At 34.7% G+C, this 60,948-nt stretch overlaps 2 protein-coding genes, 1 long non-coding RNA gene and 1 other non-coding gene across 4 annotated transcripts; 1 reads left to right on the top strand and 3 right to left on the bottom strand.

Annotated features, from left to right (window-relative positions):
• The first annotated feature begins 17,560 nt into the window (after positions 1–17,560).
• On the top strand, positions 17,561–21,688 carry LOC113706499 (probable xyloglucan glycosyltransferase 5). Its single transcript, XM_027228412.2, has 5 exons — positions 17,561–18,660; positions 19,141–19,449; positions 19,532–19,822; positions 20,365–20,478; positions 20,572–21,688. The coding sequence occupies exons 1-5, from the start codon at positions 17,938–17,940 to the stop codon at positions 21,214–21,216; spliced, it is 2,082 nt and encodes a 693-aa protein (XP_027084213.1). The 5' UTR covers positions 17,561–17,937; the 3' UTR covers positions 21,217–21,688.
• A 3,171-nt stretch (positions 21,689–24,859) lies between these two features.
• LOC113705333 (uncharacterized) lies at positions 24,860–35,370 on the bottom strand. The gene is made up of 5 exons (XR_011820365.1): positions 35,136–35,370; positions 33,089–33,168; positions 28,436–31,727; positions 26,389–26,468; positions 24,860–25,043 (listed from the first exon to the last, which is right to left on the bottom strand). It is a non-coding gene; the product is annotated as an uncharacterized lncRNA (long non-coding RNA).
• An 8,833-nt stretch (positions 35,371–44,203) lies between these two features.
• LOC113707547 (U6 spliceosomal RNA) lies at positions 44,204–44,302 on the bottom strand. Its single transcript, XR_003452270.1, has one exon. It is a non-coding gene; the product is annotated as a U6 spliceosomal RNA (small nuclear RNA).
• Positions 44,303–45,565: 1,263 nt separating this feature from the next.
• LOC113707413 (probable cyclic nucleotide-gated ion channel 14) lies at positions 45,566–50,706 on the bottom strand. Its single transcript, XM_027229723.2, has 7 exons — positions 50,398–50,706; positions 49,724–50,306; positions 49,023–49,235; positions 48,630–48,931; positions 48,123–48,234; positions 47,529–47,765; positions 45,566–46,722 (listed from the first exon to the last, which is right to left on the bottom strand). Exons 1-7 carry the CDS (start codon positions 50,424–50,426, stop codon positions 45,997–45,999), a joined length of 2,202 nt encoding a protein of 733 aa, XP_027085524.2. The 5' UTR covers positions 50,427–50,706; the 3' UTR covers positions 45,566–45,996.
• Positions 50,707–60,948: the final 10,242 nt, after the last annotated feature.

Here is a 60,948-nt window from a genome sequence, read left to right as displayed (position 1 = left end):
GACTTGTATTTAGACATCATGGTGTCAAAAAAAAAAAACGTAAACGATAATTCTAAAATTACACTAGTACACTGACAATTTTCTACACAAATAAGTTATGTCCTCCAACTAAAAATTCTAATTCTGCCACTATGTATAGTTTATAAGGCATACATATCCCTGTAAAAGTAATGGTTGCTTACGTTTAGTTGGTAAATTGACAAGCGATGTACAATTCAAGAAGGGTATTTTGGGTATTAGGGTGTTCAAATTTTTCTTGCCTTAGAAACTTAAAATGCTATCAGATAGGGGAGGCAAAGTGTGCAATATTAGTAAAGTTGTAGCAGGCAAATTGTGACTACCCCAAAGTGGATGGTTAAAGTATAATTAAATCTACAAACTATTAGCATGCTTGTTACCTTTTCAAAGTAGAAACATTGCCAATTTGATGCTATCAGAAGTGAAGTCTGACAACACCAAGATTTGGGGAATGAGTGTAATTGAGACTATCCGTTATTGACAAAAGAAACCACCGGCCTTTGGTTTGGTAGCCACCACTAATGCATTAAAACTTGATGGAGTGGAAGTCAAGGATTAGCCACAATTAAATGTAGTCTTCTTTAAAAAAATTTAGGCGGGTGCGTAGTGCATCGATCTGGTCCGATGGTAGTTCAGTCCCCTTCGGATTACTCCAAAATCTCTTCAGGCTCTCCCCCTCCCCATAGTGTAGAAAGCTATCGTATCGACCAAAAAAAAAAAGTTATTGACAAAAGAAAAGAGAGCAGCAGGAAAAGTGGCATCTCCGGTCAAAATAAAAGAATGTAACACTTGATATTGTTTAGATGTAATAAACAGACGCAAAGAGAACACATAAATGAAAAGCCAAAGGATGATATTTGAAAGAAGAATGCGATTATCGCTGAACGGCTTGCTATTTTACCAATATTAGACAATGCAAATTGACAGAGCTACTTCCTCAGAATGATGAATATGGCCTGAAAATAATCACAATTTCATTAACATTTATCATCTGGGAACATCTAAATTCATGATATAAACCTTACAGAGTTTACTGTAATATCAAAAATCAGAAGGAGATCTATACGTAATTATGGCCAAGCTTGAGGGGGTTAATTGTTTTGGACAAAATGTTGCCTATATATCGAGACACCGAGACATTATGATACTTGAAAGCTATTCACACGGCTATACTTTCTTCAATACCTTATGTGTAGAGTTAATTTAAGGAGGACACCAAAGTGGAGAATGGTTTTCAACTTTCTAGATTAAACCAAAGACATTAGTCATGTTCATTTTGAGCTTTTGCAAGACATGAGCAAGCTAGAAATAGACATTATAGCCACATCTTATTTCACCTCTCATTACATCAATGAAGTTGTTTCACTAACAAATAACTTGGAGGCCCCATTTACATGTGTACAATTGTACTTACATTACATGTGTACAATTGTACATCTAAGTGTAGGCCTAGGTGGTTTTGAGGCCACTTGTGGCGTTTCAAATCCGAATATTGGTTGCCTTTGACAGCATTCATGTGGCCCAAGGAGACCAAAGCATATGCCATTGTTGTGGTTTGGAAGATACTCATCTAGTTGCCCGGTCGGTGCGGCGGGTTTGGCAGTGTTATTGCTAGAGTTTTGAGTTTTTATCCGCCATTGTGTTTTTGTGCTTGGATAGGGACACGTGCTTGTTCTCGGCTAATTATTTTAATTTAGTATAAATTCTTATTTGAATAATCAATTTTTATATTCTTATTTAATATAATAATACAAATGTGAAGTTTTCATCCTCCATTACATTGGGATTTTTTAATAGACAAAAAAATTAAAATCCGTACCAAAAAAGGAGTAGCTTTTGTTAATTGTGATTATTTTCAATAATCACTTTCCATGATCAGATTTTGTAAAACCGAAACAGACAAGAATAAGGCTAACATATCCATCTGATAATTGATTTTGTTGTTTAATAGATGCAAGATAATGCTCTTTTCTGTCTTATTGAAAGTGTTATACTTTCTGTTTTGAAATGTTCCGAAATGATTGTCATATTACCAAAGCCAAAATTGCTTTTGATCTCTTTTTCCAATGTTATCCCCACCTTTATTAATACTTCATACTAAATTCAAATTTGAAATTTGAATTCTTGGGGGCAACTTTGGAAACAAATCCACTAATATCACCATCAAACCACTCTTGCTAAAAAGTTAGAATCTCGAAATGCGACAAATAATTTAGGACGGAGGGAGTATTAATCTTTCTTCATTTGATGGTTTTCCTCCTTTTACTGACATTGACTGATTTTAACCAATTTGACCAAAAGCTTATGTTAAGCTATTCTTGTTACACTAATCACCGTAGGATTTCATTTTCCCCCAAAAAAAAAAAGAAAAAAGAAAAAATTGAAAGTAAAATGAAAAAATGACATTGATACATAAGATATTTTGGTCAACATAGAGATGTCCGGACAGTAAATAACCATTGCATACACTTGTCTCTAGTAAACCTTGGCAACCGTTTAAATCCTTTGCCACTTAATTAATAAAAATAGAATTGCAAAATAACTAAAATTCCTTCTCAATTTAACATTTTTGTTCGTCGGTGTGTACACATTAATCATCATCTTTTGACAGCCACTAATCTCGGAAGTCAAAACTTAAAAACAAAAATGAAATATTGAGGAAATTACGGCCAAACTCCATGAAAGAATATGACAAATAATAGTTAGAGTAAACTACATATAGAATCTTCATGGATCGGAGAATAAAACTTATGTCTTATGAGTTGTATTTACCAAAATAAGTCAAAGAAAAAAAAAAAAAAAAAAAAGCTTGCTGTAGTTGCAATTACTGCCAAAAAGCAGAAGCAATTGCGTACAATGGAAGATGAGGGGAAGGAGAGGGACAGGAACGGAGAAACTTAGTAGGTTTGCATTTTGTTTCAAGTTGCAATATACAATAGAAAACAAGCTATGCTGGGTTGCCAAAACTCAATCATGATGTGTTGCATAATGGTGAGCATAAGATGACCATGGTGTTAGATAAGTCCATTGACGCTATAGGAGACATTTATCTAGCAAAAAATAAAGACAAAACTTTTTGCAGTAGAAATAAGTCTTTTGTGAGGAACTGTTGACGAAATTGTTATCTCTTACTCTATTCTCAATTTAGTCTTTGCTGGCATTTTGTTCTTTGGATTTGGCTAATGGTTCCGATAGGCACTTGCTAAAAGTATTTATTTTTTGTTATAGTTCAATTTATATTAAAAAGTAGGGTTAAAAAAAAAAAAAAAACCCTCTATGGTAAACCTAATACACAGAAAAGCCTCCCGCGGTTTCAAAACCCACAACATGACACCTCCTGCTTTAAACTAAATTGTAAAGGTAACGGAATCCGTTAAATTTAACGGAAATGACTTACTAGAACCTAAAAAAAAATTTATGCCTAATTGTTAACAAATATACCTATTCTACCCGTTAACCCTCAATTCTCTCTATCTAAAGAATAAAACAAATGATTTTTTTGAGCTATCTTTTGCTTAATTATATCAAGGCATTTTGGTCATTTCATCCATTTCCATTAAATTTAACTGATTCTGTCACCTTTATAATTTAGTTCAAAGTATGAGTGTCGTATTATATGTTTCAAAATCATGGAGGACTTTTCTGTATATTAGATTTATCACTAGGAGCTTTTTTGTATTTTACCCAAAAAATTATCTAAATACAAGGAGTGTAATAAATATGAATATGTAAGTGTAATGTAAGTGCACTAATGAATGTACGCGAGCTATCCATTAAAAAATCAGTTGTCATTTTATGCATATAGTATGTAGTTATTAATAAAGACATACCACAAAGACATATTTAAGTAAAAGTCCAACAAAAAATATAAAAAAGTACTAGGCTGCAGGCTGAAACTATTTGAATGGGGAACCAGAGGCCAAATGATTGTCAGGTGAATTGTTTTTTAGCGGTTCTACTCAAACTTATTTACTCAGAATGTAAACGTTTTTTAACGGTTCTATTCAAACTTATTTACTCAGAATGTAAATCACTTTAAACATGATATGAGCATAGAACAAAATTTTTTTGAAGTCACACAAATAACGTTAGGATAGAGTATTATTTAAAATAATTATTATAACACTTTTTATGATGTAATATATGTGAAATAAAAAGATGGTCAAAATATAAAAAAATAAATTTAAAAATATGTTTACGATACAAATAAAATATTATTTCAAAAAATGAGTTATCCAAACACACCCATTAACTTGAGCCTTACATTTTTTTTACCAATTTCGATCCTTAATCTTTTCGGGACAGTTAACTTAACATAGTCTGTAGCAGCCGCCCCAGCGTCGGCGCACTCTTGAATTGGTCGCCAAGGTGTCCATACGTTTTTGTTGTGACTGGAACTGGACCAATTTGGGCCCATACTACGTGGTCCAAATCAAGGAAATCCTCCACATTTAAAAAGGATATTAAATACTGTAACTTTGGACGTTATAAATATAAAATTCTTCCAATCGTTATTTTGTATCTTTTTTAAAATTTAATAAGTTATAAAAATGTCTAAATATTAGGGGTAGAAATACCTAAAATGTATGAATAAGGGATACAATAACAATTTGGTAAAACTTTTAGTTTAGAATAATCTATAACTTTCAAAATCACAGAGCAAATTTTTCATTTTCCATTTAAAAATTTAACCAATCAAAATCAATTGAATATAAACTTAAAACAGACTGATTTAACTAGTTCTTTTTGTTCCTTTTTATCTAATTGAAACAGAAAATGACGCAACCAACATAACTAGTTGTGCTTCTATTTGCTATGAAATGTTGACCATAAAGAATCAATTTCCAAAGCTAATTCGGCCTCAAACTTCTGTAAAAATGACCTTCCCTTAAAAGTTGTCATCATATCCATTTTATTTTTACTCAATGCATTTTTTCTTTTTGCCCTTTTTGTTGGGATAAAAGTTTTTGTGAGAACTCGAAAATTTTCATATTTTCTAAATATTATTTTATCTCTTTGCCTATATTTTTATACTGTCCTTTAAAATATTAAATTTTCTATACATTTTATAAGTACAGTTTTTAAATCATTTTCATGGTATAAGTTAATGTACGTTAAATTTGAAGTGCATTATGGACGGGGGACCCGTTAGTGCGGTAAGTGCGATAAATTTTGGATCACTGGTTTGAGTTTTGAGCTAAGTGTTATTATTTTCCAAGGTACTAGGTGATAAGTAGGGATTAGGTAGGAAGATTAGTGTTGGAAGACAATAAGATAAAGATTAATCTTGGCTAACCACTTGTCTTAAATTTATTGGATTTTGACTTTGACCAAGGACTTTCTTACCTCTTGAATAAAATCAAATTTTGACCAACATTTTCTTCATTTTGTTCTTCCTTTGGCCAGCCACCTTGAGAGAAAAGCAAGAAAGAAAAACTTCATTTCTAGCTCCCAAACTTGTTTGAATCATGAGTTTTAGCCACCAAATTGGAAACTACTCCATACAAGTGTTCACTAAGGAAATTTAAAGACTTTGGTGGAGTTATTTTGGAGGGAGAAAAACTAAGCTACCATTTTCCTTGAAGTTCCAAGGTAATTTGATAAGAACATCCCTCTTTGTTCCTAGTAATTGTAAATTAGTGGCTTGTGGTTGCCACTTTGGTAGTTTTATGCAATATTTCTGGGTTAGAAGTGGTGATGTGTGGATTTTCAATTTTCTTAGAGAATTTTCTGCCTCATGTGATGATTAATGGTTGGCCATGTTTTATTAGCTTTGATATGTAAAAAATCTAGTGTTTTGGTGTTAGTTTCATTTGCCTAAAGAAATTTCAGCTTGGGGTGCATCAATTTCAGTTTTAGGGTTCCTAATTTGAGCATGATTAGGGTTAGTTTTGGAGCTAGCAATTGGTTGTATTTTAAGGGGGTTTAATAGCCTATGATGTATATGTGAAATTTGGTTGATTGTTATGAGATTTGGTGGTTGGTTGTAACATGGAAAGTAAAGGAAAAACAAGGAAAGTGCTGCCGAAATTTTCCGCAGGAACTCTTGAGCAATTTTGAAAAATTTGCTATATCTTGTTGTAGAAATATCAGAATTGAGTTCTGTTTCTTGCATGTTAAACTAGATTCATAGAACTATAAAACGTAAAAATTTCAGACCCTTCTGTCTGTGAGATTTATGGTGATTTTTCAAAATTGACTGAAATTGCATACCTGTTCTGTTTTTTACTGGATAACACAGCAATTTGAGACTCGAATTTGACTGACTTGTGATCTGAATCTTATAAATGTGTGTTCTGAGAAATTGTACCTCTTTGAGTCTACTTGTGCATTAATGTAAGTTTTTTGGCTGAATCAGACCCTTGCCCTTTGTTGCCGGTTGACTCGAGTCAGAAGCGGACTCGGTCGGGCGACTGGTGACCCTGGGAAAAGTTTGGTATACTTGAGTATGATCACGAAGTCTGGTGGAGACTAGCCAGTGAGTTGGCTAGTAGGGGGAAAATGGAATGAATGGCAAGAACAATGGAGGGGTTTTCACTTACAAATGTAAATTTTTAATGCTAGAGGAATAAGGAAATGGTTGGTGAATGAATGAACGAATGGCTCCACGTGAGCATGTATCCTTTTAATGAATGTGTTACCTTTGATTTTTATATTGAAAATGTTTTCTGGTTTATTTGTTATTCCATGATTAATGTCTTGGACTTAATTGTTTAATTATGTGTGTAGAACTTCACTGGGTTTTAACTCATTCCTTTAGTTTTGTTTTCCTTACAGGGGATGCGAGCGAGGGCGTGAGTCCTGTACAGGCTAGCTTGGTCTAGTTTTTTTGAATTTTTTTTATTGTACTCGCGCTAGTGCTTGGATAAGGTTGGATGTATTGAGAACTTAAAGCTTTTGTTATAATTGGGATTGTATTTCTGTTTGAGATGGATATGAATGTAAGTATATGTTTCAAGTTTGAGAATTGTTATTTCGCTTAGTCTCGAGGTTGTATCTTTTCACTTGAAGAGAACGATCGAGTCCTGGTGAGAGTTGGGCAGGCGGTCCGCCGAACCCTTTGGTTTACCTTAGGGGGAGGTGGGGATGTCACAGGTGGTATCAGAGCCACTTCGCGTGGTCTCTGCGCGGAGTGAGTTTGGACCAAGTGGTGTTATGGTCCTGCTTTCGTGAATGCGTCGAAAGGTATAAGTGCTATTTTGAGCGTAAGCTATGAACCGTGCATGTTATATGTGTAAAGATCTTTATCATGATACTTGAGGACAATAGTTATGTACGTCAGGTAGGAATCTCGATTGTAGATAATTTACTCTTGGGACTAGCTAAGTCGAGTGATGAATTATCTCGGATTCTTGTACCCGAGTACGCGGGAGTTGAGACGGCAATACTAAGGACTTGCGATCTTTATTGCGGGGAGTATGAATGGGCTAATGTTTGGTGAGAGTAAGTGTAAGGGGTTAACGAACGTCTAGTTCGGATAGTAAAAGAAGTGAGAGATCGGACGGGGAATATTTTAACCGAGTATGGAATGGCATGTCGTGTTTTCTTCTTGTTTTGTCCCTGTATTGCTACTGTATGTATTTGGCTTGTAGCATTTCAATAGTCACATGTAAAGTACTTGCTGCACTTGATTTTGTCTAACTTGATAAGTCTCCTTGTGCATTTGGTGTGTTATATCTTGCCATTTTAGTCAATTTACCTTGTTTACATACTAAATCACCTTTTGAAAAAAAAAGAGAGAAAAGGATATGGAGGGGAGACATAGTCACGGACGTGGAGTTAGTCGTGGCCGTGGGGCTAGACAAGTTCAAGAACCAAAAAAAGAAAGAGAAAAAGTAGTTGAGTAAGATCGTGAACCGAGGGTTGAGGTAGGAGACCAAGTAGCGACGGTGATACAACAAATGACAAATATCTAAGTACGATTGGTAAATCAACAAGGCCAAATGCCAGTGAATCAATCCCAGAATCCCGAGATAGGAGAGGATAGGGTTCTGGAGCGGTTTCAAAAGTTTTTTCCTCCTAAATTCTTAGGAGGGCCTGATCCAGATGTAGCTGAACAGTGGTTAGAGACAATGATTAATATCTTTGCACCCTGAACTACACGGAGCAAAGACAGGTGAACTTTGTTGTATTCCAATTCGAAGGACCGGCCCGAGCATGGTGGAATGTTATTAGGGCAAAGTAGGAGAGAGAACAGACTGCATGGACATAGGTGAACTTTATAAGGAAATTTAACGAGAAGTACCTTTCACCTTTGGTCCAACAAAAGAGAGAGGATGAGTTTATTGGATTGCGTCAGGGAACCCAGAGTGTGGCCTAATATGAGACTAAATTTACTAAACTGTCTAAGTTCGCTTCTGAATTAGTGGTTATAGAGCGAAGGAGAGTAAGACGGTTCATACAAGACTTGAATTTGGAAATCCAGGAAGTTTTAGCGGCGGTTCAAGTTAATACTTTTACGGAAGCTCACGAGAAAGCGCAGAGAATTGAGAATGCGAAAGCACAAGTGAAAGCTTATCAAATGCGAAAAAGAAGTGCATCTAGTAGCATACCTGAGGAATCTAGAGAAAAGATAACGCCCTCCAAAGTGCAAAAAGTGAACCATTTACCTCATCCACCATGGATATTAGGAGCACTAGATGAAGGATCTACAAAAGAAAGTCAAATAGGACAAGAAGAGATTTCTGGAGAAGGCCAAACAGTAGCTCCTCGCTTGGCTTGTAGATATTGTGGGAAGACCAATCACACTGAGAATGATTGCTAGAGGAAATGGCGAAAGTGTTTGATTTGTGGGAGTAGCAATCATCAACTTAGTAATTGCCCGAAAAAACAGCTACGAGAGAATAGTACTCAACAGGGGGATGGAACCAAACCGAAACAAACTAATGAAAGAGGGAACTGAACAAAAGTATCAGCACAGGTATATGCCGTGGACCAGCAACACGCTCCGGGGTCATCTGAGGCAACGAAAAGTAAAAATTTCGAGGACGAAATTTCTTAAGGGGGAGAGAGTGTGAGAACCCGAAAATTTTCACATTTTCTAAGTATTATTTTATCTCTTTGCCTACATTTTTATACTGTCCTTTAAAATATTAAATTTTCTATACATTTTATAAGTAAGTACAGTTTTTAAATCATTTTCATGGTATAATTTAGTGTACGTTAAATTTGAAGTGCATTATGGACGGGGGATCCGTTAGTGCGGTAAGTGCGATAAATTTTGGATCACTGGTTTGAGTTTTGAGCTAAGTGTTATTATTTTCCAAGGTGCTAGGTTATAAGTAGGGATTAGCTAGGAAGATTAGTGTTGGAAGACAATAAGATAAGGATTAATCTTGGCTAACCACTTGTCTTAAATTTATTGGACTTTTGACTTTGACCAAAGACTTTCTTACCTCTTGAATAAAATCAAAATTTGACCAACATTTTCTTCATTTTGTTCTTCCTTTGGCCGGCCACCTTGAGAGAAAAACAAGAAAGAAAAACTTCATTTCTAGCTCCCAAACTTGTTTGAATCTTGAGTTTTAGCCAACCAAATTGGAAACTACTCCATACAAGTGTTCACTAAGAAGTTTAAAGACTTTGGTGGAGTTATTTTGGAGAAGGAAAGACTAAGCTACCATTTTCCTTGAGATTCCAAGGTAATTTGATAAGAACATCCCTCTTTGTTCCTGTGACGCCCGAAAGAGGAAGAAAAGAAAAACTTTTGGTGAAAAGGGAAATGACCAAATCCGGCTAGTTCTTAGCCGGATTGCTGGCCGGATTGTTGATGGATTTTGAAAAAAAATTAAGTTCGTCACTGCCCTAAATCTGGCCAGAAATCGACTGGATTGTGACATGTCACAGGCGGCCACCAACTTTGACCGGTTGTTTCTTTCATTCTTATCTTGCTTTTTGGCTGAAAATATCTTCATTTCTTTCCTTAGCTTGGCAGAGCTTCATGACGGAGAAAAAGAGAGAAAGAAAACTCCAACTTCATTCTTCTATTTCTTGCTTACATCTTGAGATTTCACCGATGGTTTTGAAAACTACTCCATACAAGTGTGTACTAAGGAGGTTTAAAGCTTTTGACGGAGTGATTTTTGGAAGAGAAGCTCTAAGTTGTTAGCTTTTTTGAGTTTTGAGATAAGTTGGATAAGAAAGTTTCCTCTTGCTGTAATAATGGCTAATTGGTGGTTTGTAGAGGTTAGATATGCTATTTTGTGGATGATTTCATGATTTTAAATAGAGTTGGGCCAATTTCTGATTTAGAATGTGAGGATCGTAAAATTTTTCTTTTTTATTTTATTTTCCCGCGTGTATTTTTCTTACTTTATTTTATTATTGTAATTTTCTAGAAATTTTTATAAGTGAGTATAGTTTTTAAATCATTTTTCTAGTATAAGATAGTTTGGGTCAATTTGGAAATGCATTAAGAACGTAGGATCCGCTAGTGTGGTTAGTGCGATAAAATTTTGGATGACTAGATTAAGTTTTGTATTGAGGAATATTATTTTACAAGGTGCTAGGAGATAATTAAAGATTAGCTAGATAGATTAACCATTGGAAGAAAGAAGATAAGTTTGAACCATTAAAAGTGCCATGTGTCGCGACCCGATTGGATGGTGGACTTGCCTAACTTTCTTACCTTTACTAAAACCCCAATTTTGACCAAGAAACCATCTTTATTTCCAACCTCTTGGCCGAACCTCTCAAGGAGAGAAAAGAAAAGAAAGCTCCAACTATTTCTTCCATTTCTTGCTTAAATCTTGAAATCCAACCGATTAAAGCTTGAATTTGTCCACCAAAGTGACTTGCTAAAGGAGTTTCAAGGTATTGGTAGAGTTGATTTGGAGGAGAAACCCCTAAACTACTACCTTTCTTGAGGTGTCAAGGTATTTTGCTTGGAAACTCACTTTTGTTCCTAATAATGGTCAATCAGTAGTTTGTAGTGGTTAAATATGCTATTTTATGGAAGATTTTGTGGTTTGAGGTACAGTTAGTTTTTCAGATTTTATTGGTGATTTTTCTGATTTTATATGATAATTATTGGTTGGCCATGAATGATGGCTTGATATGGTGTAAAATGAAACTTTTATATGTTAGTTGTGGTTATTTGCGGAAAATTTCAGTTTTGTGCGGAAATTTCAGTTTTAGGGTTCCAATCTGCCCTGTTCTAACCGACTTTATTCGTGCATGTTAGAGGCCGAATCAGGCTTAGGTTAAAACATGAAAGTTGTAGAAAATGGTGTTAACTAACTACCTGCAAATTTCAGCTCAATCCGAGCACTGTAGCATGTGAAATGATCGAAATACCCTTGACTGCCCATTAGCCCTGTTTCGCGGACAGATTTTTGTTTTCGTGAGGAGTTCCATTTTTAACCATGAAAATGCATGATTTGGCTTTGGATGTTTTCATAAGAAATGTAGGTATATATCTTCGCTTCGTAATGGCATAAGATTCGTTTCAATCGGATGAGTGTAGCTTTACTTGTGATTAAAATGCCAAAAGATTATAGGAACTTGCTGGTTTTAGACTTTCTTTTGCTTGACATGATCATTGTGATCTAGGGCTTGGACTTGAATAAGACAATGATATGTGATGGATGGTTCCTGAGTTGTGATTGGTGAGTGATCCCCAAACTATTTGCAAAATTATTTTTCGAACTAATTCTTGCATTGGTTACTCGATTGCATATCATTTGTGCTTGTGTGTGTGCCATGAAATATTTTGGCTCCAATGAGTTCTTGGAAAATCTTGTACTTAAAACTAACTTCTTCACCCTTGTTTACCTGGAGCAATTATGGCTCCCTTTTGCTATTTGACTGTTTATTGATCTGTTTGAGCGTTGGAGTTCTAAGTACGAGGATTTCATTGGTTCACAAGAGCAACATACATACATTTGATTACTAATCTATGACACCATCTAAATGCATTATTGTGAAACTGATTGGATTCCTGATTTTACTGGTCACTCGCTGAGCTTCTAACTCATCCCAAAAATATTTTATTTCCCTTCCACAGGGCTCGAGGCGAAGGAAGCACTTGTAGTACTTATTCATGTGACCGGATGGATTATCTCATGTATAGTTTGAGTTTTAGATTTCTCTTGTGTAATAGTTGGGCTTGTATGAATGTTTGGACTTGAATGGATATATGTATATATTCCTCGCTTGGAAATTAGTATTTGCTTCATTTTGATATATATATATATATATTCATGGAGGAATTGATATATATTTGAGATTTATATTGTAATTTGTTTGAGAACTGTAGTGAGTGAGTGAGTCCCGACAAGAGTTGGGCAGGCGGTCCGCCGAACCCTTTGGTTCGCCTTAGAGGGAGGTGGGGCTGTCACAGTGTTTGGACTTGATCGCGGAACTATCTATAATGGATTATGAGCCGTGGTTAGTGAGTGATCCCCAAATAATTTGCAAAGTTACTCCGAAACTATTTCTTGCATTGTTACTCGATTTCATATCATGAGTGTTTGCATGTGGTCCATGACATGTTTTGGCTCAAATGAGTACTTGGAATTCGTGTGCTGAACACCAACGTCTCCACCTCTGTTTATTTGGAGCAAATGGCTCCCTATCACTGTTTCACTGTTAACTGATTAATTTGAGCGTTGGATGTTTAAGTGCAATGATTTCACTAGCTCACAAGAGCAAAAATATGTACATTGGATCTCTGATTCATGGCATCCTTGAAAAGCATTATTGTGAAATATATTCGATTACTGATTTTACTGGACACCCGCTGAGTTTCTAGCTCACCCCAACAATATTTTTTCCCCTCCACAGGGCTCGCAGCGAAGGAAGCATTTGTATTAAAGTTTTCTGTGTGAATGGTTGGATGATTTCATGTACCGTTGGAGTTTTAGATTTATCTTGTGTAATATTTGAGATTGAGATTGTAAATATAATTATGTGAGAGCTGAGAACCTTTGTCTTATCCAAGAAATTAGTATTGTTTTTATCTCTTGAGGTTTAGTTGGTAGTGCAATTGAGAAGTATTCGTTTCACTTATGATATGTAAATTTGTGGAACATTTGATGTAATATTTGAGATGTGTATTGGCATTTAATTGAGGGTTGTAGTGAGTGACTGAGCCCCGGCGAGAGTTGAGCAGGCGGTCCGCCGAACTCTTTGGTTCGCTTTAAGGGAAGGTGTGGCTGTCACAGTTCCTAGTAGTTGTAAATTAGTGGCTTGTGGTTGCCACTTTGGTAGTTTTATGCAATATTTCTGGGTTAGAAATGGTGATGTGTGGATTTTCAGTTTTCTTAGAGAATTTTCTGCCTCATGTGATGATTAATGGTTGGCCATGTTTTACTAGTTTTGATATGTGAAAAATCTAGTGTTTTGGTGTTAGTTTCATTTGCCTAAAGAAATTTCAGCTTGGGGTGCATCAATTTCAGTTTTAGGGTTCCTAATTTGAGCATGATTAGGGTTAGTTTTGGAGCTAGCAATTGATTGTATTTTAAGGAAGTTTAATAGCCTATGATGTATATGTGAAATTTGGTTGATTGTTATGAGATTTGGTGGTTGGTTGTAACATGGAAAGTAAAGGAAAAACAAGGGAAGTGTTGCTGAAATTTTCCGCAGGAACTCTTGAGCAGTTTTGGGAAATTTGCTGTATCTTGTTGTAGAAATATCAGAATTGAGTTCTGTTTATTGCGTTTTAAACTAGATTCATAGAGCTATAAACTGTGAAAATTTCAGACCCTGGTTCTGTCTGTGAGATTTATAGTGATTTTTCAAATTTGACTGAAATTGCATTCCTGGTCTGCCTTTTACTGGATAAAATAGCAATTTGAGTCTCAAATTTGACAGACTTATGATCTGAATCTTATAAATGTGTCTTCTGAGAAATTGTATCCCTTTGAGTCTATTTTCTGACGGTATAAATTTTATTAATTTTGGACTTAAGAATCTTGAGATATGATTTTTCAAATGTGCGTAAAACTGGAAAATCCTGTTTTCCTAAAAGTGTCCTTACTCTCATTTTCTACCTTAAGTTCGGAGTTAGTAAATCATTGTAGGTATGGTTTTGGCAGAAGTGAAGGGTTTGGGGTCATTTATGTTCTTAGGACCAACCATTACCTTTTTACTCCAAAGCCGCCTTTTTATCTCCTTGTACTTGTAGTTATTCGGATTTTCTTTGATTCAGCTAAACTTTGGATGGTTGAATCGTAATATTTTCTCTTGGTTATTCTTAGGGTTTCTTGGTGATTGAGGGTGCTATTTGGAAGGAAACTTTGGACGTTATTTTGCTTAAATAGGTGAGTGTTCTATATACGTTATGTTTCCAATGACTATGTGAATTGTTGTGACTATTTGAATTGTTGGTTTAATAAGTGATTGATGTACGTTATGTTTCCAAGGTTTGCTAAAAATGAATTTTGTTAGGCGAGTGTGTACTTTATCGCACTCGACCTAAATGAACGTGAAATTTTCAACGATTGAATGATTAAATGCTACTTGTGCATGAATGTAAGCCTTTTGGCCGAACTGGACGCTTGCCCTTCGTTGCCGGTCGACTCGAGTTAGAAGCGGACTCAGTCGGGCGACTCGTGACCCTGGGAAAAGTTTGGTATACTCGAGTATGACCACGAAGTCTGGTGGAGACTGGCCAGTGAGTTGGCTAGTAGGGGGAAAATGGAATGAATGGCAAGAACAATGGAGGGGTTTTCACTTACAAATGTAAATTTTTAATGTTGGAGGAATAAGGAAATGGTTTGTAAATGAATGAACGAATGTCTCCACGTAAGCATGTATCCTTTTAATGAATGTGTTACCATTGATTTTTATATTGAAAATGTTTTTTGGTTTATTTGTTATTCCATGATTAATATCTTGGACTTAATTGTTTAATTATGTGTATGGAACTTCACTAGGCTTTTAGCTCATGCCGTTAGTTTTGTTTTCCTTACAGGGGATGCGAGCGAGGGCGTGAGTCCTGTACAGACTAGTTTGGTCTAGTTTTTTTGAATTTTTTTTTATTGTACTCGCGCTAGTGCTTGGATAAGGTTTGATGTATTGGAAATTTAAAACTTTTGTTATAATTGGGATTGTATTTCTGTTTGAGATGGATATGAATGGAAGTATATGTTTCAAGTTTGGGAATTGTTATTTCGCTTAGTCTCGAGATTATATCTTTTCACTTGAAGAAAATGATCGATTCCTGGCGAGAGTTGGGCAGGCGGTCCGCCGAACCCTTCGATTCGCCTTAGGAGGAGGTGGGGGTGTCACAGTTTTATTTACGAACTTGAATTTCTTTTTAAATGTTTTATCACATGCTAGCTCCTCTTTGCAAAATAAAAAACTAATGCTTCATAACCAAGTGATTTAAATATTTTTTATTTTCCCAATTACCATTTAATCTCATATACACCAAATCCACAAAAAAAAATGAAAAAGATGCTGCATTATTCTGAAATTTTTTTTTCCAACTTATCTTCTATCCAAATACATGGTTACTTTGGCTAAACAAGATGTGAGGGGAAAAAAGTCAACTTTTAGGTGGTTTATAAATAATTTGACTCAATTACATATATACCCATCTAAAGTTTACCTATTTTGGCCCATTAATTACATTAATTAATCCAATTATACCCATTATCTAAACTATGGGAAAAGCACACTCGTCTGAATGTGCAAATTAAGAAAAAATTAAGTTGTCTTTATTAAAATCAATAGAAGTTTTTTTGGCAAAAAAAGAAGTTATGAATTTTTTGACAAATAAATAAAAAAAACAAATAGAAGTTATTGGGTGTGGAAGTTATAAAAGTTAATAATTAAGTAATTATTCTTAATAAATATTTAATTTTTATAGAGATAAAATTGAAAAATAAAAAAATGACATAAAATTTTATCACCATACCCCCTCCTCATGCTTTATATATAGAAAGATATTACCAGTCAAATCCAATTGATCCGTCCATGTTGATAGCTATACTGTTACATAGTCTCACCAAAGTGCAATAAATTTCAACTAGATTTTAGCCCGTCACACTAATTCACGAATAGTTAATTTTTTTTTATTGACCCAATTATGTTATGCAATCTAAATGTTTTCCATTTTAACCTATTAATTAAATAAGTTAACCTAATAATGCCTATTATTTAAATATGACTTGTTGAACCGGTCCGACCCATCCACTTAGTTTTCTAGTGAAGTGCAATAAATTTGAATTAACACCTTGTTTACTAATTACTGGAGAGACTAATAGACCAACTTTTATCCAAGGATTTAACAAGAGTTTAATTGTAGAAAATCTCCACATATTATTACTCTAACTGCACTTTACAACTTAAAGTATTTATACAAGAAATTTGTGTCCTTGATCAATTGAAAAGTGACGAGATACTTAACTCCATCCAAGTTAAATAAGTTATTGATGAAGTGGCAAATGTGTCATACTGTATTAAAACTTGGACTAACTTCACTTTACACCCTTAGACTTAGATCACTTTTTTATTTTGCATCCTAAATTTTGACTTTGAACACTTTGTACCCTAAACTCTTAATTTTGGACTTTTTGGACCCTTTACTATCAAGTTTGTCTTATTTAAATCTAATCAATAATTACATTCTCAAAATTAATGAGACAAAGGATGATGAAAATTAAGGACAACATACCATTTTGTTCTAATTACAATCCTGCAACCTTTTTTTGTTCACTTTTAGTACATTGTCATTGATTGATATGATCACAAGCACTAATATTATTAGTAAAATTAATAAGATAAAAGATAATACAAATAAATCGCAATATATTACTTTATTTTTGCTACAATATCTTGGCACATTTTGACCATTTTCAGCGCATTGCTGTTAATTTATTGAATCCTCTATGCCATTATTTTTGCTAAAGTTGTCATTAATTAGGATAAATTTAAAATTTTAAGATATAAAGTATCCAAAATTGAGAGTTCAAGAGTATTCAAAATCAAAATTGGAATATAAAGTAAAAAGTGATGGAAGTTCAGCAATACAAAATGGAGTTTGTCCTTAAAAGCTTAGACCTTAGACAGACGGTTGACAGACCAATAGAACAACTTCTATCCACCCAAGCAATTAAGAATTCTAACCAATAGAAAAGAAAAAAGCAATTAAGAATTCACTTCTAACCAGAAAAAGGAAAAGGGATCAAGATTAAGAAAAACAAAGAAAGGAAAAAAGCTACTAGTAAGAGGTGTTAGTATTTGTCTTCTTTTTACAGGGTACAGTTGGGGAGGGGCTGAGAAACGGCTGTGGATGTAGACTGCAAAGCCGATGCCCGAAGAGACTATAAAAGAAGATCAACTTGGAGTTGGGGATGAGGATCTGCATTGTTCTGTAACTTCATCCTTTCACGTGAATACTTTTTTATTCTTCTATTTTAATCCTTTTATTATCCATTTAACTGCTTCCATTCATTTGTGTACTAAAAAAGTCAAACTTAGTCAACACCTGAAACTGTTTTCTAGACCAAGCAACAGAACACTATACTAAGAGAGCATAATCTTTAGTGTCATTTACTGAGTGGTAAATCTTGGAATGTTAAAGTTGGAATTGTTATGGGTCTTTGGACTAAAAGGTTGTACTGAAAAATACCAAAAAGGTTTTACTGCTGGAAGTAGATGGCAGATACCTTTCTCTATAAGGGTTCTTCCCATTGTTTAGTATCTCTCAACTGAAGAGTAGCCTTTGAGAGCGTGCAAAGAATCTTCCAAAAACCATTCTTTTGGCTTTTCTTTCTGCTGCATTGTTTTTTAAATTGGATGGCCTAAAATGGGTTCTTGAGTTCTCAAGTCTTTAGGATTTGCTGCCTGTGCAAATTCTTATGCACAGGAGAAATTTGAGATCTGGTGTTGTGAGGGGTTCACTGTGTTTCGGTTCATACAGTTGTGGGCAGGATTTCAGCTGTCCTTTTTTTTTTTTTGAATAGTAAGAGAATGGCTCCAATATTGGATTTTTTTAGCTGGTCGGGGAAGGACTCGCAAAAGGGAACACCAGTGATTGTGAAAATGGAGAATCCCAACTATTCCATTGTGGAAATTGACAGCCCTGATACTGCATTCAGGCCAGTTGAGAAGAGCCGTGGGAAAAATGCCAAGCAAGTCACTTGGGTATTGCTTCTTAAGGCCAACCGTGCCGTTAGTGGTGTTGCTTGGCTTGCAACTATTCTTTGGGCACTGCTGGGAACTATTCAGAGGAGGTTGATTTTCAGGCAGGGAGTAGGTCTTGCGAGTGAGAAGCTGGGCAAAGGAAAATTGTTGTTGAATATAATTAAAGCATTTTTAGCTACTTCCTTGGTGTTTCTGACCTTTGAGGTAGTTGCTTACTTGAAAGGTTGGCATTACTTTGAGAACCCAAATTTGTACATTCCCAATTCTTCTGATTTCCAAGGTTTTTTTCACATGATTTATGTTTCTTGGCTGGCGTTTCGGGTTGATTATATAGCACCTTCTATTCAAGGCCTTTCTACATTCTGTGTTGTTCTGTTTCTAATTCAGTCATTAGATCGACTAGTTCTTTGCCTGGGTTGCCTGTATATTAAGTGGAAGAAGATTAAGCCAAGGATTGATGGGGATCCATTCAAATCAGATGATCTTGAGGGATCAAATAAAAATTTTCCCATGGTCCTTGTTCAAGTGCCAATGTGTAATGAGAGGGAGGTAATCGCCTGCACCTTTTGTTAATTTGTGCCTTACGTTGTCATAACTATATGTTAGCTCTGTATGGTCTACTAATTGAATTGCAATTTCTAGATTTTGAATTCCATCATAGATAACTTGGTAACCTTCTAATGACAATCCTTGTGCTAGGCTTTGAATTGCATCATTAATGACTTGAATTCAGCATTCAAAATTAACAAGAAGAAAAACTGTAGTAAATAGTTTGAATGTGAAAATTATGTTAAACTTTGTAGTCTTCCTGGGATGCGTTGTCACAATTCCATATGCTCGGTTGTTATCACCTTATATCTTTTCAGAAACACTTTGAAGTGGTTCTTGAGTATGCATACTGAATGAAGTACTTTGAGCTTTTTCAACAATAGGCTGCAATAGTATGTGAATTTAATACTATGTTAAAAAGGTTATAATTGATCCATTTCCAGCACCATGTCTTATTAATAGCTGTATTGGTTCATACAGGTATATGAGTTGTCTATTTCAGCAGTCTGTCAACTCGATTGGCCAAAAGATCAATTGCTCATCCAAATTCTCGATGATTCTGATGATGAAGATATTCAGCAGCTCATCAAATCAGAAGTCAGCAAATGGAGTCAGCGGGGTATCAACATAATTTACCGGCATCGACTGGTCAGAACTGGATATAAAGCTGGAAATCTCAAGTCTGCAATGAGCTGTGACTATGTTAAGGATTATGAGTTTGTTGCAATATTTGATGCTGATTTCCAACCGACCCCAGATTTCCTAAAGCATACAGTTCCATATTTTAAGGTACCTACACTAAATGTAACTTGTCCATAGTTTGTGGTTGGTAGATTGAACTTTTTTACTGACCATCTTTGTTTTAATGCAGGACAATCCTGATTTAGGATTGGTTCAGGCTAGATGGGCTTTTGTGAACAAGGATGAAAACTTGTTGACTCGCCTACAGAACATTAATCTGTGTTTCCATTTTGAGGTGGAACAGCAGGTTAATGGGGTTTTCTTGAATTTCTTTGGTTTCAATGGGACAGCTGGTGTTTGGAGGATTAAGGCCTTGGAAGAATCTGGTGGGTGGCTTGAAAGAACGACTGTTGAAGATATGGACATTGCTGTTCGTGCTCATCTCCATGGTTGGAAATTTATATTTTTAAATGACGTTAAGGTAGTATTTGTCTGTTGAGTCAATTTTACTCTAATTAGTGGGAAAACATTCTGTTTGTAACATCCTTGCTTTCCAGGCTTGAGAATATAACACAGGATATTTAAGTAGATTAGCTAGGATTCCCTGAAGAGATAACAAGTAGGAAACTCAATTTGTCTGAGCGTATCTTCACTTCCCAATAGAGTCCACGATCTAGTCAGACTCCGTAGGAAAGTTCGTGTTTCTTCTATCATTTCTAGGTCATTAGAAAAAAATTGGTCTTCATTTTACAAACTAACTATAGAAAACCTGCAATAATGTTCAGCTAAATGCAAATTTGATTGCACAAGAGATTTGATGCTTGCTGAAACATTTATATAGCTTCTAAGCAGCATTCTGCTAAAGAAGTGTAATAAGCTTCTCATTTCTAATTATTTTTGGCTTGCATGTTTTCATATGGGCAATAAATAGCTTGTAAGTTGTTTTTGCCTTCACCTGCTAACTAGTTATAACAAATGTATTGACCTATTTACTTTATATGCTTTCTGCTGAAATTGGATCAGGTCCTATGTGAAGTTCCTGAGTCATTTGAAGCTTACAGGAAGCAGCAACATAGGTGGCATTCTGGTCCCATGCAACTTTTTCGACTGTGCCTTCCCACCATCATAACTTCTAAGGTATTAACTATTAATTACTCCAATAGGTGGATAATTTTCATATTTATAGTGAGGTCCTCCTTGATGATATCTTAATCTCTCAACTTACTGCAGATTCCAACATGGAAGAAGGCAAATTTGATACTTCTGTTCTTTCTGTTAAGGAAACTTATTCTTCCCTTCTATTCTTTCACATTGTTTTGCATCATTCTTCCTTTAACCATGTTTATCCCAGAGGCTGAACTCCCTATGTGGGTTGTTTGCTACGTGCCTGTTCTTATGACATTGCTCAACATTCTTCCTGCACCTCAGTCAATCCCTTTTGTTGCTCCCTACCTCCTCTTTGAGAACACAATGTCAGTAACTAAATTTAATGCAATGGTGTCTGGACTATTCCAATTCAGTAGCTCATATGAGTGGGTCGTCACGAAAAAGGCTGGCAGGTCTTCAGAATCTGACTTGTTGGCTGCTGCTGAGAGTGATATGAAAGCACTATACAACTCACAGATGATGAGGGGATCTTCTGACAGTGAACTTTCAGAGATGAACCAGTTGAAGGAACAGGAAAAGCCAATTCCTGCACCGATTAAGAAAATGAATAAAATATATCGGAAGGAGCTAGCTCTTGCTTTCCTACTGTTAACAGCTTCAGTGAGAAGCCTTTTATCAGCTCATGGAGTTCATTTCTACTTTCTGCTTTTCCAAGGAGTCACATTTCTTCTTGTTGGTCTCGACCTGATTGGGGAGCAAATGAGCTGATATTGTAGCATTCCATAATATGGGAAAAATGAAAAAGAAGCACACATGCTGATTTCAACATGCAGCTAGCATGCTTTCTTTCTCAGATTTACACATGTTCCACGCATTCAAGTAAGATTTCAGTCTTTTCTCATTGCTGCAATGGCTGAAGAGGAATTAACAAGGATTGGTCTTGCTTATATCTGCCCTTATGGTTATGGTCAGAGAACTCCAGTTGGCCATTTCTGTTCTATGCCAATCTGTAATTCTTTTACATTCTTCTTCTTATTTTTCCAACCTTTTTTTTGTCAATTAGGATGCTGAATGATCTCGTAGCTTTCCATAGATAGTCTCAATATAGGTAGGAGCCGAGTCTCTGTATTTTACTCGTGCCATTTATTGTTGGCAGCAAATATTATAGCTTCCACTGTGTGTAGAATTGTTTTTGTGAATGTATCAACAATGCATAAGAATATCTGATTGGTTGAAACAAGTTACCTATGTCACACTGCTTTACAATTCCACACTCTCTAGCATTTTACTTTCACACAAACATTTTCTGTGTCCGGGTGATATGTACTTTATTGTTCTTGAGATGAAAGCAAGAGTAAAATTTGTGTCGGCAGGCGAAAAAAGGGGAAACAAGACGATGAATCTTGATTTGCAGTTTTCGGTTAGCTAGCTGAGGAGGTTTTCATTTTCTTTAACTCCCACTAACCAAAGGAACATATCAAATATGGGACCACAAATCTTTCTCTGGCCATTACAGATTTTATGTTTTTTCCCCCTATCTCTGGCATGTGAGAGTTACATCACACATTGAGACAACTTCATGTTTTCTTGCATTGACTATATGTCTAGGTCCACTTAAATTGAATCTTTTGTCATGGTGAGAAGTAGACCCTCTGATTTGACAAGCTAACTAGAAGAATTCCTTGGCATCTTGCACTGAAGTAATTGTTTTAGATATTCCTCCAGCAGCCACGTTTTGTCATTTGTACAAATTTGAACATTATTTAGATCTTATTTGATAATTCAATTCATCATTTACACTTAATAGATTCAAATTTTAACATATTTAGACGTGTTTGATAATAAAAAATAGAACATCTTAATTAATTAAGTAGATCTGATGATAAGTTATACACTTATCTCTTAATGTAAGATGCATTCAAATATTAGGACATCAATATTTACAATTCAACAATTTAATGAATTCATATTTCAAATTTCAGATTTTTTTATTTCAATTTTATCAAATGCACCCTTAATGCAAGATTTGTTCTCTACAAAATAACAAAGTTAACGTGAATTTCTAAGTTATGGATAATTCTCAATCTCCAAATAATATATTTATTCTCTTGGATTGATTCGTAAAGATTATAGGCATAAATATATCCCACTTTAGGTGTTCACATAGCTTTCTAAAATCTACTTGCAACTTTGTTACGTGTGCAAAGCTTATTAACTCTTCTTTTTTTGAGGGGCTTTACCTGTACTGTTTGAGCTGTTGTTTTATGGTGAAATCACATCCTACAGTACTCTAATGCAACAGTTTGGTAAGCAAAAATTGTAGAAACAATTAACGGAAAGAAAGTGTAACTTTCAGGCCTATGATGCAAATCTACAGGATCCACGTAACTTATGTTGATTTGGGGTTATATTTTTTAATAAGGTTTTTATAACTGTTAGTGTACATTGTTTAACACTAGCGGGTTTAGATTATTGCCACATAGCATAAATTCAAATTTAAAATTCAAATTATGCACATATAACATACATCCATAACTGTTAGTGTAAAAAAAAATCACTACATATTAGTGTATAAAAAGTTAATCCTATATTTTTATGTTCTTTTTTATTAAAAAAATAAAGCACAATAATCACTAATTTACTACGCCTAGTACTAACGTCATTAGTGCAAAAAGTGTGGCATTAATACTAATATAATGTAAGAGTACAACCTACAATTATTAGATGCGAATCTAAGGTCAGTTATTCTTACATTCTCACCCTTAATTAGGTTTTATACATTAAATAGTCATCTTCAATGATCAATTTAAGTGTGATGTTCTTTCCACCTATATTTATCCTACAAATATTTTATCTTTTGGGACCCAATTGTTTCCCATCCCCATGTTGTAAATGTAGCATGCTCTACTACAAAAATTATTATTGGATTTGTCTTATGAATGTTCAATATACACTCCTTAAAAAAAAAAAAGGTTTCGAAATAGGGATAAATTGGGAAAATTTTTAAATGCAATAGAGAATATATTTGTGAGTCTATGCATTTAATTAGTCATTAGGTGCTTGTTAAAATAACCTATAATTGTTCGTAGGGATAATTTCAGCAACCTTTCTCTAAGTTTATGGTAAACTTGGTTTTGACACTTACCTATGTTGTGATGAATAATAAACAAAATATTTTTATGTGATTTGAACTAATAAATAAAATGATGATTTGAACTAATGTTTTTACGTGCTATGTTTTGATGAATAATAAACAAAATGATGATTTGAACTAATATTTTTACTTCAAAAACAGGTACATTGCCAAATGAAAAAAGGAGAAAAACAAATAAAGAAAGATTGAAAAGTAATGTTGTCTGTTGGACAGAAGGATCGGACGCACAGCACAGTATCAAACATCTGAAAGACAGAGCAGAATATTAGCCACATCCATCATACACTCATTTCCCCTATCGCCCGCCTGGCGCAAATGAAGATGGAACTTGAACATTCTATTTTTGTTTGATGCAAAGCTATCCAATACAACATTAAAGGATCAGCCGTTCGACTGATTAGACATCCAACTGGTCTTACGGTTAGTTTTTTCAGCATTTAGTGCTTGACTGTTGGATCTCATTTTAATACCAATTTTCACCAGCTACATAAGGAGTAATGGCGAGAACTTGTAATGACATTTGTCTATATAAAATACAAGTTTTCAAGAGTGATATTTAGGTAGAAATATACTTTGATTATTGTATAACTATGGGAAAACTTGGGTTTGTGAGATTTCTCAAAAAGGAGAAATGAAACCTTTGTGAAGGTGATCCTCACTTGTAAAGTAGCTCTTAATTGGTTGGGTGAACTTTCAATTGTAACTAATTGATGGTTAACTAGAAGAGTTGTAAAACTCCTTGGATCAACTAAAGGCCTTTAGGGTGAGAAAGGAGAGAACTTTCACTTGTACAAGTTAGTTAGTATCACCCTCAATTGAAAAAACTACTTGGTTGATTTAACTTCAAGTTTGGCGAAACTTGGAAATTTATTGGTTTGCATTTTTATCTTTTACCTCTTCTTTTTACTATTTAACTGTACAATCTTTATTTAATTTCACTAAATTAATTGAATCATTTGTTATATCTTTGTGAGTTTCATTTGAAATATTTTTATTGGATGAATATTTGCAATTACTTACTTGGTTTGTGAACAACCTAATTCACCTCCCTTTTAGGTTGCTTGGACCTTATAATTGGTATCAAAAGTTGGTCTCCTAAAAATTAAGTTTAAACAGCTTAGAAGTAGATCATGACAACCAATAATGTTTTGCTTGTGATGCCCCCACTTCTCCCTAAGGCGAACCAAAGGGTATCCGCGGGACGCCTGCCCAACTCTCGCCAGGACTCACCACAATCCATCATTCAAAAGCTCGAAATACTTTAAGTAACCTCAATACATAATTAAAGTACTTCAAATATCTCACACTTACAATTATGCAGCTTTCAATCTTAAATACAACCCAACGGAAAAGGGTACAATAGCCATCCGTTATAATATAACTTAAAGTCTCCAAAAGAAAACAATCTAGTACTACTCACGAGCACCCTTGGTCTCGAACCCTGTAAAAGAAAACCACAACGTGGGATGAGCTACACAACCCAGTGAGATTCCAACACACTCTAACAGTTCAAATAAATCAAGCAAGTTGGGTATATCATATGCATGGTTCAAGGTTGCACAATGGCATGTTATCATGAGGTGATAATCATTGTACGAGTAATTTGAGACATTTATCATGAGACAGGTATCATGGTATGAGTACATTGGTCATGTAACAGGTATGGAGCATATCACAGGCATAGCTCAGGATTTCATGTTGGCATTTTAGTATGAAACAATTATCATGATACAAGGTAAACATATACGGTAGGATACGGTGTTCCAGTGGAACTCTGTCGGTCATCTGCACCTTATGACTTCCGGATCCCCTCGGTTTGATTGGCCATCACCTTATCCCTCCAGTGGTAATATTCGAGTATACCGAAACGGTGGCCCAGCGTTCCAACCTACCCGACCGAGCCCAGTCCTGGCTCGAGTAGGTCAGTAACCAAGGGCAGGGCCCAAGTTCAGCTTAGAGCTTACAACATGCACAGGTAACCAAGTAATTCGACCAAAGGTAAAATTCATCATTTGAGTAGGTCGAGTGAGGTAAAGTACACACTCGCCTAACAATGGTGGACAGCTTCATATAACATGTGATTCATGATAATCAAGTAATCAAGTGGATACTTAGCACGTAAGCAATACAAGTTGATTTCATAGAAGCATGTAATTCACGGATATCAAATAATCATGTGGATTGAAATCATGTGAGCAAATAGTCAAGTAATCAGGTAGTCATGTGGGTTGGTAAACGGTTAACGGTTAACGGTTAACGGTTCACGGTTAATTGACCTGCATTTGCCATATTAATAGGCCATCATTGGCCGTTATTCCATTTTTATCATGTGAGAGTCGAGGAGATTCACTCCAACGACTTTATGTCCAACACTAGGCAAGCGCAAGCAACTAGTCGAGGGATTCACCCAACGACGTCACAACACCTGAGGTATTCACGAAAACATTTCACATAAGTCACCCCTCGAAAGGCTAGTGTGATAAAATACACACTGCTCACTTCAATGGATCAGAAATCATTTTTCCAATTATCACATATCAAGTCACGAAAACACTTTAACCAAGTAAGCTAGGCAAGCAATCTAGCAAGCTAGGCATGTATCGAGTTCATATGTTCATTTGATATGGTTAATCATTTAACCAATTCATGTCGATATGCACTGCAAGTATACATCATTATAGGCATGAGTATTGTAAATACTTAACACATAGTACTTAGCACTTAATAATCATGAATAAGCATGTCCTGGACTTATTAAATTACGTATTCCTATATGGAACACTCACCTATTGCAACAAGAGAGTAAATACTCAAACAAGTGTCTAGGCGTCCACTTCGAGTTCCTCTTGAAGGTCCCCTTGAGCGCCTGAACAAATAACCATTAACTATTATACACTATCACTAAGAACCCCTACTTATCAAAGAAGGTTGTACAATCTAAGGAGAATTCCTGAATTGGACCTTAATTATTAATAATCAAGGCTCAAGAGTAAAGTTTTAAAGTCTAAAGAGAGAGACTAACATTTTCCATGAAATCGAGTTCAAAATGTTCAATCGGTATCGAGAAAAGAAGGCAAGTTTCCAAAATCTCATTTTCTAAGAAATTGACAAATTTCAGCTTTGGGTGTCAATTTTAGAAAAATCGTATCTTGCACTATGTAGGTCCAAAATTGGAAAGCTTGATATCGTTGGAAACTTCTTCAAAAGCACTAAAAGTTCCTAGAAGATACTTTTCCATGATTCCAAACGGAAGGTATTCAAAAATTGACTCAAGGTTTCTGCTTTGGACCATTAAGACAGTTTCGGGGTTGGTTTTTGACCAACTTCGAAAATCCGGTAAAATTCACACAATACGAACTAGCCTCCGAAATTTAGAACTCAATTAGAGCTACAATCAAAGTTTAAAATGAAACAAATGGAACAAGAATCGAAGTTTTGAGCGCCAAGATATAGTAGCTCAAAGTTGGTAACTTGCATTACCAAGACAAATTTAAGTTGGTTTTTGGCCAACTTTGGAAATTCGAAAAAATTCATTTGTTTTGAACTAACCTTTGAAATTTGGAAATCAAATAGTGTTGCAATCCAAGAGTATAACAAAACAAGCGGAATGAGAAACGGAGTTTCGAGCACGAAGATATGGTAATTCAAAGTTAGTGAAAATGTGAAACTGTTACGTAAATTCCAGGTTTAATTCACAACTTTGGGACTTTGATTGAACATCGAAATGGACTCGGAATGGCACCAAATTTGGCAGTATTATCCTACCATATAAGGGCTATTTCTCTACCAAATTTCGTAGGAAAATTCATTCGTAAAGTTGGTTAACGAAATCACTAAAGTCCCAAGAAGTTCCTCGGCAAATCTGCCTTGGACTTCCGTTTTTCCATTTTCAAAACGCTTGGCCAATGAAACACCTCAAACACGGTTCATTTCAGTAGATAATGTCTAAGGTACATTTGATAGGTGATTTATACCAAGAAACTTCAGAAAACAAGTCCCAAATCATTGTTAGTTACAAATCTGTCCAAGTGGAAAATTCTATCACTGTAGCAGTTTCAAACATTGGCCACAACTCACTCAATTCAACTTGGAATTGGGCGTGGTTAATGGAGTTGGAAAGTTCTCTTATAAAGCTAAATTTTCTCAGAAGAAACCATTTTCAAATTCCATTCACAAACAGCTTGTTTTTTAGCATCTAGAAGCAATTTCTGTCCTGTCTCCTGGAGAGCAACGAAACAGGACAGTGATTTTCAATCGAATGGTGTGGCTCACTCAAGTGGAACCAGAATGTAATATTGGTACCAATGGAAATCTGGGAATGTCTAGTTTCCAGTGCCGCAAACGGCACTTGATTTCGACATCGGAGGAAAGAGTTATGGTCGATACAAAATGACTGCCTGGCCAATACGGGATTCATTTTCCAATTTTCCTGACTTTGGAAATCAACTCATTTGACCAACCAAATCATATTATTTTTCGATGAAATTTTGTACACACTCACAATAACATGTAAACAACATAATCAAGTCATTAGAACCTCAAAATTTTGCACAAAAATGGTCGGACAAGGCAGGGGTAAAACGGTCACTTTTTACTCCATGCACTCCTTGAAGTTTCTACTAGTTATACACCATTAATCTACCATTTTGAGCACTAAACCAACATTAAATCCATCATCAAGCATGATATCAGTCCCCAAGACAAAGGTGGGAGTTCATAGAGCCCACCCATTTCATTTTGCACCATAAACAAAGCTACCCACATGATTATATAACCGTATATGTGCAATATATCTTACAAAAACTAAGATCTATGGGTTGGATGATTTGCTACCTTCTTGGATGACTAGATCAGAAATTTTTGGTCACTTTGAGCCTCAAGAAAATCGTGGAAATGAAGCTCCTCTCCTTGCCTAGATGAATCTCCAAGTTGTTGTGAGTTTGTGGTAGAAATTTCAAATGATTTGGTGCAAGTTTGAGAGGTGAATGAAGAAGGAATTTTGGTCTCCTTCTCTTGGTGTTGCATGGCTGGTTTGAGAAGGAAAAGAAGAATGGTGGCTGATGATAAGCTTCCGTAGGAAGCTTTGATATTTGTGGCCAAAATTGGTTCCAAAAGTCAACCTTTCAATAGCGCGCGTGCTCGTTTCCTCTCGCGCTTGTTTCACTAGTGCACTAAACCTCTAATGCCCTTATATTCATATAAATATTATTCACTCTCAATTGTCCCAAAATAAGGGTCTAACGTTCCTCAATTTAAATCGCACGTGTGAAAACGCGTATCTCCAATTTAAGCGCAATAACGCGAAACTTCCGAGAAATTCTTATAACGATAGTACTAATAACTATCACTTGAGTATTTAAACATTAAGATACCTAATTTAGGTCCATTGTACATGTCTCCAATATTCCAAACTTATTGTACTCTAAATCGGTCAAGATTTCCAAAGATGTGTTCACTATTTTCACTAAACGAGCTTCCGGAAATTAATTTTTGAAACAAGTCATTTTAAAAATATAATGAAACTATATTTTCATGTAATTAGGTCTCAAGAGATTAGAAAATAATATTCAGAGTAAAAGGCCAAATAAATAATTAAATAAGCGAGAAATAGGAGATTAAATAAGTAAATTTTGCGAATCCTCACAACCTCCCCTCTTTAAAAGAATTTCGTCCTCGAAATTCATACCTTCTGTAATCTCAGACAACTCTGAACCGTGTGGTGTGTTCATGTCATGCGTTCTTTCAGATGCCACTGGTCGGTTTCTCCTTCCATTGACTTGTCGAGAGACAGTTCCATTTCCTTGTTGAGCAGTAGTTTCTCGTGGATACCTCCTTGGACAGTCATGAACTTTATGGTTGGTACTTCCACACCCCATACACTTTTGTCCCTTTAGCCAACAGTTTTCTTCAATATGATTCGCCCTTCCACAATATCCACAGGTTGGACGAGACACTGTGACCTGACTTGCTGATGAGGTCCTCTTTGACTGCATTTGTCCTACTGGAGCTCTTTGGGACGTAGTCCCTTTTGGTTCCTTTATCATGAGTGGTGCAGGAAGTGATAGTCCTACTCCATCCACTCATTTTCTAACTTTGGGTGGTGGTCCATTTCCTCCTAGTGTACTATCAGATGCATCTCTTTTCCTTGTTTGAAAAGCTCTCAGTTGAGATTTTGTGCTTTCTACCCTTTGCACTTTTTCGAGAGCGTCACTAAATGTTTCAACCTGTGCTGCGGCAAGGGCATCTTGGATCTCTAAATTTAATCCTTGGATGAACCGTCTTATTCTCTTCCGTTCAGTAGCCACCAATTCTGGGGCATATGTAGATAACTTCGTAAAGCGTGTTTCATACTCAGCTACGCTCAAAGTTCCTTGACGAAGCTTTATAAAATCATCTTCTCTCTTTTCTTGGACAAGTGGAGGAAGAAATTTCTCATTAAATTCACGCACAAAGTTTGTCCAAGTCCTTAGGGTTTGATCCCTTTCCCACTTGTTTCTTATAACATTCCACCATGCTCGGGCTGCTCCTTCAAGTTGAAATATAGCAAAGGTGACTTGTCTCTCCTCGGTGTAATCCAAGGCATCGAATATATTTCTTATATTTTCTAACCAATTCTCAGCCACCTCTGGATCAGGTCCTCCAGCAAACTTGGGCGGGGAAAATTTTTGAAACCGCTCTAAAACTCGATCCTCCCCTATCTCTTGGTTTCCACGTTGGTTTCCTTGTCCAACACCTTGACCTTGTTGAGCTACTAAGAGTTCTAGGATATCCGTCATGCGAGTTAAAACTTGTCCCATTTGATCATTTCCTCTCCCAACACTTGGCTCAACGTTTTGATCAATATCGGATCCATTAGCTACTCTTTCATTTCGGGGTTGTCTAGGTTGACGTCCCTTTCGTTGTCCTCTAGTTTTCATATTCACAACTAATCTATACACATATGTATAAATCTCACACTAAGCCATAGTTGAACTACACATATATGCCAATAACAACCTTTAAAGGAAAAGAAATCACATATATAAATATCATTATCACTATGCAAGTAAACACAAATTAGAGTTCATTAAATCATAAAACAAGTTATGGCCAAGTAAAGTTCATGCCAAGTCAAAGTCAATAACAAAAATAAACAAGTGATTATCACAAGTACATTCATCTCCAAGGCGCAACTCTTAAGTTCTACCCCCATCGTCTCACTATGAAAGATCACAAGTAGAGATTCACTAGATTAATTGGAACTAGACGATTCTCGTTCCCTAACATGCTCGATTTCAATCCAAACACAAGGATCTTTTGGGTTACGATATTTTTCATCTCCCGTTCTTAATCATTATGCCACCCAACCAAACAATTAGTGGTTCCCTGTAACCATTCTCATTAAATATCAATTCATTCCTATTCCCCATAAATGGAGATGTCAAGCCCTTAGGGTTGCTTTCCATCCTCAAGTATTCAGGTACAAGAATCCAAAATAAGGTAATTCACAACTCGAGCCGGCCGGTCCCAAGAGTAAATCATCACATTCGAGATTCCTACCCAACATACATATTAAATTCCCTCCAATTATCAAGATAAAGGTTTTACAACCTATAACATTCATGATTCACAGCTTATATTTCTAGAAAGACACTTAAGTCTTTACTCAATCACATAGGAAGGACCATAACACCACTTGGCCCTATCTTGCTCCTTTGTAGAGACCACGTGAAGTGACTCTAAATTTCATCGCTACAAGCAATCATTTAACTTTCAGACTAGTCCCACAGTCCGGCATCCTAAACATTTAAGCCTAGGATACACTACAAAGATTTGAAACCTAAGCTCTGATACCAACTGTGACGCCCCCACTTCTCCCTAAGGCGAACCAAAGGGTATCCACGGGACGTCTGCCCAACTCTAGCCAGGACTCACCACAATCCATCATTCAAAAGCTCGAAATACTTTAAGTAACCTCAATACATAATTAAAATACTTCAAATATCTCACACTTACAATTATGCAACTTTCAAGCTTAAATACAACCCAACGGAAAAGGGTACAATAGCCATCCGTTATAATATAACTTAAAGTCTCCAAAAGAAAACAATCTAATACTACTCACGAGCACCCTTGGTCTCGAACTCTGTAAAAGAAAACCACAACGTGGGATGAGCTACACAGCCCAGTGAGGTTCCAAAACACTCTAACAGTTCAAATAAATCAAGCAAGTTGGGTATATCATATGCATGGTTCAAGGTTGCACAATGGCATGTTATCATGAGGTGATAATCATTGTACGAGTAATTTGAGACATTTATCATGGTATGAGACATTTATCAAGAGATAGGTATCATGGTATGAGTACATTGGTCAGGTAACAGGTATGGAGCATATCACAGGCATAACTCAGGATTTCATGTTGACATTTTAGCATGAAACAATTATCATGATACAAGGTAAACATATACGATAGGATACGGTGTTCCAGTGGAACTCTGTCGGTCATCTGCACCTTATGACTTCCGGATCCCCTCGGTTTGACTGGCCATCACCTTATCCCTCCAGTGGTAATATTCGAGTATACCGAAACGGTGGCCCAGGGTTACAACCTACCCAACCGAGCCTAGTCCTGGCTCGAGTAGGTCGGTAACCAAGGGCAGGGTCCAAGTTCAGCTTAGATCTTACAACATGCACAGGTAACCAAGTAATTCGATCAAAGGTAAAATTCATCATTTGAGTAGGTCGAGTGAGGTAAAGTACACACTCGCCTAACAATGGTGGACAGCTTCATATAACATGTGATTCATGATAATCAAGTAATCAAGTGGATACTTAGCACGTAAGCACGTAAGCAATACAAGTTGATTTCATAGAAGCATGTAATTCACGGATATCAAATAATCATGTGGATTGAAATCATGTGAGCAAATAGTCAAATAATCAGGTAGTCATGTGGGTTGGTAAACGGTTAACGGTTAACGGTTAATTGACCTGCATTTGCCATATTAATGGGCCATCATTGGCCGTTATCCTATTTTTATCATGTGAGAGTCGAGGAGATTCACTCCAACGACTTTATGTCCAACACTAGGCAAGCGCAAGCAACTAGTCGAGGGATTCATCTAACGACGTCACAACACCTGAGGTATTCACGAAAACATTTCACATAAGTCACCCCTCGAAAGGCTAGTGTGATAAAATACACACTGCTCACTTCGATGGATCAGAAATCATTTTTCCAATTATCACATATCAAGTCACGAAAACACTTTAACCAAGTAAGCTAGGCAAGCAATCTAGCAAGCTAGGCATGTATCGAGTTCATATGTTCATTTGATATGGTTAATCATTTAACCAATTCATGTCGATATGCACTGCAAGTATACATTATTTATATAGGCATGAGTATTGTAAATACTTAACACATAGTACTTAGTACTTAATAATCATGAATAAGCATGTCCTAGACTTATTAAATTACGTATTCCTATATGGAACACTCACCTATTGCAACAAGAGAGTAAATACTCAAACAAGTGTCTAGGCGTCCACTTCGAGTTCCTCTTGAAGGTCCCCTTGAGCGCCTGAACAAATAACCATTAACTATTATACACAATCACTTAGAACCCCTAATTATCAAAGAAGGTTGTACAATCTAAGGAGAATTCATGAATTGGGCCTTAATTATTAATAATCAAGGCTCAAGAGTAAAGTTTTAAAGTCTAAAGAGAGAGACTAACATTTTCCATGAAATCGAGTTCAAAATGTTCAATCGGTATCGAGAAAAGAAGGCAAGTTTCCAAAATCTCATTTTCTAAGAAATTGACAAATTTCAGCTTTGGGTGTCAATTTTAGAAAAATCGTATCTTGCACTATGTAGGTCCAAAATTGGAAAGCTTGATACCGTTGGAAACTTCTTCAAAAGCACTAAAAGTTCCTAGAAGATACTTTTCCATGATTCCAAACGGAAGGTGTTCAAAAATTGACTCAAGGTTGCTGCTTTGGACCATTAAGACAGTTTCGGGGTTGGTTTTTGACCAACTTCGAAAATCCGGTAAAATTCACACAATACGAACTAGCCTCCGAAATTTAGAACTCAATTAGAGCTACAATCAAAGTTTAAAATGAAACAAATGGAACAAGAATCGAAGTTTTGAGCGCCAAGATATAGTAGCTCAAAGTTGGTAACTTGCATTACCAAGACAAATTTAAGTTGGTTTTTGGCCAACTTTGGAAATTCGGCAAAATTCATTTGTTTTGAACTAACCTTTGAAATTTGGAAATCAATTAGTGTTGCAATCCAAGAGTATAACAAAACAAGCGGAATGAGAAACGGAGTTTCGAGCACGAAGATATGGTAATTCAAAGTTAGTGAAAATGTGAAACTGTTACGTAAATTCCAGGTTTAATTCACAACTTTGGGACTTTGATTGAACATCGAAATGGACTCGGAATGGCACCAAATTTGGCAGTATTATCCTACCATATAAGGGCTATTTCTCTACCAAATTTCGTAGGAAAATTCATTCGTAAAGTTGGTTAACGAAATCACTAAAGTCCCAAGAAGTTCCTCGGCAAATCTGCCTTGGACTTCCGTTTTTCCATTTTCAAAACGCTTGGCCAATAAAACACCTCAAACACGGTTCATTTCAGTAGATAATGTCTAAGGTACATTTGATAGGTGATTTATACCAAGAAACTTCAGAAAACAAGTCCCAAATCATTGTTAGTTACAAATCTGTCCAAGTGGAAAATTCTATCACTGTAGCAGTTTCAAACATTGGCCACAACTCACTCAATTCAACTTGGAATTGGCCGTGGTTAATGGAGTTGGAAAGCTCTCTCATAAAGCTAAATTTTCTCAGAAGAAACCATTTTCAAATTCCATTCACAAACAACTCGTTTTTGAGCATCAAGAAGCAATTTCTGTCCTGTCTCCTGGAGAGCAACGAAACAGGACAGTAATTTTCAATCGAATGGTGTGGCTCACTCAAGTGGAACCAGAATGTAATATTGGTACCAATGGAAATCTGGGAATGTCTAGTTTTCAGTGCCGCAAACAGCACTTGATTTCGACATCGGAGCAAAGAGTTATGGTCGATACAAAATGACTGCCTGGCCAATACGGGATTCATTTTCCAATTTTGCTGACTTTGGAAATCAACTCATTTGACCAACCAAATCATATTATTTTTTGATGAAATTTTGTACACACTCACAATAACATGTAAACAACATAATCAAGTCATTAGAACCTCAAAATTTTGCACAAAAATGATCGGACAAGGCAGGGGTAAAACGGTCACTTTTTACTCCATGCACTCCTTGAAGTTTCTACTAGTTATACACCATTAATCTACCATTTTGAGCACTAAACCAACATTAAATCCATCATCAAGCATGATATCAGTCCCCAAGACAAAGGTGGGAGTTCATAGAGCCCACCCATTTCATTTTGCACCATAAACAAAGCTACCCACATGATTATATAACCGTATATGTGCAATATATCTTACAAAAACTAAGATCTATGGGTTGGATGATTTGCTACCTTCTTGGATGACTAGATCAGAAATTTTTGGTCACTTTGAGCCTCAAGAAAACCGTGGAAATGAAGCTCCTCTCCTTGCCTAGATGAATCTCCAAGTTGTTGTGAGTTTGTGGTAGAAATTTCAAGTGATTTGGTGCAAGTTTGAGAGGTGAATGAAGAAGGAATTTTGGTCTCCTTCTCTTGGCGTTGCACGGCTGGTTTGAGAAGGAAAAGAAGAATGGTGGCTGATGATAAGCTTCCGTAGGAAGCTTTGATATTTGTGGCCAAAATTGGTTCCAAAAGTCAACCTTTCAATAGCGCGCGAACGCGCGCGTTTCGTGCTCGTTTCCTCTCGCGTTTGTTTCACTAGTGCACTAAACCTCTAATGCCCTTATATTCATATAAATATTATTCACTCTCAATTGTCCCAAAATAAGGGTCTAACGTTCCTCAATTTAAATCGCACGTGTGAAAACGCGTATCTCCAATTTAAGCGCAATAACGCGAAACTTCCGAGAAATTCTTATAACGATAGTACTAATAACTATCACTTGAGTATTTAAACATTAAGATACCTAATTTAGATCCATTGTACATGTCTCCAATATTTCAAACTTATTGTACTCTAAATCGGTCAAGATTTCCAAAGATGTGTTCACTATTTTCACTAAACGAGCTTCCGGAAATTAATTTTTGAAACAAGTCATTTTAAAAATATAATGAAACTATATTTCCATGTAATTAGGTCTCAAGAGCTTAGAAAATAATATTCGGAGTAAAAGGCCAAATAAATAATTAAATAAGCGAGAAATAGGAGATTAAATAAGTAAATTTTGTGAGTCCTCACATTGCTCTTAGAGGGTCAATCTATTACTAACCCCCCTATATTTAACGGTGTTAATTATGTTAGTTGCAAAGAAAGAATGGAAATATTTTTGTAATCTATTAATTTTGAGTTGTAGTATATTGTGAATGAAGGTCCTTATAAGACTATCATTGAAGAAAAGGAAACCAGTAGAGCTAGACTTAAGACTAGAAGTAAATTAAGTGCTTAAGGGAAAACAAATCTCACATTGAATAGTAAAACTATGAACGTGTTGTATAATGCCTTGGATGTAAATGAATCTACTTAAATAAAAGGTTGTAAAATGGTTAAAGAATTTGGGATAAGTTGAAAGAAATTCTTGAATGAAGTGACAATGTTAGGAAATAAAGGAAATTCTTGCTTGTGACTAGATATGAGTCTTTCAAAATGGAACCACATGAAAATATTGACAAGATGGATTGTAGATTCAATGATATCATTAAAGATCTTGAAGTACTTGGCAAAGAAGAGATCTTGAGTGAGAAAAATAGAAAAATCTTAAATATTTTATCTAAGGAGTGGGAAAGTAAAGTTACGGCTACAAAGGAGTCTAAGGATTTAAATTCCATGTCTATTGAATCTCTTATCAATTCTCTAACCTCCTATAAGTTGAAACTCAAATTCAAAGTGCAAGAGGAGGATGCAATAGTGAAAAGAAGAGCATTGCACTCAAAACTTCTTAAGAAGAAGATAATTTACTCTCCATGGATAGTAAAGATGTGGAGATGGATGAAAATGACATTGCTTTACTTACCAAACATTTCAAGAAAATCTTTGCCAATAGAAGAAGATTTAGAAAGGGAGGTCCAAGCAATAACAACAATTAATTTATAACCTCTCCAAAGGCAAAGGAAAGCAAGATATGACAGAGAAACAAAGTGAGAAGTACTATGAATGCGGCCAACAGGGACATTACATGAATAAGTGCTCAATGAAGAAAAAAAGAGGCCAAAGGAGAAAGAAGACAAAGGATTAATAATTTCCAAATTACTTGAAATGATTGCAATTCGGATGAAAAAATTGAAGAAGAAGAAGAAGAAATGGCTCAAATGACTTTTATGGCCATTAGTGAAGATGAGATATGTTTGATGAATACGACAGAGGAATCAAAGTGATTCATTGATAGTGAATGTTCAAAACACATGATCGGTGACCCTTCTCAATTCATAAACTTAAAGGCAAAAAGTAACGGAAAGATCACTTTTGGAGATGACATGAAGGTCAAAACCATTAGAGTTGGTGATGTTAGTAAAAATGGTGAAACTTTCATTCAAAATGTGTTTTTAATTGATGATTTGGGATATAATTTGCTAAGTATTAGTCAATTATATTATAGAAATTTTTATGTGTTGTTTAATAAGTATGAATGTTTGGTTCTTAATACTAGCTTAAATGTTGTGTTTAAAGGTAAAATGTATAATGATATTTCTGTTATTTATTTTGAAACAATTCATAATAGTAGAATTAAATATCTTAAAGTTACAAATAATGATTCTTGGTTGTTGCATTAAAGACTTTGTCATTTTAACATGGATTTGTCGAATGAGATTGCCAAAAAAGAACTTGTTAGAAGTTTGCCAAAAATCAAATTTGAAAAAGATAGAATTTGTGATGCTTGTCAATTTGGAAAACAAACAAAAGTCTCTTTTAAACCTATAAATTATGTTACTACTTTAAGACCTTTGGAACTTTTACACTTAGACTTATTTGGACCAACTCAAATTGTAAGTTTAGGTGGTAAAAGATATGCTTTTGTGATTATTGATGACTATTTTAGATATACTTGAGTATTATTTCTTGTTCATAAAGGCGAAAAATTTAATAATTTTGTCTCTCTATTTGCCAAAGTTCAAAACTTATTGATTAGCATTTATTTTACCTACTTTTAATTAGGGTTTAGGGTGTAATTTTGGTGTATATTTAATTTAAAATGGAAGAATTGAGCTCCTTTAAAGTTACTTTTCATACGAGTAATGTTTCTTAACCAAAACATGCAAAAGTGTGGGTTAATGTGCAAATTTGTATTGTTTTTGTAGGTTTTGGTGTTTTATGAATTAATTTAAATCAAGAAGAGTTTGATGGTTTTGACACACTTTTGGTTATTTTTGGCTATATCTTGAGCTATAGATATTGGATTGAGGTGATTCTTAAACTGTTTTGAAACTAAGACATAGTTCTATAATTTTTATGAAGAAATCAAAATCCAGTACATGCATTTTCTTGATCAAAAGGTCGAAATACAATCGGACAAATTTGCTGTTGAAAGCTAAAACAGGAGATTGACTAATTAGGGTATTTTGGTCATTTCTCAACCTATAGCGATCCAATTAACATGATTCTTGATCTGTTGGAAAACTAACTCAAAAGGTTATAATTTTTATGCTTCCATCATCAAGGAACTTGCAGTTAAATTTGGTGCAAAAATAAAGGAATATTTAGAATCATAAAAAATGTGCAAACCTATAGGGGAGGCAATACGTGATTGCCATACGCGAAATTACACCTATGTATTAACCCTATGTTTCCTTGAAAATGATGGATTTTGGTTGCTTGCAACTTTCAGCTCATTTTCAGGCATTTCTAGAGCAGATTTTTAGCTGAAACTAAACAAAACGGACTTGGAGAAGTGAAGAACAGCTTAATATCAATATTATGAGCATACTTCTCCTTCCAAAAACATCTATAAATACCCTCTTATATCTCATTGATTTGAGGAGATTGTAGCATGATGAAATAGAGGAAATAGCATAGAAGCAAAAGTAGAAAGTAGTTTTAGCTCTAATTTAATATTGTGAGTTTTTTTTTGTTAGTAAGAGTTTTGAGAGAAAAGTGAAAGCACTCTTGTATTAAGCACATTTGAGAGATCAACTTGTGAAAGAATTCAAGGATTCAACCTTCAAGACATTGAATAAAAATTCTTCTTCCTAAACTTTGTCTCTTGTTCTTATTTGTCATGTTTTGTTACAAGTGTATTTCATACTTCGATGTTATTAATATGATGTCTAACTAAACTTTTTCACCTCCTACATTGAAGATGAACTTCTCGTAGTTTTGATATAAAGTAGTTAGAGAATGATTGTACTTTTTCATGATTTGTTAATTTGAGAACTTGTGCTTTTGTTTTATAATTGTTTGGTTATCAACAATGAATGATTTGATAATTGTTGAGCAATGAAAATTGCCTTCAAATAGATCTAAGTTCTTAAACACTAGCTTTATTCTCACGAAAGTAGTGAATAATGATTGGTTGGATTCATGCTATAACTTCATTAAGCTTATTTAACTTGCTTCTTACCTTTTCTCTATGAAAATAGGTGAAGGATGATTCAAGAAGTTAAAAAATTTGGAGAAAGTGATTTCTAGAGAAATTAGCCAAGGTGATTTCTCTTAAATGTTCTTTGGCGAAATTAATGACATACATTTGGAAGTTATTGCTTGACAAATCATGGAATCATGAGCATAATCACCTTAGCTAATTTCTAGTATTGACATAGTAAGGGATTCTAATTTCTTGGACCCTCTCACTTAATATTAAAGCAATTCTAATATAATTTTATTTCTTTTCTTGCAATCTTCTGCGTATATGATTGATTCTACCACCTAATGTTTAGTTTTATATTTGCTAGTTATGCTATATGGCTGGTTGTATCGCATAAACTAACTTCATCCATGGCCGGTTTTACCACCTAACTTTTAACTTTTATGGACAGTTTTACTGCCTACCTAACTTTCTTTGTCTTGACTTTCTTGAACTTTTATTGTCTAGATAATAGAACAACTGATTGCCACATCGTAAATTTCTTTAGGATTGATACCTATTATTTCTTTAATCAATAAATGAACCGTGTACTTGCAAAAATAGGGTAATAGAATTTTAAAATTTGTCATGAAGTAAGAGGACCCTAACACTTATTGAATTTGAACATTATGAAAATTAGAAATGATAATGGTACCGAATTTAAGTATTGTGATCTTTTCAAATTTTGTGATCAAAATGATATTTCACTTGAGTTTTCAACCGCCAAGGTTCCCCAACAAAATGGTATTGTTTAAAGAAAGAATATAACTCTCCAAGAAATTGCTTGATAGCAAGATTGGAGACGTTAGAGATCAAGTTTCAAGCGGTTCGAGCAATGTGAGCAATGATCAAGTTCTTATTCTAGTTGGACCGATTACTAGAGCTCGGGCCAAGAAGCTTAAAAGATCAACTCAACACATTTGTTCATGTTGTTCGTAAATCAATTGAAAGTTCTAAAGTGGTTGAAGATCTCAATCAAGAAGAGCGTTCGATTGTTACTTTGCTTCAAGTGGTCCAGCAAGCTAGTCCCTAGTTTTGATTTGTTTAGTTGTAGTTGTTGCATTCGGCTAGCTTAGTCTTAGATATGTGCCGAATCATTTAGTTGCTATATTTGAGTCATTTTCGTGACTTTCCTAGTCACTTTTGAAGTCATTAAGGTTGACCAACTTAAGGGGAGTCTAGGGACCGAGTTTGTCAAGTAGTTTCCTAGTTAGAGTCAGTTTCATGTCTTGTAAACTCTATAAATAGAGGACAAATGTTTTTCCAGCAATAAGAAGTTGAATTTTCCAACAAATTGAGAGTTTCTCTCTTGGCTTTTCGTGAGTTCCTTTTGAATACTTTAGAGGTCCTCTTGAGTGTTCAATTTTGGCTTATCAATCAAGAAACACGCTTGATTGTAGCGCCGTTCTACCAAACCCTAGTTTGGTAACTTGTTAGATTGTGAGTTAAGATAATATCAAAAAGTTCGCACATCGGGAGTTAGATTTGGTCGTAGGTTTTTTGTGTCTAAACTTGAATATCACCATCAAGATCCGGACTTGTTGATTACAAGTTTCGTATGCAATGGAGATCGTATTAGTTGGTATCAGAGCCAGGTTGATGGCATCAGATGGTATCAGAGCTAGTGACTCCATCAACCAGGCTCTGATACCAACTGATACGATCTTCATTGCATACGAAACTCATAATCAACAAGTCTGGATCGTGATAGTGATATTCAAGCTTAGCTAGCAAAAAGCATACAACCCAATCTAACCCCCGAGGTGCGAATTTCTTGATATTACCTCAATCCACAACCTAACGAATTAGAGAATCAGGTTTGGTAGAACGATGCCACAATCAAGTGCATTTCTTGATTGATATGCCTAAATTGAACGCTCAAGAGAATCTCTAAAGTATTCAAAAGGAGTTCATGAAAAACCAAGAGAGAAACTCTCAATTTGCTGGAAAATTCGACTTCTTATTGCTGGAAAAACGTTTGTCCTCTATTTATAGAGTTTACAAGACACGAAACCAACTCTAACTAGGAAACTATTTGACACTCTTGGCCCCTAGACTCCCCTTAAGTTGGCCGACCTTAATGACTTCAAAAGTGACTAGGAAAGCCACGAAAATGACTAAAAAACAGCAACTAAATGATTTGGCACACATCTAAGACTAAGCTAGCCGAATGCAACAACTACAACTAAACAAATGAATCTGAGGACTAACTTGCTAGACCACTTGAAGCAATGTAAAAATCAAATGCTTTTCTTGATTAAGCTCTTCCACCACCTCATATGCAATGGAGATCGTATCGCTACTAGAATCATAATCATTGAATGTGATTGGCTAGAATTTTTTTGAGCTGAAGAGGTCAATACCACTTGCTATGTTATGAATAGAGTACTTTCAAGACCTATTTTGAACAAAACTTCTTGTGAACTTTTATTTGATATAAAACTAATTGTTAGTTATTTTAAAGTGTTTTGTTGTAAATGTTTTATCTTGAATATTAAAAAACACCTTAGTAAATTTGATAAGAAAATGGATGAAGGCATTTTCTTAGATTATTCAAATGATAAAAGGGCTTATAGTGTTTATAATAGAAGAACTCCTGTTATTGAAGAAGTTATTCATGTCACTTTGATGAAACTAATGATATTAATGTCAAGAATGTTTGTGAAGATGACAATGTAGATTTGCAACAAGGACTTGAAAAATTGAATATTGAAGATGAAAGAAATAATCAAAGGAGGGCACCTCTCAAACTATTGAAGAAGAGAAAGAAAATATGGATAAAGTTATTATGGATGTTGTTTATTTAATGCATAATGTTATTTATATTCTTTTGTGTTTGTGATGACAATGCTGGCTATTCTTGATGTGTCTTGGTGATGACAAAATGATGGCCATTCTTGATGTGGTTTGGCTATTCTTGATGTGTTTTGGATATTCTTTTATGTTGATTTTTTTATTGATGATAAAGGGGGAAGAAAAATGAAATGATGATTTACGGTTTGTTCTGAGGGAGAGCATAATGATCCCCACGATGATTTACTACTTCTTTTGAGAGGATTATTAAAAAGGGATTTTTGTGGAAATAGAATCATCATTTGGTTTGTCATTATAAAAAAGGTGGAGAGTTTCTAACGGTATCCTTAACATCCTTGAATTTTGAAAAAATATTATTTCTCTCTCCTAAAATTTTGAAAAGTTATCAAGATTTTAGACGCAGTGATAGATGTGTATATACCATTGATAAAGTTTTAATATGAATTAATTTCTCAGTCAAATCCTACTTTAGTCCTAAATTTAGATATACTCGCTCCTGAAAATTGAACAGTCTCGCAATTTCTTTAAATTTCATGTGTTTATATTGTGTTTGTCATTTCGAAAATCACAGTGTCTATGATGCAACTATTGTCCCTACGTTTTTGTATCATTTGCTAACCATTTTCCAAATATGCGATTAAATACTAATTTTAATGATTTCATTTGAAAATTGCCCTTTTTCTTATGGTTGCTTGACTATCATAGCAAATTAGTTTAGCCTCTTGACTTTTGAAACTTGGCCAATGTAGTTTAGTAATGAAAAACTAAAAGTCATTCTTAGTGTTAAGACTATTTAATAGTTGTTGTGTTATCAATCTAAACTGAAAAACATTAAAAATTCAAAAATTCTATATAACTTTAAAAAACTCATAAAAATCACCTGAAATACTTTACAAGGAAGAAAGTGACTTATTGCACCTTGAAAGCACCTCAAATAAGTTCTAAAAATAATTTTAAATATTTTTCCTTTTTTTTTTTAGTTTTTGAGCCATTGGTTTGGACAAATGAATTAGAAAATTCAAAATATCCTAAACAATTCATGAAGCTACTTAAATTCATCCAAATCCCTTTACGATAAAGAAAATAATCTTTTTAACCTGAAAATATCCCGCATAAACTTTTGAATAAATTCTTTGTATCTTAAAACCACGTGCTACTTTTGGTTACTTGTGGTTGGTGCTATAATATTCTACTCTATCAAATTTACACCTTTATGTTTTGTATCTTTATTTTTAAATTTTATTTATACTCTCAAAATTTTGTAGGGAAGGTAGGACAAGAAAAGAACTATCCCAGAATTTTGTTATCTTATACCATCCCAGAATTTTATTATCTTATCTCTCTTAAAATGAAAATTTTTAATCTAATACTTTGAAATAGGTTGACAATGTTAAAAAAAAATTAAACAATATAAGAGGTTGATATGTTTTAAAGTTTAAGCATGCCAAGTAATACTATGATTGTTATATATATATACATATATATATATAAGTAACACTGTGATTAGTTAGGGTTTCTAAAATTATCTCTTGTTTCGATACACGTTTTGTAGCTAGTACTAATCAACATCACAACAATTTGAAAAGAATATATTGTCATCAAGATTTCTAAACCATCTGATTGTTTATACGGCATTTTCTACTCTACAAATTGTTTATATGTTTCATTTCGACGATTAAGATTTAAGCATATAACAAATATTTCATATTAAATTTCCAAACCTTCACACAAAAAGAAAATTCAGATTTACGTTAATATCTTGGAGTACAATGCTGCATTAAGGCAACATGAGCAATAAAAGACAAAACCAAAGGAAAAAAAAAAAAAGAAAAAGACTAAAAAATCAAGTTCTGATTATAGCAGAGCGCATCCCTAAGGATTTTAAAATTCCTTTTTTTTTGCCCTCCCACTTTGGGAATGAAAAATTGAAGATATATATATAATTGCACGACTTTTGAAAATCACATTTCTTAGCTGCAAAATATGAATTTGCCCGTACTTTTAAAAACTAACTTCATTTTTTTTTCCGTTTTATATATAAATAGAAGGTTTCAAATTCACAATCTCTTACTTACAATCCCTCCCCCTGTACCACCCAACCTATCCCACCCTCAAAATGTGGATCATCTCTCGATTTGTCCATACCATCCTTGCCCAAAGGCCATGCTAATCTTCGCTCAATCATTCCAATTTGCCTTTGAGGAAGTGAAATTAAGTTATAAAAGTTATATGCCTCTAATCATAGTGCTTAGCTTAGCACCTTGTAAACTAATAAACAATGAATGGAGTAAACCAATAAATTTCTTAACTTATTTACATGTCTTTAGGATCCCATGCAAGGACTTAATCCTTTAACATTGTTATTTAGAAATAGATTAATTTCAACATGAGGCCATGTTGCATCACATCTAAAGCTACCTCAATAATTTTTCCCAATTCTTGCAATTCAAAATCTTTATTTTTATTTATTTATTTTTTGAAGAAGTCAACTTCTTGATACTTTACATTGATATTTTGGCATGGGTTTCTCTCGTATTCTTCTTGATAGGGGAGAACACCTCGAGAGAGTCCACTAAAGAGTTCAATATATTAGTCAGGAATCCAACTCTGACCCAAAAACTTAAGCTATTAGATCTTCGACCCTTACTTACATATTAACCGCTCTTTCTCTATCTCTCGGATCAATGTGGGATACAACCCTTTACTCATGAATCTAACAAATCCTCTCCTTCATGAGTAACCCCCATATTAAACTCAAATTTACAAGCCCTTTTTTCGAACCCACTTTAGTACTCAATGCAAGTCCACCTTTATCACCAAAGTCACCTCTGCTCCCAAACATGGACCCACTCTTCTTCAACATTCAAACTGCATTTTGGACCCCTACCAACCATTGACTCCTTGGTTTAACATCAACCGGACCCCCTGCCAAACCCATGACACACCTGGTCCAACACCAACCAAACTCCTTGGCACTTCAGTTCACCGTCTAGAAGAGAATTTTCATCGGTCTAACTCCGAAAAGAATCCACTTGCCCATGAGTAACCCAGTCTCACAATCTGAAACTCTAATACCAATCTGATAGGAAAGAACACCTCGAGAGAGTCCACTAAAGAGTTCAATATGTAAGTCAGGAACCCAACTCTGACCCAAAAGCTTAAGCTATTAGGTTTTAGGCCCTCACTTACATATTAACCGTTTTTTCTCTATCTCTCGCATCAATGTGAGACACAACCCTTTACTCATGAATCTAACACTTCTTAAATAAACCATTTGATTCCTGTTTTGCAGGTATTGCAGTTTAAATAAATTCTCTTGCCCAAATCACGAGAACATCATTAATTCCAAATTGCATCAGAAACTTGACAGTGTCAACAGCGAAAACTTGCCTATGCCTTCTCTTTGTTGGGCAGCGAAGTAGCACAATGAATCCAGATTTACTTTCTTGTTAGCTGTATGATATCATCCAGAACTACACACAAGAAATCACATTGTTTTGAATAAATATGAGGGCAGAAAGTTAATGTATCTGAGTATAGCTAGAGCCTTGTCATTATTTTTCACAATTGTGTTTGTTATCATAGATTCTATCATCAAACATGCATATGCTTATCATTGCAGTAATTCAATTCATAGCCAAAATCTATATAAAGTGAATTGGGCCACAAGTTGTGGCAGTGCTATATATTCTGCTAAAACTTTTGTAGGATTATACTTCCATTATCCTTGATTTGTATAGGCTGATCAGATCACTCCTGTTTCATTTGTTTTGCCATTGGTCCTTCACTTTAAGCAATCAACTGTCATGATATGTTATGCCTGTACAAAACCCCAATCAGTCTGCTTCATGTTCCTTGCAGAATACTCACCTTTGGTTCCAGTCTCTTCATCTAGCTAGATTGAACTATTCATCATCTGCTTCAGCAGAAAAATCTGGCTCTTCAGGTTTCTGCAGTTTTGGCAATTCAACATCCTTCAACTTTTGGGCTCCTCTCCTTGTATTTGCTGCAAACCTTGAGGCAAGTATTGTGACTCCTAGATTAATGTGGGAATTTGATGATTTAGCTGCAGTGGCTTCCTCAGTTTTTTCATTACTATCAACAAATTGCTCATCTGAAGCCAAAGAAAATGACTCAGTCATACTTAGACATTTTGCCAACATTCGCTTCTTATGCCTGCGCCAAGCAGCCTGAATGAAACAGGCAGCCCATGTCCTCCAATGGTGAGAGTAATACCGAAATGTATGTTGTAGCTTCTTACTGTGAAGCCGTCTGAACTGATTAGCTACAAACTTGAGATCTTCAGCTCGTAATGCAAAGGCTTCTACTTCACTGAGGGATTTCACTGTTCTTGTTGAAGAAGGCAAATTGAGTGCAGATTTTGGAAGCAAAGCCCAAGCTAGCAGTTCTTCACCACAGAAGTCTCCCGGCCTCAGAGTAATTGAGTTAAAGAAACCTGTACGGCCTCCATTTGTCGTTGAGCTCTCCAATGTGCCTCTGATGATAAAGAGCATCTCTGTAACGGGATCACCTTCACGTACAATGTAGGTACCTTGGGTACTTAGGGACGATACTAGGCGCTCGCAAATGGCATCAAGAAGCAAATCATCCATCTCTGAAAAGAAAGGGACCTGCAACCATGAGAGTTCACCCTTAAACTTGCTCCACTTAACAGGCGTAGTTAAGTAAAATCATAGAGCATACGAAAACAAATTGAATGAGACATGACAATCTTGAACATTTTAATGCACAAAAACACGTTCAAACAAAAGGGATAAATATGATATTAGTGTGTTTGCAAAAGCATTGTATTAAAAGCATTCCCTTAGGTCAAGAATACAGAGAAAAAGACAACACAGGGTTCATAGTGAATACGAAGAGAATAAAGTTTCTCTTCTTTCACACTCATGTTGCATAACTGTTAAAACATGGAAAATCCTTTCTTTCTTTTCCTTTGCTTTTATTCCCACAAGATTAGTGATACAAGGACAAACTATTCTGAGATGCAGTTTTGATCTGCAATCTTGAGGTTTGAATCTTTTTCCAGAGAACTGCTAAGAATTACTTATTCCTCTGGTCAATCAGCTGCTTTTTTTCCTGTGCTTTTAATCTCTAGATGAGCAAATCCATGCTATGTAAGACGCAATAGGTAGCATATAGATTGTCCTCCTTAGATTGACTACTATATCAAGCACAAAAAAAAGTCACAGAAATTATTAGTACTACAATAAGAGTTTCCCACCATAAAAAATGTTTTAAAAAATCGAGAATCTTCCATGATGAGATATGAGGATTACTTGCTTCGTGAAAACTGTTTTCTGATTCACCAGGACAATGGGGAAAACAACGAGCAATAAGAACACAAGAACATTATCATAGGCGGGTGTCCAAGACTTTTATGAGGCATTTGATGAATAAACATGTGACAATGTCTTACTCGTCGAACAAGGTCTAAGCAAAGGTGGCATTGGATGTCTCGACGTAAATCTGTAGGTAAAGCATGCAATATAGATTCTTCATCAACTCCCCTTGTTGTTAGCCACTTGTACTGCACAAATCGCCTAACACGCTCCTGTAGATCTGGAGGGAGCTGGCGATGCCTCATCCACTCCTCGGTATCCCGTCTCTTCAGCCTCCACTCCTCAAGCCTCACAGTGAGAGATTGCAGGTAGGTCTTTATTTTACAAGAACAAGTGGTGAGCTCTTTAACTTCAGTTGGAAAACAAAAACATACAGTAAAAAAAGAATAGAAGGAATCACAATTAGAATAGACTACAGTTCTCCCTACCTTGTTATAAGTTAAATTGTTTGTAGCACTTTAATAACTCAGGTGAGAAAACAAACAAGGCACCGATAAGACCCTGAAATAATTTTAAGAAAATAGTACTCTTTCTGAGCCCCTAGTTAAAATGATAATTATACTTCTAAGAGATTTTCATATGTAAATTAAACCGAACCAAGTTTGAAATGATTCCCAAAATGCTGCAAGTATGATTACTTTTCTATAGTATAGTGTCTAAGGCATCTATACCTGCATGTTTCCGATCAAGTGTGCAAACAGAACAAGGCCCAATATAGCAATAAGTATGGCAAAAGCAGTCTCCCCAATAAATGTGCTTGTGGATAACGTCTGGCCATAAGAACTGCAAACAATGAATAGATATTATTCTCACTTTCAGTAACCAAGTTGTAGTAGACCAAAATCTATTGCTAGTCGTCAATATTGGTATGCATTTGTTTTCATGTTTTACAGGGTACTACGGCAATTATTCGGATATTTCAAAAACAGTTGATGTTTACAGATCCAATGCTAAATAGCTACCGTAGAAGCCATGCCACTGCATTCAAACCATCATACTCTTCCTCTAGCCGCTTAGTTCTGAAAGAGTACTTCTTTTAATTTTCAACAAAAACATGGACATCAAATTTCTAAAACAACATTTACAACAATTAGAAACAACATCGACAGGGAGGCATTAACTGATAAAAGTGTGTCATCGCAAACCACACGTGTGAATGGAGTTCCCAGAAGAAATACCTTAGATTTTGTAAACCCCACCACAAACAGTAGAAGTATTTTTCAATGAAGTTTACAGAGAGGACATTGTTAGTAACGGCATTTCCAAATATCCCAAAGTTGAAAAATGTGGTATTGTCAGGATTGCAGTTACTAAAAACAGCAGTGGAGTTTGCCCATGTCCTCCTCTCATCATGATCTACAGTTCGACAATCCAAAAAATGAAGTGAACAATTAGTGGACTTGAACTCCTGCCTGCAGGCAGATTTCCAACAAGTAGCATCCCGTTCAATAGATAATAAGTACCAGAAAGCCCCCAAGACCTTAATGATAAGAAAATAAGTCATTGTTAAATCAAAAGGAGAACATGACAAACATTGTTTTGAAAGATGCTGATGGTGTGCAGTAGCTTACATGGCTTGCTAACATATAGAGAAGCAGATTATATGCAGCCCCAGCCCATGCCGTTTTTGTGACAACTCCAGTTGCTTTAATAATCTGAGAACTCAATGGGAATATCAGATATAATCTGGGGATATACTGGAGAAGAACTATCAGTACAAGAGCATTGTTGGTATGATCAGCATGGGAGCTTCTAATGGCTGGTATAATGAACCATATGACTATCTGCAAAATCAGAGGCAGAAAATTATTCATCCAACAATTTCCAGTTGAAACCCATAGAAATAACAACATGGATGATTCAAAATACCATCGCTTGTGATCAGTCCAATTTCAGTGAACAACGCAACCAACTGAACAAAATCATGAAGGTGAAATCGCATTTATGACATTTATCAGGTTTAAGCAAATACAATGACTCCAAGTTAATTCTCGAAGAGAAAGGACATTTTACTCAAATGAGTGTTGGAATTTCAGTGGGGGAACCACTTGAAGACCTGCATTATATCCTAATTTTTTCTTTGTCCTCACACAAGACATAGTTCATTATGCCTTTATTTAATTGCTAATTGCAGTAAATAAATTTGTTTCAACAAACTTCTACGACAAAGTCCAGAAATAGATGTCACCAAAATAGGACCATGCCGGCTCTGGAGGCTCTACCATGGAAGAGCAGCATTGATTAGATTAAAGGAGACAAATTGAGAGAGTACCTGAGGAAGAGGCAGTGCTGCAATTACATCTATGAAGAAATCTGACTTCAAGTACCTCTGAGAAATCAAACTCAGATCCATGACTAGTTCACCTTTGCCAAATACCCTTGAGCTTGGGGAGACATAAGCAGTTCTAAATTTTATAAATACATGTAAGACATAAAATACATCAGCCAGAGTCCTAAAACAGGTGATAGTGATCCCAAGATTCATGTCTGTTGTCATACACGAGGATGAGGATTCCTCATCATTCACCACAGCAGGAAGGTAAAAAAACAATGGATCAACAAAAAGTGCTACAAAGCAAGAAAAAAGAAAAATTCTGTTCCACTGCAGGGAAAGTTCACTTCCAGGATCCAGAACCCATTTCTTTCCTGGCTCATAATTTCCGTCTGGAAAAACTTTAGACCTTCCAAATCTGGGAAATACATTTACTCTACTCCTGTCACCAAATCCTCCTTCACCTTTCATGAAAGGTACTGAAGAAGCACCCTTGTATGTTGGCAGTTGTTTATCAAGGGGCTGTTGAGCAATTTTCTTCTCCCAAAAAAGTTCAAAATCTTGTTTCCCGTCATTGTAAAACCTGCATAAGTGCAAATTCCATTATCAAAACCATCCAGAAATTGGAAAGTTCCAAGTCAAATACAAAGAAAACAGGATCATCTTATTATTACCTCACTTGTTTCTCTTTCTTGAACTTCATTGCTTACATAATCTGCTTATTTTCACTACTGAATCTTGAATCAAGGGTAGTTTTCAGCTTGATCCAGGATACTACAATGAGTAATTTTCAGCCTCCTAATCATCGAAAATATCACTCTTTTTGAAGCTTTTCTCACCAACATGTTCTGAACTTGTCAAATGCTGAATCATGTGCAGACACCAAATGTCATTAAATGGGAACTCAAAAAAGTCCCGAAAATGCCTTTATGTGGTCTAGCTGGATTTTCAACTGAGCGAAATGCCTCAAGCCATGGTCCTTTTGGAAGCATGTGGTTTGACTTTGTACAATGTATGTGATTCTGAAACAACACCCAAAAGATTTGGGGAAAAAAAATTAAGGCCTTGTTTGGATTGGGAGAGTTGGAGAGGAAAGGAGAAATGTGAGGGTATTTTTGAATATATGTGAGTTTGAGTGAGAAAAAGTAAGAGAAGTGGAATGAAACAGAGAATAAAATAGGAAATTAAACATTAGTTTTTTGCAAAGAGTCCATCTACAAAAAAAATAATTTAAAATTACAATATTTGTAAGAGATAGACATAAATATGAAATCTCTAAAATAAAAAAGGTTGGCCATATTTTAGTTGATTTCTAGTGCTTAAATCGTATTGTCACTTAGTATAGAATTTCCTTCTACAAAATCAATACTTTTTTTTTATATGTTTGTAGCAATTTTTGTAAGTCAACATATCAGGGGTAGTAGATAGTCTAAAATTATGTTAAGTTCTGTCCGTACTAATGAGCCCTTGATGCTATTTTCACAAATTTTCCCTTCTTCAACAGGTATGGAGATCTATTGACAGAAGAATGACTTGAAAGCTTGCAAAAATTTTATGAATTATAAAATCCTCTCCAAGAAAATGAGAACAAAAATTCGAGTAAAAGGCTAATACATGTTTCATAATGTCACAATTTTGCGTATAAAACGGATTTGTTTGTAGGCACTTAACCTCAAATCCCAAATTGCACTTTTTTTGTGAACAATTTTTGCAGGCACTTAACCTCCATCGTATCTTTAGAGAGACTACTCACAATCATCATAGTTATTTTTGGGGATAATTTCAGAAACCTCCCCTGAGGTTGCTGACAATTTCATTGACCTCCCTTGACAAAATTGTGGAACCAATACTTGCATCACATGGGGAGAAATTACTCATATACCATATGACATTATATCTTATTAGAAATTAATATCTCTGGATTGAGTAATTAGAGTACAAATTAATTATTGGTAACTAATTAATGGAATTAACTATTCGAATATTCATTTATGGTGAACTGTGACTTGCAATTATAAAGTAATGCCAATTGATATGCCAAATGGTGCTATTTTATGATTGATAGAACTTAACAATGACCAAAAATCAATTGTGCAAAATATGAGAAGAAGGGTTTCAGTAGAAGAAAAAAACACAAGGTAGCAGAAGGTTGTTCGTGAGGAAATTTTTCTTTGAAACTCTTAAATCTATGATAGTTGTAAAATAATTCGTGGAAGTAAAGGAGAAAAAAAGGAAGAGAAGGTAAAATTCAAATTTTCTTTTGTTCAAAATCGCTAGAATCATAATATACCTCAAGTTAAGAGAGATGACTGGTCTATTTTACTAAATCTTGTGGTCATTAGTGTAGTTTTGTTGTTTACTTGTGTTATCTAATTTATTGAATGTGAAAATTTTGAATAGTAAATTATGTGTGTTAATTGTTTCTAACTTTTAATTATTTTCATTATTTTACTAATGCAACTTATGTACATGTATAAGGGATATTTATGAAATAAAAGTTTCATTTCTCTGCTTAAAGTACCTTTTTAATGCTACTTTTTCTTATTTGGACTCATTTAGTTGCCAATACCTTAACCTCATGAGAGGTTTGTGTAGTTTTGCAAACATTAGGAGAGGCTACTGAAATTGTTAGAAATCTCAGAGGAGGTTTCTGAAATTATCCCTTATTTTTAGTCTCATTGTCACCCCTCCTCTCTTTTAAATAATTTTTCAAAAAATACCCCTGAAGAGGAGCATTTGGTAATTCAATCCAAAACAACCCCTTCAACTATGCACCATTCCAGATTGATCCATTTAGTTTTATATATTCGTTGTGGATCACAAAACTTCCAAACAAGGCCCAGTAGTAAACCCTCATAACACGACAGCTTACTCAGTTATTATATGCTTAAACAATGGTTATAGAGCTAATAAACATTGGGACGTGAACGCCACGACAACACATAGAATACGTACATCATCTTTAGCCTCCCATTAAACTTGCAAGTCTCTATCTTTTTTCTTCCAAACGTAGCATATTAAAAAACAGGAAAGAATACCTATGACTTTGCAATCTAATTTCAATTTTTATTAACTTCATCAAAATAAAATATGATCATGTTTGAGATTAGTTAATTTTACCAAAATTAGAATGAACAATTAAATATTTAAACATAATAATAAGGAAACCTTCCTCAATTCCCCTAGTCTTTTATTGACCTTAACAAAAATAAGTTTGGCTATTAAATACCTACAAAACAAAGTTAAAGAAACATCCTTACAATTGATTAATTGTACTAAAAATAACTGTGAACATATCAATGGTTTAAACATCAATTTAAGGAAACTCTAAATGATTAATAATTTGAAATAAAAATTATAGAAAATTCCTCACTTCTCATGATATGACCACCACATATGATTTTAGGAAAAAAATTATCATGATAAATTCAAAAATATTTTTCATTTTTGTGTCATTTCTTACAAAATTTTACTAAGAAACCGGCACCATCTGTCTCTCTCTCTCTCTCTCTATGGATGAGATATTTACTGTACTAACTTCAAAATCTATTAATAATTTCTCAAAATGGACCACAAAAAACTATATTTATGTTGATATCTTTTAACTTACATAATCAAATTAAGTACTTCTTCTATCCCATAAAGATAAGCCTATTTGTTTTTTCACACAGCTTAAGAAATTAGTTAATGTAATTACAACAATTATTTTTTGTTTGTACTTTCCTCAAATACCCCTTATTAATATTAGATCACTCATTCAAAGTAAGAGGCACATGTTACTATATCTTAGAAAAATGGTAAATCTAGTATTAGTGCTTTGTTTAATATTCCAAGTAGAATAATTAACTAATGAAATAACACATTTGTTAATAACTATGTATATTAAATATGGGTATGTTAGTAAAATAACAAACTAACTACTCTTCAAAAAAGAAAATAGTCCTATAATTTGGGACAGGCACAAAAGGAAAATGAGTCTATTTTTATGGGACAGAGGGAGTATATTATATGTTTCTTATCCTATAACATGCCAAGTATTTCATTTCATTTTCTTTTATTATAACATTTAATCTTTTATTCTTTGAATTCTTAAGACTACAGATAGAAAAATGTTTTATCAATTACATATTAAACTCTTAAGTCAAATAATTTTGCTTTACAAAATTAAGTGTTAATAATCATAAGACAATTACAAATTTTAGATCTAATGTATTATTATAAAAAAATCAATATATCAATAGCCTAAAAACATAATCTCAACTTTTCCTTTTTAGCATGATTTTACATGTGGTGATCTTTATTATATTTTTATATTCATGTTAGTCAATTAATTTCTTTCTACTATACTATCTTTTGTTGGAATAGAGAAGTTGGTTCCGTATCCTTTGTTAGCAAGTTCTAGAGTAACTATACAATCCTAATTATTCTTATGATTGTTTAGTATCTTCTTTTCATAAGCATGTCTTTTTCATATATATTTTCCTTTTTCTTTCACTTTTGATATTTGACATCATTATAATTATATTAGGTGCTCACAATAATATTTTTAGAATATGTCAAACATAATACTCTTATATGTGGGTAAGTATTAAGGTGAACAAATTTTATATTGATGCAAATTTATTTCTTAAATAAACAAGGATGCAATTGGATGGTAAGTTTTAAAAAACAAACTCCAAAGATAGCAAAAATTTTGTGAAATTTACACTCAAATTTTGATTTTTCCCTATAGCTCAAAATTTTCAATTTAGATTTGGTCAAAATTATTTGAAAGGTGATTAAATGGGTAGTTAACAAGGAAAGGTGGGGTTGGGAGGTGGAAAGAGGGTAGTTTGCAAGATAGGAGAAAGGTGTCGAGAAAGTGATATAAAAGATTATGATGGTAGGTAGGAGATGAGATTGTCGAGTGGACAGAGAGGATATACAATTTACAAGATAGGAGAAGGACAAAGATTGTGGAGATAAGGAAAGATAGGTCTACTAAGTAAGAAGATCATAGCAAATGAAGAGAGATAGCATCTGGGAGAGAGAATGAAAAAGGTGAGACTAGATGATAAGGAGAGTATAGCGAAAAAAAGGTGGAGAGTAGCAAGAATGGTGCAGTTACAACATAAGAGAGGTGGCGTAGAGGGGGATGAGGATGAGGAGGATAGTAGTGATGTGTGTGTGTAGTAATATCTTTTGAACCATATTTGGATGTTTTTCTATTTAATTTTGGTAATTTTTTTATCTCTTTATTGAAGACGTATTTATTAGAAAACCTGTGACGACCCTACTTCCCCCTAAGGCGTATCCCAGGGTTTAGCAGACCGTCTGCCCATCTCTTGCCAGGACTCGCTCACTCACTTCAATAAAACAGGTTACAACTTCAAAAGCAAGTAAAGATGTGCCAATCAAACTTAATATATATACAACCATTAACATAGATATACAATCCTCAAGGCTAAGTACAAAAGTTTAGGATCCAACCAACTACTAATACTATCACTATTACACAACAAAAGTTCTAGTCAAAAGTTTAGTCTTTCTCTAGTCACCCGTCCTTACTCTCAAACCCTGTAAGGAAAAACAAACGTAATGGAATATAAGGATAAGTTAAAAACTCAGTGAGGTTCCCATACACATAACCAAGCAATTGAAACAAGGATATTATTCATTTAACAACAATTAATCGAAAAAACATTCGCAATATAAAAGCAATGAAAACACACTTATTGAAAGGATACATGCTCACGCGGAGCCATTCGTTTATTCATTCACAAACCATTTTCCTTATCCCTCCAATATTAGAAAACTTTTTTTTTTGCAAGTGAAAACTCCTTCAGTGTTCTTGACATCCATTCATTGATTTCATTTCCCGCCACTAGCCAATTCACTGGCCAGTTCTTCACCAACCTTCGTGGTCATACTCAAGTATACCAAAATACTGTTTCAGGGTCACCAGTCACCCGACCGAGTCAATTTCTGGCTCGAGTCGACTAGCAACGAAGGGCAAGAGTCCAGTTCAGCCAAAAGGCTTACATTCATGCACAAGTAGCATTCAATGATTAAAAATTCACTTTGGTTTGGGTCGAATGCGATAAAGTACACACTCGCCCATCGAAAATCGATTTAGCAATCATTAGAAAGCATTTAACAATCAAGCAAATATTCACAACAAGTACACAGTCATTTAATACACAAACATGCAAGAAACACTCACCAAAAACTTAGTGCTTGTCAAAATTACGCTCAGATACAACTCCTTGGTTTGAGTCCAAATCTGTGATAAAATATCATTTAAGAGTTTAAAATTCACTAGGGCTCGAAATATAGAAGTTTCGCTTCAAGAAAATCAAGTAAATGAAACTTATTTAAGTAGTAGTCATATGGTTTGGAAAACTCTAGAAAATTCATGCTCGCTCTTTTAGTTTCGATAAAGAAGTGATTTATACTTTGGAAGTCGCACTTGGTATGAAAATCGAGAAAATCATATTTTTAAGGGTCGCTACTTTTACTTTTTAAAGGGTACGAGTGTCGGCAAAAATTTCAGCTTATGTACCTCTTACTAAAGAAAACTCGAATACCATAACCAATCAAAGTTCACTTCAACCTCGAGTCGTCGCTCAAGTCTCGAGTTCGCTCGCCTAACGCTCAAGCAAAAATTTGGGCAGCATGCCCTTTGTATTTATCTATTTTCCCATCCAAGTATAACTTGGATTCACGAGCCAACAAACCTCCAATCCATCCACAAGTGATAACAAAAAACATTCATCTATTCAAGGCCTCAAACCCCACCAAACAAACCAAATAATAACTTATCACCATGAACCAAAGTTGGAAACCAGTTTAAAGAAGAACTTATAAATGATAGATTTGTCATCCTTCGATGTTTTGGTCATAACTATAGCTAGGTATATTGGATCGAGGTAAATTTTATGGCGTTTCGAAACTAAGACATAGACCTACATTTCCTATGAAGACATTGACACCCAGTTCTCTCATTTTCAATAGACGGTCAGAAGCACATGAAAAACAGGTCAGGAAAGTTCGAGTTTTGTGCAGTCAGGAGTGCTCTGGCCAAATCATAAGCTAAAGGAAACTTAGCCAAAAGGAAAGATAAGAAGAAAGGAAATGTTTTGGGTCAAAGGTTGCTTGGATCCTTGACACTTGTCACTCAAGATTTCTTTCTTATTTTTTTTCTTTTCTCACTTTTCTTTAGTCAAAAATGGTGGCTGACTTAAGCGCAATTTAGGAGAAATTAAATAAAATAAAAACAAGGAGATTAGGGTAAGAATGTATTGGTCAAGTGAAGTACTCAACCGATAATAAATGGTGCACGTCGGTTCAAGCCTATTTTCCCTAACTCTCTCGTACTTGTGTTTTTACTTATGGTTCATTAGCTTATTATTAGCACTTCTAATCACACATTTTCTCTTATCTAAAAATCACTCTTAATCACCAAATTTAGTACATACACCTCACCAATTAATCACACTACCAAAAACACACAAAAAACCCTAGTACACGCCATTCCTTTAGAAACTCATAACTTGAGTGATAAATATCAAAAATTCATACAACTTGGCCTGTTAAAAACTAGACTTCAAATATTAATAATCTTTAGAAGATATCTCAAAGAGATTCAATTCATAAGTTGGTCCAAATTGAGTCATAAGCTACTATAACATTCCTATTTTTACTTGTGCAGCGCAGAATTTTCAGTCAATTTTGCCAATTTTTTGGAACTTATAGAGATTGACTCAAACTCTAAACTTTATACCGTAATAATCCCTATGAGTCTAGTTTCAAACGCAATAAACGGAACTCAATTCCAACTTTCCTATACGAAGTTATAGCCAAATTCCCAAAACTGTGCAGAGCCTCCTGCGAAAATTTTCAGATTTTCTACCAACTTGAGATTATGAAACTTTTTTTAACAAAATTCACTCCCTTGGCTCAAATTCAACCATTAAAACAACCAAGAATCTAAAACAAGTAAGTTCAAATAAGAGTTATAAAGATAAGTAAAATTTCGAGATCTCACACTCTCTCCTCCTTAAAAGAATTTCGTCCTCGAAATTCCTACCTTTGCTCGTACAAGTTCGGGGTGTCACTTGAGAGTGATCATAACCTATCTCATACTAATTGTCGGGTATACATATCCCAATAATATGATCTCTTTCAATAGAACTATCAAGTCCGTCCTTACTTACGAGTCACAAAATGGAACTCCTCACTCAAACCCAAGAATAGCCATACGTAACACACATAATCAGATCCTTACAAGGACTAAACTCCAAACAGGGACAACCATCAAATTTTCAAGTCAGCTATCCACTATAGAAACCCAAGCCAAACATGTATGGAACTAGTCCATGACAACACTCATTAAGCCAATCTCCTCAATCAGCCCAATCTTAGGTCAAATACTAGGATCCTCCTAGACATTCTTGATGGCTAAGGACTCGACGAGACCGCTCATAGTTCGTATGTCCACTGTTTCCGTCTATTCCTACATTACAATCAAGCATCAAGAAGAAACTTAAGCAAATGAAGCAAGATTCATCACCTAACACTTCAAGGTTTCACACTTAAATACTCATACTTAAGCCATCACAACTACACTCACTCAATCTGTCCAGACCAATTCAAACCTAGGTTCTGATACCACCTGTGATGACTCCACTTCCCCCTAAGGCGTACCCCAGGGTTTAGCAACTGCCTGTCCAACTCTCGCCAGGACTCGCTCACTCACTTCAATAAAACGGGTTACAACTTCAAAAGCAAGTAAAGATGTGCCAATCAAATTTAATATATATATAACCATTAACATAGATAGACAATCCTCAAGGCTAAATACAAAAATTCAGGATCCAACCAACTACTAATACTATCACTATTACACAACAAAAGTTCTAGTCAAAAGTTTAGTCTTTCTCTAATCGAAGGCAAGTATGTTCAAATAAAAGCTATAAAGACAAGTAAAATTTTGGAGTCTCACAAAACAAATGTTATGTAACAATATAACTGAAATTCGATATTTTGTTTGTTATTCATGGAATCACAAGTAGGTTAAAAATATCCAAAATTCTTAGGATATAATCTAATGAAAGAAAGGAATTTTTTAAAAATTGGACAAATTTTTATAAGCAGTTGTGTGAATATATGACAATTAAAAACAATTTTTAAACAATTTCATAGTTGTTTTCAAGTTCATGAGTGGGATTTTTTGTTCCTTTCCTTTTATTCATACTAATACATTTTGATAGAAATTGACACCATCCTGAATTTTTAGCTTCTCCATTCCAAATAATTTTTTAACAAAAATAATTTTACTATTTTGATTTGAAATGGATAGGTCAAAACTCTAATATATATATATATATATATATATGTATGTATGTATCTTACTTTTCATTCTAAATCACCCATTAAGCTTCCAAATTTCCATTCCTTTTTCTCAAAATTTTTTTTATTTTAATTGTTTAAAGCGTCACTAAAATATGGTCAAGTTTGGATTGAATCCAAAAACATGCTTTTGTTAGTTAAGTTTAGTGCCTAAAATTAGATTCTTCCAAATGTAGCATACCAAAAAATAGGAAAAACTACATATGATTTTGTAATCTAATTTCAAATTTTATTAACTTTACCAAAATAAAATATGATCATGTTTGAGATTGGTTAATTTTACCAAAATTAGAATGAACAATTAAATATTTGAACTTGATAACAAGGAAACCTTCCCAAATACCCTTTGTCTTTTATTAGCCTTAGCAAAAATAAGTTTGACCATTTGATACTTGTAAAACAAAGTTAAGGAAACATCTTTGGAATTGGTTAATTGTACCGAAATAACTACGAACATACTAATGGTTTAAACTATTGTGAAACTAATAAATAAACTACTAAACTAGGAATTGAAATATTAAAAAAGACGTAGAAGAGAGAGAATAGAAACTATTTCATTATTATTTCAATTGATCACAAGTTCTTCTTGTTACGAAGAGAGGTTAGAATAACTCTATATATAGGTAATATAACCTCAAAGGTACATGAACCATATTAAACACTCATTCATGAATTTAGTACTTCAAGTACATCAATCAATAGCTTCATAAATGAACTGAAAGGATTCATCTAATGTATCTCCCTCATTCAATGTACCAATGAATCTGGTGGATGATTATAAATCAACTTTTTTGGGATTACAAATGGATACCTAGATCTTTAGTTGTTTCACAACACTCTCCCTTTGATGTCCATTATATAAAGAATATGCCTCGTTAAAACCTTACTAGGAAAAAATCCTGTGGGACAAAAACTCTAGTGAAGGAAAAAGAGTACACTATTTTTGTGTATAAATTTCTCCCCCTGATACAAATATCATTTGAGATCTTTTAATCGACGCATTCCAATATTCTTCACCAATTTCTCAAATGTTGCAGTCGGCAATGCCCTGATAAATAAATTTGCCAATCTGATCGGATTTGTTGTACATCAATTTCACCATTCTTTTGCAAATCATGACTAAAGAAGAATTTTGGTGAAATATGTTTCATCATATCTCCTTTAATATGTCCTCCTTTCAATTGAGCTATACAAACTGCATTATTTTCATATAATATAGTCAGAGGATTTTCTTTCTCGGAGGATAAGCCACAACTCTTCTGGATGTAATGGATCATTGATTTTAGCCAAACACATTCTCGACTGGCCTCATAAATTGCTATTATTTCAGCATGATTTGATGTGATAGTGGCTAATGATTGCTTTGTAGATCGCCAAGAAACAGCTATATTACCATATATAATTAGATAACTAGTCTGAGATCTTGTTTTATGTGGGTTAGATAAATAACTAGTATCAGCACAACCAAGCAATTCTGGTTTAGATATATCTGAATAAAATAAACCAAGATCAATTGTTCCTTAGAGATAGTGAAAAATATGTTTAATACCATTCTCATATTGTCTTGTAGGTGAGGAACTAAATCTTGCTAATAAATTCACTGCAAATGATATATCAGGTCTTGTACAATTAGTAAGATATATTAGTGCACCAATTGCACTGAGTTATGGTACTTCAAGACCATGTATCTTTTCATCTTCTTCTCGCGGTCTAAAAGGATCCTTATTAGGATTTAGTGATCTGACAATCATTGGGATACTTAATATATGTGTCTTATCCATATAAAATCGTTTTAATACCTTCTGGGTATAAGTAATTTGGTGGACAAAAATTTC

This window comes from Coffea arabica, chromosome 8c (assembly GCF_036785885.1).
Source record: "Coffea arabica cultivar ET-39 chromosome 8c, Coffea Arabica ET-39 HiFi, whole genome shotgun sequence".
Classification (NCBI taxonomy): domain Eukaryota; kingdom Viridiplantae; phylum Streptophyta; class Magnoliopsida; order Gentianales; family Rubiaceae; genus Coffea; species Coffea arabica.
Note: the sequence above shows the minus strand (reverse complement) of the source record. Positions and strands in the feature narration are given on the sequence as shown.

Coding starts and splice junctions, on each gene's coding strand:
- LOC113706499 (XM_027228412.2), top strand. CDS start 17,938: ATGGCTCCAATATTGGATTTTTTTAGCTGGTCGGGGAAGGACTCGCAA. Junction 18,661..19,140: donor CAATGTGTAATGAGAGGGAG/GTAATCGCCTGC, acceptor TGGTTCATACAG/GTATATGAGTTGTCTATTTC. Junction 20,479..20,571: donor CCACCATCATAACTTCTAAG/GTATTAACTATT, acceptor AACTTACTGCAG/ATTCCAACATGGAAGAAGGC.
- LOC113707413 (XM_027229723.2), bottom strand. CDS start 50,426: ATGAAGTTCAAGAAAGAGAAACAAGTGAG. Junction 50,307..50,397: donor AAGAAAGAGAAACAAGTGAG/GTAATAATAAGA, acceptor GCACTTATGCAG/GTTTTACAATGACGGGAAAC. Junction 48,235..48,629: donor TGGGGTTTACAAAATCTAAG/GTATTTCTTCTG, acceptor CATTGTTTGCAG/TTCTTATGGCCAGACGTTAT.